This window comes from Halichoerus grypus, chromosome 5 (assembly GCF_964656455.1).
Source record: "Halichoerus grypus chromosome 5, mHalGry1.hap1.1, whole genome shotgun sequence".
Lineage (NCBI taxonomy): Eukaryota > Metazoa > Chordata > Mammalia > Carnivora > Phocidae > Halichoerus > Halichoerus grypus.
This window is the reverse complement of record NC_135716.1, coordinates 48,473,237-48,545,325: the sequence shown is the minus strand read 5'-3', so window position 1 is coordinate 48,545,325 and position 72,089 is coordinate 48,473,237. Positions and strand designations below refer to the sequence as shown.

The 72,089-nt window shown below is 39.3% G+C and overlaps 2 protein-coding genes across 2 annotated transcripts in view; both read left to right on the top strand.

The window, feature by feature from the left end:
- The window catches only part of CA3 (carbonic anhydrase 3), a 10,979-nt gene extending 2,067 nt beyond the window's left edge, over window positions 1-8,912 (top strand). The window contains exons 3-7 of the mRNA XM_036080498.2: window positions 1,429-1,547; window positions 3,512-3,604; window positions 4,639-4,701; window positions 6,387-6,542; window positions 7,946-8,912. Coding sequence (XP_035936391.1) covers window positions 1,429-1,547; window positions 3,512-3,604; window positions 4,639-4,701; window positions 6,387-6,542; window positions 7,946-8,065 — 551 coding nt within the window. The 3' untranslated portion in view covers window positions 8,066-8,912. The remainder of the gene's footprint in view (window positions 1-1,428; window positions 1,548-3,511; window positions 3,605-4,638; window positions 4,702-6,386; window positions 6,543-7,945) is intronic.
- A 13,190-nt stretch (window positions 8,913-22,102) lies between these two features.
- CA2 (carbonic anhydrase 2) lies at window positions 22,103-38,324 on the top strand. The gene is made up of 7 exons (XM_036080499.2): window positions 22,103-22,562; window positions 23,685-23,882; window positions 31,915-32,033; window positions 32,536-32,628; window positions 33,911-33,973; window positions 36,131-36,286; window positions 37,735-38,324. Exons 1-7 carry the CDS (start codon window positions 22,529-22,531, stop codon window positions 37,852-37,854), a joined length of 783 nt encoding a protein of 260 aa, XP_035936392.1. The 5' UTR covers window positions 22,103-22,528; the 3' UTR covers window positions 37,855-38,324.
- Window positions 38,325-72,089: the final 33,765 nt, after the last annotated feature.

The window sequence follows — 72,089 nt, the reverse complement described above, 5'->3', positions numbered from 1 at the left end:
ATAATACCTTTTCTTATAACCACATTTGTAAAAAGAGTTAAAATTATCCTTATTGATGTACATAAATAAATATCCTCAATGATGTTATAGGAAAGAGCAATAGTGTCATAATTCCTACCTACTAGGAGGCTCCAAATAACGGGTATCATAGAAGTTTATATTTTCTTAAGCCATTATTTCACACTGCTATTACTTTTTTCCCCTTCTCCATTTAAATCAAGTTCCATTCTGAAGTATAAACAACAAAATTAAACAGTCCCTATTATGTGGAACCACATGAAAATACCATTTTTGTAAGCAAAAGTGGTGAAATATTGACAATTCCATATGAGTTATCCTAATCAATTGGACTCCTATGTCCAGAGAGCAACTGTTGTAGTGCTTGGACAGGAAAAATGCTATGAATCAAACCACTTATATCTACATGACTAAGCTCATCCGAGTCTAGCTCTATTGTTTTAGATTTACATTATGTGGCTTCCAGTGTGCCATTTCAGCTCCAATAATTGGTCAGTCCTTTCTAGAATAGCTATTCTGAATTCTACTTTGATCTTTCTTATATTGCTAGATCTTGATTTGGGGTTTTTTTTTTTTGCATAATTTCCAGTGTCCTGCAGAAAATATTTGAACCTCTAAATCATTCCTCAGGTGAATGAAGTGAGATCAAAGTAATGTGTTGTGGTGAGGTATTTGGGCAAAAAAAACTCAAAAAATTAATGCCACTGAGAATTACCTAGTTTGGCTGTCCACATTGATTGATTCCCTAGGAAATTTCTGAATTTTCCTTTTTATCTTATTCGAATAGACACAGTTTATGTTAGATGTGACTGAGAGTAGTCTTAAAGAAAAGTGGGGCTGGAAGCAAGACGTGGAGAAGGAATTCACATTTGCTCAGTGATTGGTGTGCTGGGCAGTGTGATGAACACTTTAAAGTCCTTAATCTCATTTAATCCTCACGGCAGCTCGGAAAGGTTGATATTATTATCACCTTCACTGAGATGCAAAAACAGGTTCAGAGAAGTTTAGCAACTTGCCTGAGATCACACAATTAGCTAGGATTTGAACCTACATCAGTCTGGCTCTCGACTGTCCTGTTCTTCCCACCGCACCACACAACCGACTCATTTGTTGTCTGTCTACATCCTTACTGTCCATTTTTTGTTTTAACTTTATTGTCATAAATGTTAAATTGACATTTTACACATAATAAAACAAGCAAACAAAACAAGACAGAAAAGAGAATTCATTTATTTTGATATATCCCAAGACTTTGTGGGAAAGAGACCAGTGTGCTTGAGAGCAGTATCGTCTACCCAGCAGACTGACAACCTTTGCCCATCGAACTTTGGCTGTAAGAGCACTTGTTTAAGGTAGGACTCTGTAAGCGAAGCATGAGTTCACCGTTGACCCAGCTTCTCTGAACCGCAGTGCTGAGGGGTGGTCCTCTCACTGGACCCTATCGACTCCGCCAGTTTCATCTTCACTGGGGCGCCGCTGATGATCATGGCTCTGAGCACACCGTGGACGGAGTCAAGTATGCAGCAGAGGTAGGAACAACTGTCTCCCAAAGTGAAAACTGAGAAGTGAAAAATAACAACAAAATAGCATCCACTGCCCTTCCTTCAAGCCTGAGGTTGTGAAAAGACCTGGAGTAATTTTAGCATAAGCTGAAGCTACCAAACAGTCTAGGCTGGATGGTTAAGAGAGTGTAGATGAATTGGTGTCATGCATGAAAATTTTCAAGGTTATATTAAGAAATTGGGGAGCGGTTTAATAATTAAAAAAAAAAAGGCCAAGTTCCTGAATGGAACAGAAAAGATAAGGATAGCTAGCATTCATGAAGTGCTTACAAATATTAACTCATTTGATCCTCTCAGGACTCCATGAGATAGGTTACAGATGAGGAAACTGAGGCACAGGAAAGTTACATGACAAAGTTACAGAGCTGAAGAGTGCTAAGCCTGGTGCTCTACCTTATGTAGATGGGCTTTAGAATCTACCATCTCTTTTTAAAGGTTTATTTATTTATTTGAGAGAGTGTGGAGGGGAGGGGTAGAGGGAGAGAATCCTGAAGCAGACTCCCCGCTGAGCGGGGAGCCCAACAAGGGACAAAGGGCTCCATCCCAGGATCCTGAGATCATGACCTGAGCCAAAACCAAAAGCTGGCTGCCTAACTGACTGATCCACCCCGGTGCCCCCAGAATCTATCATCTTGTCCAATGCCCTCGGCGGCCTCTTTTATAAGAATGTAGGGCTCTAAAAATAGCCTTTAGTAATTCTGGCTAATGCTTGTGTTCTAGTCTCTTAATGAAGGGTGTGCATATGTATGTGTACAAGATTATATATATATGTATATATTTACACACGCACACCCCCACACATAGATGAATAGGTAAATACAGATACATCTACAATTTAATATGAGCAAATACTACTGTCTCAGTTAACCCATTAAAGAAAAGCATGATTTGTAGCTCCGATCAAGGCAGCAAATTACAAGGAAATGAGACAAGCCTTCCACATATTGTTTTTGTAAAGCTAAGGCTATGAGGGGTGACAAATGCCCTAGAGGTGAGGATCATTCCATTTTTATGGGCACAGTCTTCCACGGGTAGGCTCTGGCCAACGCAGGAGCTAGGACGGAATCTTGGAGGCACTGTGGACACTCTCTCGGGCAGAATCCTTAGACAGCTTAATTGTTGGTTAAACTAAACTCTGGGAGACCCAAAGTACTTCACTATGATCATTCCATTTCTCCACAACCCATCTAGAAAGTCAGTGACAGGATAAATAAATTATTGAGAATGTCTTCTAGATACCTTCCCCCTGAAAATGGGGAAAGTTTAGTGTATTTCTTACAACTGTGGGCACGGCTTGCCGTTTGGCCTTTACACATGGGATGATCTCAACACTTTTGGTCTTGAATACAATATTTTTAACTGCTCTGAACTCTTGTATTCCCGTACCATTCCATGTAACTTGATATGGGAAATTTGACTAATTTAACTGGTGCCTATGTTCTAACTTAAGATAAGGGTCCCACCAGGTTGTTGGACACTGCCTGCTAAAAAGGAGGTAGATAGGAAAGTATGAAAATGCCCAAGGACTTCCCTATTGTTTGTTCTCCCCACTTCCTAATTAATTGTAACTTTAGAATGTTATCAGCTTCTTGCTTATAGCTCTGTGTTTCACTCTTTGATTTATTAGAAAAGGGAGTGATGTTGCACAAAACTAAAATAAATATTTTGAATTAGTTTAACCAAAGTTCGACTTTCACTCATTGCTTATTATAAATTTCTGAATCTATTTATAATAATTTTATACACTTTTTATTTAAACCACTAAAAATTTTACCAAAATATTGCATGTTGATATTTAGAATTCTATCGACTTTCTATGAGAGTGTTCAGCAACTTTAGATTAGTAAAATTATTGGATTTATTGTGAATAATTTTATACTTATTTTCTTACTCTAGAAATTTACCTCATAACCTGTATTCTATGGTTTCAGCTTCATTTGGTTCACTGGAATCCAAAGTATAACACTTTTGGAGAAGCTCTCAAGCAACCCGATGGGATAGCTGTGGTTGGCATTTTTCTGAAGGTGAGGTAAAAATTGGCCATCTTCTTTCAAAATTTAGTTCCTTGTCAATGGTTAGGATAGCATGTGTCTCCCTCCTTCCTTTTATTTAAAGGGGAGAGAGGAATGAATTTCATTATTCATTCAACTGAGCAAGACATTTCTGGTAAGATCAGCTCAAAATATTTAGCTCTCCCTTAAAAGTGTACCTTTTGCCATATTTCAGTCCCCCTAACACTTCTAAATTCTCTCAAGAATGAGTGTGTGGGCCTGTGGAGGGGCAATGGAGACAAAGCCTTGGAAGGAGCTTATTGTGGTGGGGGGTGCAAAAGCAGCCTTGTTTCATTATCCTTTCTTGTTACTCTACCTCAGTTGCACTGGAAACCAGAAAAGCCGATGTTGGAAACTGCTGGGATGCCAAGTCCCTGGCTGGACATCCCTTCAGCTCAGGGTGGCTACCACTCACATGATCCCAAGCTAAGATAGCACATGGAATGTGTGTGTTGTTGGGCCAGCTTCGGTTTAAAGTGGACTTAGTGTCATTAACACATGAATTTAGTGGTAACACAATCTAGATTTTAAGCCAGAGGTAAAAATCTAGCTTCTTTCTTTTTGAATGACCTAATTTGTTTTATGTCCTGAGCTCATTGGGTCATTTTTAGTGATTGAATGCAATGCAACAGGAAGTGGAGTAGGTCTGTGCCGCAAGACAGTAGATTTAGCTTTGCACACGTTGAATCCATCCTAGCTTGAGTTCTATAAAAAAGAAAAAAGAAAAAAAGTAGACTGACTGCCAAGAAGGTCGAGGACATAGAAATAAATCAAAGTATAATTTTGTGGTTTTGTACTTCAGAGGCCTGGGGTCTAAATTTAGTTCAGAAAATATATACCCTAAAATCTTGAAGAAGAAATAAACTTATGCTTTTGCTTAGTACCAGATAGTCTGGCAGATTTATAAACACTAGTTGCGGGTGGATGGATCAAAGTTATTTTTCAAGATAATCGTAGATTATGGAGAAGGGAAAAAATGTAACCATTGGTTTTCGATTTTCTGACAGATAGGACGTGAGAAAGGCGAGTTCCAGCTGTTTCTGGATGCACTGGACAAAATTAAGACAAAGGTAAAAATAAATCATGTTCCCTCCTAGAACATAAAGCAGGGTATGGCAGTTTTTTATTATTACATTTTCTTTCTTTCTTTTTTTTTAAAAGACTTTATTTATTTATTTGTCAGAGAGAGAGGGGACACAAGCAGGGGGAGGGGCAGAGGGAGAAGCAGGCTCCCTCCCGAGCAGGGAGCCCGATGCGGGGCTCGATCCCAGGACTCTGGGATCAGGACCTGAGCAGAAGGCAGATGCTTAACCGACTGAGCCTCCCAGGTGCCCCAAGCTAGGCAATTCTGAGGGAATAATTGTCTGTTATTTTTTTTAAGATTTTATTTATTTATTTGACAGAGAGAGAGAGACAGCGAGAGAGGGAACACAAGCAGGGGGAGTGGGAGAGGGAGAAGCAGACTCCCCGCTGAGCAGGGAGCCCGATGAGGGGATCGATGCGGGGCTCGATCCCAGGACTCTGGGATCATGACCTGAGCTGAAGGCAGACGCTTAATGACTGAGCCACCCAGGCGCCCCTATTATTACATTTTCAAGTGCATTTGTTCCACCCAAAGACTGTTACTAAGTCTGATGAATATGCTAAGCATATGTATACAAACAAATGCTATTATATTTGTATGGCTTATAATTTTTAGTGCAATTTTACATACATCACCTTATTAAATTCTCAGTCTGTCAGATAATGACTTTCTTACTGAAGTGGATATAAGAGAAGTTGAATGGTCACCCCTTGCCCCCCAACACACACACACACACACACACACACACACACACATGCATACATGCACACACTTGCAGAAGTACTAAATATTTGGGTCCTGATGTTGCCCTTTCTCTCCTGGGTGACACCTACATATTTTAAATCTTAACAGTAGAATCTTCGAATTAACAGACTCATTTTCATTGCCTTTGGAACTGTTCTAATCAAATGCTATTAAGTTTTACCACCAGAGAAAGTATTCCAAATATAATATTCAAGCAAGCCTGTTTTTTTTTTTTATCATTGAGAACATAAGCATTAACTTAATATGAAATATTTCTGTTACAGTTAAGTGTGAGTTTTCTTCTTTTTCTTGAGAAGTGAGGAATTATAGTTCTACCGACAGATAATAGGGAATAAAATGTTACAACAACTGTGCCAAAGTCATAATATAAACCGGCTTCCCCTCTTTGACCTTTATTTCTGAAAGGCATGAACTTTGTTTAAAAGTTCCATTTTCGGGGCACCTGGGTGGCTCAGTCGTTAAGCGTCTGCCTTCGGCTCAGGTCATAGTCCCAGGGTCCTGGGATCGAGCCCCACATCGGGCTTCCTGCTCGGTGGGAAGCCTGCTTCTCCCTCTCCCACTCCCCCTGCTTGTGTTCCCTCTCTCGCTGTGTCTCTGTCTGTCAAATAAATAAATAAAATCTTAAAAAAAATAAAAAATAAAAGTTCCATTTTCTTGGGGTGCCTGGGTGGCTCAGTCAGTGAAGCATCCCACTTTTGATGGCAGCTCAGGTCTTGATCTCAGGGTCTTGAGTTCAAGCCCCGAGTTGGGCTCCACACTGGGCGTGGAGGCTACTAAAAAATAATAATAATAATAATTCTGTTTTCTTTAGTGCATTTGAAATCCATTCTTAGAAAATCGTGAGACCCTTGGGGTGGGTGGTGTGAGTGCACCTGTTGATCGGGCCTGTGCCCTGCTCTCTCCCAGGGCAAGGAGGCGCCCTTCACACATTTCGACCCGTCCTCTCTGTTCCCCACCTGCCGGGACTACTGGACCTACCACGGTTCCTTCACCACGCCGCCCTGTGAGGAGTGCATCGTGTGGCTCCTGCTGAAGGAGCCCATCACCGTGAGCTCCAACCAGGTAAATGGCAGCTCCAGGCAGAGCCTTGAGAACATGCGAACTTACATCGCTGAGTGGCTGTATAAGACATAGATGCTAAATGGAAACTGTACAACTGCTACAAGGATGCTTACAGACCAGCTCTATGACTAGGCATTTCAGCGTTTGCTCAGGTTAATTACAGTCAGTTTGTTCAACTTTCTAAAACTTGGCTCCCAAAAGTACCAGGATGAACACAGATCATTTAACGGTGGTTGTGATACTGAACAATGACTGAGTTTATGCTCTAAAAACACTTAAGGGTTTAGATTATTAATATGAGTTCACCTTTGTTAATTTGGAGCTCCCTCTACTAAGTACTGGTTAGGAGATTGTAAATACAGGCCTGGGGAGAAGGATACTAATGGAAGCCTGGGGAGAAGGATACTAATGGAAGCAATTTAACATCCTTGTGAGCTGTATGCAATTTTTCCAGTTCTACAGATATGGTTAAAAGGTTAACAAGTTTGTCCATGATCACCCAGCCAAATGCAGGAGCTGAGATTTCAATGTCCGTCTGCTTCCCATACCTCTTCACTCCTTTGCTCAGGCCTTTGTTCTTAGTGTTCATCTAAAGAATGTCCTTGCAACATTTATCAAAGAGACTTTCAAGGAAAGACTGGGAAAAAATATGTAGGCAGTGATATGGAGAAGAATAAATTAAAGCAAGTAGACAACACAGAAACTCACACAATAGATCATGAATGTCTACTTTAATAGTAGTTTACCAGTACATTTCCCTTACTTAAGACAAGAGTTTTCATATTTCTGCCAGTTACAGACTCAAGTATATACGATCTCTTTTGTCAAAAGATCAGATTTAATGGTCAGTTTCACTCATATACATATTCTGAAAGAGGAATGAAATTTTCTTAAGGAGAAAGCTAAAAACATTTTCATGTAGAAATACAGTATGATGATAGTTTCCTAAATTCTTCTCCCTTAAGAAAAAAAAATCTTTAAAAATGTTCTTGAAATTTTAAATATAGCATGACTAATTTCTTTGTGTTCTTTAAAAAAGAAGAGACTCCATAAACGTATACAACGAAGAGCCAATTACGCTTATTATTTGCGCTGATATTGTCATCCCCTCCTACATAAAGTATATGCTTCATACTGACCGGTCAAATTAAAATAATTGCTTCAGAATTCAGGAGGTAACACTTGGACCAGAGGGCATGGTGATCCTATATAAAATGAAGAAAAGAAAAGTGTTTTTACAAATACAGAAAAGGCTTCTATTATGCAGGAGCTCTTAGCCAAATAACTCTGGGCCAACAGGTTTTGTGGTTTGTCTTGTTTTAAAAGCCAGAAATTTCTGTCACGTACAAATATGTGCACTTGGTCTGAAGGTCACGCTGACAGTCTTCCCTTGCCCCTTGCAGATGGCAAAGCTGCGGAGCCTCTTCTCCAGCGCTGAGAACGAGCCCCCAGTGCCCCTGGTGGGGAACTGGCGTCCTCCACAGCCGATCAAGGGCAGGGTGGTGAGAGCCTCCTTCAAATGAGGCCGCTGGAGCTTGCCCTCTTCAGGAAAGGAAACCTGCCATTGGAGAGCTTGGTTCCTTTTGGTGCTCCTTACTCCAAGTATATTTCAGCTTTCCACACTGAGCAACGAATGCAAGGGTGCAATAACCGAGAAACCAAAGTTACTTTTGACAAGATGTAATATGAAAGCTTTTGGCCTTTGTAATAATCATCTTTCCTATAAAAGTAGCATTGTTAGTAAGGTTTCAAAGAAGAAACAAGTGGGAGAGTAAAGATATAGAAAAATGGGTATTGGGCACCATTTTTCTGTCTTCTTAAATTTCACAGAACTTCAGTTTTACTATTTTCATATTTTGAGTTGTCCATCCTAAAGAAATAATGAGTAATTCTATATGTAGGAGTAGATGTGTATGAAGATCGTAGAGCAATTAAACATAAGCCAGAAATTAAAATGACTATGCACACCAAGCAATGAAATGATGCATTTTAACCCTTAAATAAAACCAGTAAGAGGTCCATTATTTATTACAATTCTAGCTACTGTAGAGATTACCTGGTTTTGATTATCAATGAAAGGAAAACACATTCAACCAGGAGCTTAAAAAATTTGATCCTGTATTTGAATTTCTTCTTCATAAAGATAGCTAACTTTATCCTAAGATTTTTCTTTACCTGAAGGAGGGCCATTTATTTTTAATTTTACTACTTTTCTCTTTGCATGCTTATTAAAATAAAAATTGCCTCTGATATCTTTCTAATTTGAGGGTAGAATAATAATTCCTAGAACATGAAGGAGTTAATGACTGCACTTGAAGTAAAAGCAGTTGTATTGATTGTCAAAACTAATAAAGACATGAATGAGAAAAATCGTGTTGTGTTTTTTAGTGAAGAAAACGGTCATAAATGACAGACATGGAGTAAAACTAAGAATAGCAAAATTTGTTTTCATAACTGAAGGGTGATGATGACAAACTCAGGTCCTGATTTTAATTGGATGTTACATTCCTCACGGAACGGCTAAGAATCAGTGAGGGCCCTCAGAGAAAATCGCAGACAAGAAGAGGAATGTGTGGCCATATATTTGAGAGTGTGGACTAGTTTCCAGAAGCCTCAAAGTTGGTTTAGGATTCTGGGGTCCATACCAGTACCATGATTGCTACTTAGGGGCATGGAATCAAGTCAAACTGTAGCTTTTACATCTTTATATTTTTAAATGTGCATTGGGATGACCCTAGTCTAATACTACAAAAGCCCATACATTGAGACCTTCAAAACATTTAATATGTTTAGACATAAAGTCTAATTTTGCAGTTAGTGGCTTTGATATGTCTTTTGTCACATCACTGGCTAATATACTAACTTACCTTAGAAAATGACAGCAATAATTTCATCACCCTAAGGAATGAAAATGGTATTGGGTCAGGAGAGTCCTGTGATGCTGGAAGTCAAGTCAGGTGACAAAGCCCTAGGAGACTCAAGTTATTTAATAGATTACCACTTGGGTGAAGTAAAACCAGGTTGGTCAGTGCGAAGTGGATGTGTTAATTAAATCCCTTGAAATTAGGAGGTGTGGAGCTTTCATCAATTAGTGGTAATACACAAGCTGATTCTCTCATGGTACTTACTTAGTAATGCTTAAAGCTCTGTTAAAATGCATCCAACATACACTCTACGTAGGAGAGGAACTTATAACTTAACACCAGCTACAGTGGTCCTTATTCAAGAACACAGGCTACGCAAGGCTGGAACCGTTTTAAGGGAAAAAGGTCCAATCAAGAAAGTCTATCTCCCTCGACTGTGAGTTCCATGCACAGATGTGAATCTTATAAACTGAAACTCCCCTTATGGCCTTAGTAGGTGTGTGTGGCACCTAATAAGCACTCAATAAATATCTGGTGAATAAATGATGTGATGAACACAAATGACCCCAGGACGAATACTCATCTTCTTGAACAACAAATTACTCCACATAATTAAGACTAATACTGGCTTTTTTGCTCACCTTATTTAGTTTAGACCTCCTTGGGAAATGTTCTCTTTAGCTTCAGATGACAGCTTCCCTGTTGGAACATATTTTCCCCTCCAACCCGAGTCATTGTCAAAGCTCACAATTATCACCCAACTTAAGACTTCCAATTTCTCCCTGCACTCAAAATGCTGAGTTATTATATATGCTCATTAGAATATTGAAACCACACATATGTCCTTATTCAGTGGAGGGATCATTTTTACGATCACGCATGATTCCAAACAATTGCACTTCCGACATACGCAGCCTACGTGGGAGACGTGGCTAGGGGCTGTGTGGAACATGTTTCGGCATCTGCCAACGTTTGTTCTTTAGGATGTAATCATCGTAGATATTTTTAAACTTCAACACAGAACAGAAACTAATTCGAATTAAGTGTGTCGGAATATTCAGATAACTATATCCTTAAAAGTCAATGAATGGCACATAATCAATAAGAATTTACTGAATATAAGGTACTGTTAGATTTGAGAGTGCAAATATATTATAATCCTACCCCTTTAACGGGGAGACAATATGCTTATGAAAAGGCCACTGATCCAAAACTCTTTATGTGCAATTAGTGAATATTTATATAGGTGAACGGGAAGTGTTCTACATAGGACATGTAGGTTTCAGCATCTAACTGTACTCATTTATGTAATCAAATAAATATGGGTGAAATTGATCAGCTATTAACTGGCTTGGATACATGTAAAAAGTTGCCACAAATAAAGTTGTTCTAAAACAAATACCTATAGTCCAAAACCACATCAGAGACCGCACATAAATAAATTAGATTTTAGTTTCTCTTCTAACGCCTTCTTATTTGATATTAAAGAGGAATTCTGGATATGAGTAAAAATATTATCTTAGTAGAGGAAGAACAAGTGAGAAGAGGTAAGAATGAAAACTGGGGCATCTAGGACACAGTTGGTTAAACGTCGGACTCTTGGTTTCGGCTTAGGTCCTGATCTCAGGGTGGTGGGATAATCTGGCTCACACTTGGGATTCTCTCTCCCTCTTCCCTCTGCCCCTCCTCCCACTCACTCTCTCTCGAATAAAGAAATAAATCTTACAAATAATGAAAACTGTAAAAAAACGAGAACTGTAAAATTTTTCAGATTTAATGTATGAAAATTTAATGATTTTTAAAAACTATCCCTAAGCTAGCGCTTACAGATTTAAAATGAAAATGAGAAGGCAAAATTATGTTCGTATTTAATTTTCATTTGGGTCACTAGATGGCAGCAAAACAATTACAAAAATGACGATGAAATGAAAAGCCAGGCTGTTAGTTGCAGAGCAATGAGGGGTTTTGTTTGTTTGCTTGTTTTTTAAAATCCAGAACACTCCTTTTCCTTTTCTCAAATGTTTAATATTAACCATTAATATCTATCTACAAAAGAAAAGATGGTGAGGGATTCTTACTTTTGAGCATTTTAATAGCCAAAAGTGAGGCCTTAGAGATTAGAGTTTAGTAGTTGTTGAACCAAAACTTAAATAAATGAGAGGCAAGCATTTTATAGCCCTGTTCAGTCTTCTGGAGGCCTGGCTGCAAGTCACACAGCTCTTGCTGCATATGTCCTCTCGGGCAAGTTAATTTCTCCAGCCTCAATCTCCTCATCTGTGAATAGGAATGATAATGATACTTGTTCAGAGGGTTTTTTTTTTTTTAAAGAATTAGATGAGTTAGTACATATAACTTCTTAGAATAGTTATTGTAGCATGTAATGAAACTCTCAATAGGAGTTAATTCTCTCCTGAAAACTAATTTTACTTTAACCAGGAAAAACTCTAATGGCTTATTCGATACCTAAAATCATGTTTTTTCTTTACGTATCTATTAGTAACATCATGAATTCACATCTTAATTCAGATGATGGTAAAGGAGTTACCGTAAAGGGTTCCCCTAATGGATTTCTGTCTGTGCTTGGCATTGACAATGACAATAACTCTTGCCCCATACTAGGCAGCAGAAAATCAAGATGTGGCCACGTTAGAAACCAGCATGATGCTAGAAGGGGTGATTTGGAGGAGGACCAGAGAATTTTTCCTGAAGAAGATTCTGTTCCAGGAGCTCTGTACCTTACCTGAGGAAGTGTATCGGTTAGGAAAACATCCAGAATATAAACCAAAGAGGAGAGGTGGGAAAACCATCACATTCATTCTGCTTAACTGACTTTCAAATGTGGGCAGGATAGAGTCCCTTGGAGTGCTGCATGAAGTGGAAAATCTATCCTAATTGTAAATACAGAAAGTCTCCTGCCATGAAATTAATTTGGGTCTTGTCTGGGCATGTCATAAAGTCAGGATCCTGAATGAGGTGCTTAAGTTAACCTGGGAGAAGAGTTTATCCATTTGGGGGTGACTCAACCCCAATTATACAAAAGGAAATAAAACAGGGTAGGCATAAAATCTAGGACCAAGGGAATGAATGACTAGAGAGCTGATGAATTACTTTAGATTCAAAGGTGTTTAATGGCAGCCACCTGACAACTTGACCAGGTAGATAAACACAGGTAATCAGCAGGAGTAAGAGCGAATCTAACTGTGCAGTCACAAGGGACCAAGTGTGCTGCAGAGGCATGAAACCCAGTGATTTGAAAGCTAATTTTAGCCTGGTGAGAATCAACTCTGTGCAGTAAACAGAGAATCAGATTCTCCCTTGTAGTTAAGTCATTTCCAGGTAGAGAAGGCTGGAAACTCAGGGAAAACATTTAGACCATTAAATGCGCATATTCTCTGTTTCAAACATGTCCATAAATTTCTATCATACTCACTCAACTCATTTGAAATTTGGATGATTCCAAACACATTTGTTCAAGGGAAGTCATCCCCCCAAGGACACTTGACTCCCATGAAAGTATATTACAAATGGAAGTGTTTGAAAATATTATGCAACTTTGGCTTGTGAAATTCACACTTCTGCTCCTCTGTGTGATTGGTTTAATGGAGGGCCTAAGGCATTCGCTGGAGACCCCAAAGAGTGGGCCTGGCAAGGGTAGGAAAATGAAACAAGCCAAGAAGAGCAGGCATAAGTCAGGGCCCAGCCAAGGGGAAGAACTGAGAACTAAGTGGGAAAAGGAGCAAGCAGAAAGTTAGCAACAAGGAGCCTGCTGCTCAGTGAACCTCGAGGGGTCTGGTTCTTGCACCAGGAGCAAATCTTAGGAGTAACAAGAATATTTTTACATTCTACCTGTAATGTAGACCTCGTGTGTGTGTACGCGTATGTGTACGTGAGTGTGTGTGAGAGATGAGCAATGGGGGTGGGGAGGTTTTAAAAGGATAAGAACTTTATCCGTCTTGTTATGCAATTGAGGCCCCCGCACTAACACAGTATCCGGAGCCTAGTCAGTGCTCAAAAAGTATTTGTTGATAGAGGGAGGAATGGACAGATGGATGGATGGGGCAATAAGAATTTTAAAATACTGAATGTCAGTTTAAGACCTTGAGTTGATGGGACCTATGCTCTCATCCTGGGAATGTCAGAGACTGGCGTCTCAAAGACTTCTTGGAGGAATGCAGAAGGTCCTTTGTTGTTACCCAGGCTTGTCTATAAAGAGAATAACAATGGAGGCGCCTGGGTGGCTCAGTTGTTAAGCACCTGCCTTCGGCTCAGGTCATGATCCTGGGGTCCTGGGATCGAGCCCCGCATCAGGCTCCCTGCTCAGTGGAGAGTCTGCCTCTCCCTCTGCCTGCAGCTCCCCCTGCTTGTGCTTTCTCTCTTTCCCTCTCTCTGTGAAATAAATAAATAAAACCTTAAAAGAGAGAGAGAGAGTAACCATGGGAGAAGAGAAGCAGTTTCACATCCCATATATTCAGAACTTATCATTTGAAAATTTAAATTTTAAAAATGAACTTAATGTAGAGGAGACATGTTTTAAGAGATATAAAAGGAGATCCTCTACCCGGATATTTATCTCTTTTAGCACTCGTGCTTCTAATGTGCAAATCGAAGAGGTAGGTTGGCAATGAGCCTGTGGCACTGGCCTCTGGTGATACTGATTGGCATGATTCATACTAGTGCTTGAACTTTTATGAGCTTGCCTTCATTTTCTCACTAGTGACTTCAGTTCTCCATTTCATTCAGCTTGGTGTGAAGATGCTCATAGTAATTGTACATACGTAATAAAGATAACTCTCTCTGACTCAAATCTTTGTGGCCTGGCCAGAGATAAGCAAAGGGTGATACTTTTAAAAATTCAATAAACATTTTCAACTGACACATTCTGCTCCACCTTAATCAGTAGGTGGTCAACTCAGGTAAATTTCCTGTCCTATACAAACAACATAAATCTATCCACCACATATGTACTCATGTACTTGTAATTACTTCCCAGAACTTACTTCATAGTATAGTTGAGAATTCTTTGAGAAAAACATTTACTCAGATAGTGAATTTACCAGATCAGACTCAGGGTCTATTTTGGTTGTTGGTTGTGGTTGGGGATGGGTGGTATATTATGGCTCAACTCATAATTTGATATGTAAATTTCTGGCTCTCTATTATAAATTTTTTTTATTTAAAGTTATTTTCATGGTATTTCATCAGAGAAGGTCTCATTTCTTCCTTCTGATTTCGTTTCTCTAAAAATTAAGGTCCTGTTGTCAAGATTGCGAGGTGTACTAAAAAGCCTCTTGTCCTTAGCAGCTTAATTGGTATGAAGCATTGATTAGGCCCTCAGAGGGGTAGAGGAGTTTCAGAGGAATTATGAAATAACCACAAGGAGTAAAGAACAAAGTTTGCAACTTGCTAAGAGGGTAGCGCTTTTAGCCGGGCAAAAACATTCCGTATCTGAGATATCATTTTACAAGTATATGCAAATGACTAAAGAAACCCTCTTTTTAAAAGGATTTCATGCTTTTCAAAAGTGTGTCCAGTTAGAACTAAAGAAAAGTAAGTCAAGGAACTACCGAGAAGCATCAAGGAGAAGAAAAAAATAGAAATGGGCAATGTCTAAACATTACTGAAAAGAAATTGTACTAAACATGGCTGTGCCCATGGAAGGGAAGGGCTTATCAGGCATGACCACGGTACCCAGCACACTGGGCACGAAATATATGTTCAATGGCGATATCAGTGCCATTTGAAAGAAGGAGCGGATAGCAGAACCAAGGGTACGGGCCACCCACAAAACAAGGCTCTGGGGCACCTGGGCCTCTAGGCCAACAATGGACTCCATACGCCTTTTGTTTGTTTGTTTGTTTTTAAAGATTTTATTTACTTATTTGAGAGAGACGAGAGAGTAAGCATGGCAGGGGGAGGGGCAGAGCCAGAGGGAGAAGCAGACGCCCCACTGAGTAGGGAGCCTGATGTGGGACTCGATCCCAGGACCCTGGGATCATGACCTGAGCTGAAGGCAGACACTTAACTGACTGACCCACCCAGGCGCCCCTCCATACTTCTTTTGGATGATGTAGGCCACTAGGGCATAGTTTTAGGGCATGAACCCCCAATACAGGATTTCTAAAAATATATTATATACACACAGTATTGCACTATTATATATATTATAAAATCTAAGCAAAGTAGACATTCTTAGAGGGTGAAAAAATAACTATAAATTGTAGTGCTCACACTTTCCTCCTGCCGTGGAGTGGCCTCACACGTGCCCCCCGGGGGTAGATGCGTTACGCCGTGGAGATAGCTGGTTTGGAACCTTCTGCTGACAAGATCAAGTTATAGTCTCTGACCAGCTGGCAACTCTCTTCTGTTCTATGGTTCCACGCTGAGCTGGGCCACTGTTTTACCCACTGTCTCACCGAGTGGGGATTAGCTGAGGGTGGAAGTAGAAGAGGATAATTTGGGGAGGCAAAGTATGTTTTGCCTCTAGTTTATGACACTGGTGAATCCTGATGCTTGCCCTTGATCAGGAGGAAAAACTTACTTGTAAATTCCCCTTGCATGGAAAATGTTCAATTGTTCTTGTTTCTAGAAGGAAGTAAAAAATTCCACATACAACATGGTGATGTATAAGCAAAAGAGAAGTTCAATCTTGTGATGAAGCTACTATTAACAAAATCAAGCTATCACGATTTTGGTAGGAAAGCCATCTTTGGAAATATGCTGAAGCAAAGTGAATAAACAATGATCTTAAGGTACAGAGGTGGGATTTTATTCTTTTCTGCCTGGTCTAACCAACAAAAAAATCAGCGAGGACGTATTATGGGCAAGGCACTGTCCCAGGGCTCCTGTGTGGCTGGCCACATATATAGCTCTTTTTTCAGACCTTCCACAAAAGCATAACCTTATAGATACTCCTAAGGCAGGGCTTTGTGATCTTGGTACTATTAACATTTTAGGTGGAATAATTCTTTGTTTTATAAGGGGCTGTCCTGTGCACTGTAAGATGGTTAGCAGCTTTCCTGCTGCTAGTACACACACCCCTGCTGTGACAATCAAAATGTCTCCAGACATCGTCCATATCCTCTGGGGGGCAAAATTGCCCCCTCGCTGAGAACCAATGCTCTAAGATGAGATAGACTTTTATTCTTATTAAACTGAATATTTCTTGGTACTGCGTGTGGTAGCTATCACGGAACACAAAATATTTAAAAAGCAGAATTTACATTTCTTTCATGTAATTGTCCCACTTATTATTTCCATTCTAGTTCTGGTTGAAACTGAAACTTGGTAGCAATGTTTGAATTCCCCAACGACTCTTAAAACCTAAATGAATTTAATTACTTATAGAAAAGTTTAAATGCTACTAGTTGTCATGAAAAAACAAAGACACATTGAGGAACTAAATTTTTTAAGTCTGAAAAGCAGTTTACTCAGGGAAGTGAACTCATCTGTTCATTAGATGTGGAGTTAATGCTCTTTCCTGCCACTTTATGGTTTGAGGGGGTTTGGTAGGAAACCTTGAAAATGAGCAGTATGTTGATATAACTTTTCTGTTTTACAGAGTAGAATTGCAGACATAATCCTAAGGCATTTTTACTACAATGGCAGGAGAAGGAGCCTTTATACACTCCTTAGAGACACGTAGCCAGCCCTCAGTGAAGCTCATTGCTAAGAGCTCAAACTCTGAAGTAGGACTACTTGGTTTTGCACCTGGCTCCATTGCTTCCTAGTGGATACTGGGGGAAACTGACTTTCATCTATGCCTCAGCATCCCTGGCTATAAAGTAGGCCTATGTGAGGCATTTAGAACCATGCCTGAAGCATAATCAGTTTTCAGTAAGTGCTATTTTTGTAAGAGTAGGAACTCCAAAAATGTTCACAAAGTAAATGTGATTTTTTTTTTATGTGAGTTAGAGAAACAGAAAAGCCAATCTATTATTTTACAGTGGAAAGTACTATAATGATAATTATATTATTTATTCAATTTTTTAAAAGTGCCAGAACCGTAAGTGGTATCTTCCAGACATTACTTCTCATCATAATGATCCAGAGCTTGAATTTGCCCCCTAATTTACAAATAAGGAAGTGAAGTTCAGAGAGACTACTTAGCTTGCCTAAGGTGATGCAAGTGAGTGCTGAAGTAGAATCTGAACTCAGGTCTGTCTTCTTGCAAAGTTGATTCCCATCACACAATTCTATGTCTCTGCTGCAAGAACAAGAATCCTAATGGAGCACCTAGTAGTATACCAGACATCAGGCTAATTTACATGACGAAATCCCACAAATTAGTCCATTTAACATTTCAACAGTCCAGGGTACCCTTTTTACATTTCAGATGTGGAAACTGAGGCTTGGGGAGCTTCTGAAGTAAGTCATCCAAGGTTATATAAAAGATAAGTCCTAGAAGCTGAATCCGAACTCACAAAACCTTAGCTCTTGGTGACTGTGTGATATTGCCTCCTATCCCATGGCAGACGAATGTCAAGAAACTCAGAGGCTGAGAGGAAAGCCAGAGGTTGGATTAAAGTGGCTTTATATGTCAGGAAGAGGAGTTTGGATCTTTTTGTGAAAGGTCATTGTCAGATGATCAAAGGCATTCTGGGAACTTCTGCTGATTTCCTCATCCATAGAATAAAGACTTGGACCACATAAATCTCTCAACTGCTTTTCCTTCTGAAATGCTATATTGTTGCAGTTTGTATCATTCCTTTTCTTACAGCCTCCTGGTGTGTACCGCTATGTAATTGGTATAAAATCCTTCCTGGTACCTCGGTCTGCAAGGCTTTGCAGCCTGTAGCCCGTGCTTGCTTCCGCCTACACCTACTTGTCTCTTCTTCATTCACAACACTCCAGGCACAAGCTTTTCTGTTCTAGAAATGTCTTCAGGCAGGGCCTTTACACTTACTGTTTCCTCTGCCGGAAATGTCTTTCCTTAGATCTTTCCTGAAATGGCACTTCCTTCACCAGAGTTTCCATAACCACTGACTGTGTCTACAGTAACATCTCCCTTTCATAATTTTCTACCTCATTCCTGCTTTATTTTCTTTGTAGTAATTACCACTGTTGGAAATTAACTTTTTTGTTGCTTATTTATTTATTGTATACTACCCCCATCCATCCCTATGTAAGCTCCACGAGGGCAAGGATCCTGTTGATCTGGTTCATGGCTATACCCCCTGGGCTGATGCCTGGCACATTATAGTACTTCATAGATTTGTTGAATGAATGAATGGATAGATGACTAAAGCTTTTACAGCTTATGTAGTACCTAAAAATGTTAAGCACGTAATTGGAGCTCAGAAACATATAATAGTAATAATGATAACTAACGTTTATCAATCTCTAATTATTGGCACTGTGCTAAATCCTTTATATGAATTATCTCCTATAGTCTTCACCACACCTTTATGAGGTAGACATTATTAATATCCTAGCTTTACACATGAGGAAACGGAATCTCTGCAAGACCAAGCAATTGGCCCGAGGTCAGAGGACTAGTGAATTAGCCCAGATTCAAAAGCAAGTATAATTTCAGCACAACGTTATTCATTAAGTGACTGATTTCTGCAAAGAGAAACTGAAATTACCTCCATTTGGATTAATGACTACATAATTTCAAAGAGAATTCTTGGGTAGTTACTACTTGTGTCCTGGGGCTCAGGTTACAAAAACATGGTAGGTACCTAGGATCCAGAAGTGAATAATGGGATACAGTTCTCAACCTCAGGGCGCTCAGTTTAATTAAAAAAAAAAAAAAAATGCAAGTGTGCTAGCGTGGATGTCTCCATGACCCAAGCACTCTTCCAACCCCCCAACAAAAACACTTGTATCTCTGGAAGATCATTCTCCTTAGTTATTCCCTTGAACCTTGCCCAGGTATTTAATTCTACATTCATTACATTATATTCTAACAGTTTAGCACTGTCTGGGAGGAACTGAATAGCCACCAGTTAGTTACTGAATGCCTTCATGTAGCAGGTAATTTATAATAGTCACTAACTGAATCCTCACAACAACTCTGAGCTGGGTGGGTGTCATCATTTCTGCTTTACAAATGAGCAGCCAACAGCTCATTGGGGTGGTGGATTACAACTTGGTGATTACGATACAGTGTCTGATTAGAATGCTGTGTCACAAATACTAAGATAGAGGGATGTGTGTGTAAAGACCTATAAGAGCCCCAAGAAGGGAGTGGCTCTTAGCCTCCATATTCACTTTGATACTATAATTGTAACAAACATGAGACTATCTGGCTCTTTATTATCTTATTGGTTTTATGGTTAAACATTAATAAACCATGCATATCTCACTTTGTTAGAATATATTAACAATATCTTTACTTTTGGAGGGAAAAGCACTTTTCCATTTTATTTTATATGTTTACCAAGATTAATATATTAGAAGCTTTTTTATTATAATAATTAGAATGCAGACTTAAAGATTTTTGTATTACATTTTCCTGATATACAGCCTGCCATTTTTTTTTTTTTTTTCCCTCCTGGGGTAGAAAAAAAGCACCTTTATTCAAGTACTATATGGTTTACTTAGAATTATTCTTAAATGAACCAGTCCTTCCCTCTAGTAGAAACGTGGGTGTATAAGATAATTATTAATCCAGTATTAGAGTAGTCTTTTTATGTGTTACTAAATCACAGCTGTCTTCTAAGAATGCTCTCAGTAAAATAAAGTTAGATTCTGAATGATCTACACGAAGGCATAAAGCCATCATCATCATAAAATAAATACAAATAAAGAAAGATATTAAAAAACTGATAGAAATAAATGCTAACACAATCACTGTAACACAAAAAATATTAAAAAACATTTTTTAGATCTCTGCTGAGTATACAAAGATGAGCCACTTTCTGCCCTGCAGGGAGCGTGACATTCTCCCCAGTAGCAGCTCTGTGGGGAGGGCCTGCTCCATTGAGAATTAGTTCATTCTCTAGAAGTGAAAGAGAAAGGGGAAACTTGAATACTAAGACTCTATTTGGTTAACTGCAATTTGGTGGTGTTTGAAGTTTTGGAGATATTAATAATCAAAATATGCTCCTATTACCTCTCTGTTAGTAAAGCCACAATCCAGCTTTGCAGAAACTGAGAGGCAAGGATGCCAGCCTATCTAATAGCCTGGCTACCTTCACAGAATCTTTAGAACTCACTTTACTCAACTCTCAACTCCTGGTACTTGTCAATTGTACATCACCAGGGCCTAGAGAAGAGTCTCATAGCAACTGCCAAGCCCTCTCCTTTTGAGTTAAATAAATATCCTGAAATTGTGCAAAGAATCAAAATTTTTTCACTGAGCCCCATAAAAGACTATGTAGTTAGAGAGGCACAAATAAAAAGTTTTTCTTAACTACAAACTACATTTTGTGATGGTCCTAGAAACCAAAAATAGTTCATTGTTCCTTTTGCCTAAGAATTCACTGTGACATAGCGAAAAGACCTCCCTTCCTCCCAAAACCAGAGGTACACACTTTTCTAGAATCTTAGGACAAAAACAAATAAATCTAAACATGAATTATATTTGTGACTGAAATATATAGTAAATAAAGATTTTGAGATCAACATTACAGAAATTTATACTAATGTTACAATTTATTCCTTTATCTGTAAAAGTAATATGAAGTCAAGGCTGATAGAATTGTATAAAACTGTTTCTGCTTCTTCAGTTTTAACTTTAATACAAGCTCTCAAAGATCACAGAGATCCACAAGACAGAAAATCCTCCTCCCATTTTTGTGGCAAAGTCCCTTGAAGCAAATGACTTCTGTCCCCACCTAAAAACAGTCCTGACTTATCTATTGGGTACAGTAAGGACAGTGCTTCAAGCCCAAAGCACTTTAGGATGTCAATAGAAATGTTTTCTTTTCAAGTCAGAAGGTAAAAAAAAAAAAGTCAAAGAAAATGTTGAAATATATAATGTTAAAATATTAATCTTCATATCAATACAACGATAAATATATGTGTGTATGTATATGAAGAAGGGGGCCCATTTTGCCCCGCAAAGTCCTCTCAATTGTTTTTTTTTTTTTGGAATTATTTCTTACGTATCCCAGATGCCAAGTTTCCTTTCTCAGCCAGGGAAAGTTCTCACCCTTTGCAAGAAATACTTTCTTTTACCTAATTTCTCTGAGAAAAGTAATTTGTTTTAGAAGTTTTGGGGAACAAGTTTTAACTTAATATGTATTCAGCGAGGAAGTCTCTCCCCCAAAGTTAATTTTTTAAAGAGAAGGAGGAAGGTAGGAGGAGATGAGCACTTCATATGATACCCTGACAGCATGCAAGGAAATGCAATCTCCCATGCTCGCCTCAGTGTGGACTAAGGGCAGAACAGACTCTCGCTCCTCTTGCGCGCTTTATTCCACGGCCGTCCAGCAGGGGGCGCGTGGCTCTCAGTAGCCGAAGCTGCTGGCTCCCCAGAGCCTCAGGGACCGTATCCCTATTTGCCCCAAGGTCATAGCTCCTAACCTAGCTTGCCAGTCCCGGGCCGGGGACACCAGGGAGTAAGCCCGCGGGGCTGGAGACCCCGGCGCGGGTGGGGCCAATAGGGTGGGGCGGGAGGGCTCTGAGGCCAGGGATGCGATGACAATGCGGACGACGGATGAAAGGCACCAGGGGCCCGGGTCCCGAGCAGTCAGCGCGGCCGCCAGACTCCGCGCCCAGGAGGGGGATGGGGTGCTCCTAGACGCTTGCCGGCCCCAGTCCCACCCAGGAGCCCGGGAGCCGCCGCCGCCGCCACCACGCGCGCCGAGCGGTTGGAGCCTCGTTGCCAGCCCAGGGACTTGCGGCCCGGACCGCGGGGCCGAGGGGAGCCGGGGGGCAGGAGAGGAGGTCCTGAGCCCAGCGGAGCGCCCGCCGAGAGGGCGTTCTCCCCGCCCCCGGTGCCTCGCCCGCCTGACCCGCCCCAAGCACCGGGAGATCACCTCCGCCCGTCACCTCCTCCTCCCCTCATCCAGGTCCACCCGGGGCTCCCTCCCCCGGGCCGCCCCCGAACACGAAGTTGGCGGGAGCCTATAAAAGCCGGTGACGGCGCGACCCGCGGACACACGGTGCAGGCGCCCGAGCCGCCGCCGCTAGAACGGCGCCAACTCCTGCCCTGCCTCGACCAGCGGCGCGACCATGGCCCATCACTGGGGATACGGCAAGCACAACGGTGAGTGCAGGCGGAGGGCGGCGCGGCGGCGGCGCCCGGGGCCCCGATCTCGGCCCCGGCCCCGCAACGCCCGCACCTGCTGTTTACCGCGGCTAGTCGAAGCACCCGAGACAAGGTGTGCGCCCGAGCCTGCGCCGCCCGCCGCTCCCCGGCCCTGGGATGCCCCTGTTGCCCCAGCCCCCGAGGTCTCTGTCGAGGAATCCCCGCATCCAGCGGTGGCGCGCAGGGCCCGAGGGAGGAGGAGCGCAGCCTCAGCGTCGGGACTGGAGGACAGTTGCCCCCGGGCCCCGAGCCGGAGACTATCCTAACCCGACCTAGGAGGAAGCGAGGAAGGCTTGTAACGGGAAAATTTTAGTTGTTGCTTGCAGAAAAATTAGGGGACCCCCTCCCCCCTACACACTTCATTCTCAGCACCACCTGTGGCTAAGGCGCTCAACACGAACTGTCCCGGGGCATTTTCGTGGGCTGGTTTGAATCCATTGCGGTGATTTCTGAGTTTCCCCATCACCTCTTATCTCCTAATGTTAGGGGGTCACCAGAAACCCGGCTTTATCATGGCTACCGATCTGGGTTCTCCAGAGCCAACCGACGCAAGAGAAAGATGCGTCTGGAGCACCTTGCGTGTCTGGGGGTGGCGTGCGGCTTCCCAGGGAGTGGGGATCCTGATGATTACAAGAGAGGTGCCTGGGCCTGAGCAGTGACTCGGCCTTTACATTCAGTAGGACACTAGGGAGAAATCCCAACCTGCTCTAATCTTAAATGAGCTTGAATATCCTAAATGCTACCCACAGCCCTGACGGTAGTGTCTGCGCAATTTCAGTCGCTGAATTCAATAAAATGAGGGTAAACAAAGGTAATATTTATACGGCACTCAGTCTTTGTTCAATGACCTTTCATGTATTGATTCCAATTCTCACAACTTCTACGATGCAGATGTTATTACCCCATAATACAAATGACGAAACTGAGGCACGAATTAAGGGCTTTGCCAGAGGTATTCAGCTAAGTGGTGCCACCAAAATTGGAACGGAGCAGATTGGCTCCAGAATCACTGCCCCTTTCTAGGTGCTGGGTGTGCCCTTCCCAGCACTGGGGGATTCACAGGTCTCTTCTGAACGCTAGGACCGGAGAACTGGCATAAGGACTTCCCCATTGCCAAGGGAGAGCGCCAGTCCCCTGTTGACATTGACACCAAAGCAGCCCTTCATGACCCTGCCCTGAAGTCTTTGAGTCCTTCCTACGAGCAAGCGGTTTCTCGGAGGATCCTCAACAACGGTCACTCTTTCAATGTGGAATTTGATGATTCCCAGGACAAAGCAGGTCAGTGTTTAAAAAATAACTTGTGCCTTTTACCCAGTGACTATTTTCCCAGCTTAATGGGAGGAATCAGGAGCAGTGGCTTAATACTGTTTATCTCAGTACTCTAAGATGCAACTTTGCTAATCTTCATTAGGTCCCAGGCTCTGAGAAGTAGGCTAATTATTTTGAAGTGGCCTGGGACTGTTGCTCCCCTATAAAATTCCTGGTTTCTATATAGGGCATTGAATAACTGTGACCTGCTTGTGAAAAGTCACAGAAATCAAGGTCGCCAGGAAGTGAAGATCAGCAAGGATGAGATTTGCAAAAACTGAACTTTTAAGATTCTTTCTAAAATATTTGCTTTCCGGAATTGGTCTTATCCAATAAAAGTACACCTTAGTGCTCTCTTCAAGGCAGCAGTGAGGGGAGTGATGAAAACCTCACTATTTAAAATAGTGAAATTTTTTGAAACATTACATTTGTGGATACAAATGTGATAAGAGGTGGCAGTATATTTTGATATGCACCCAGAAATACATTCCACAAATGAAGATGTTTTAGAGTTGGTGGGCATTGGCCCACCTGGCCCATTGCTGACAAAACCAATTACCGTAATTTATCTGTATTGGAGCTGTTTACAGGATGCCCATTGAAAGCTTCTTTTTTCTTATTTAGAAACAGGAGAACAATCCCATTCAGACATGGTAGCAGCTTTCTTTGCCCACTGGTTGGTTTAATTGCCAGTGCCCTATTTTCCTGAGTGCTTTCCTCTGAAGGTCGTTGCAAACACATAATGAGTGGTGTTAGTATGGGAGCGGGGAGAGCATGGGGCAAAAAGAGAACACAAACAGGGACGCATTCAATAATGCTGTCAAAATTTTGGAGTAATGACCGATAGTACTAATATATAATGTGTAATTATAACCACTATAGCCAAGTTGACCATTCTTTTTTAGTAGCTATCCAATGTATTAGGTCCAGTTTGGAAAAAAATCCCTCCTCTCCCCTTTAAAAAAATTTTTTTTGACACTTGGATTTCTGAAACAGTGATTCTGGAAGACAGTTTGATGGAGGATGATGTGGAGATCATCTAAGAAATGTTTTCAACCCACCTGTGCCCTGTGTGCACCTCCCCCCCAGTACACACACATGCACACACACACATTCTGGCGTAGTGTAATGACTAATTAGACTTTGATTAGATTTAGTAGAGGATGTTCACTGAAGACACTCCTGCAATCATTCTGCTACACTGTCTTTCCAAGTAAACCTCCCACTCCAAAGAAACAATGCTCAAGTGATTAGGCTAAAGATAAGGGAAACAAATATCTTTCTTTCCTGTTAAGGATACTGTATATTTTGATTACAATAGGACAAGACCACAGGTCTTGGTGGTATTGTATGTATAGAAAGGATGCTATAAAATTTCACGTTTAGTTATTTAAAGACCAAAAAAGTGAGCTCTTTTAGTCTTTAGCTATCAACTTCTACAAAAAGAGATACAGTGAATGTATGTTTCAGTGTTGCCAGTGAGATCATTGTTTTCAGTGAGTGTTATGTCCACCAGTTATATACCTCATTGGATGCTACATAGAAATTGAATACTTTTTTTGAACAATGAGGAAACAAATGTCTAACAAATAGAACCAGATGAGATAAATCCCTATGTTCCTTACAAATCTGATCATGAAATAATTGTTCCAGTAGTATATTATTCCTGGAAAGCGGATTTCAGCATTTAGTAAAGCAACTGTAAGCTTAGAATGGGGTTGGATAGTCATGGGATCAAGTTCCAGCCCTGCCACTAACTAGCTCAGTGGCCCTGGGAACAATAGCAACTTAGTCTCTCTAATTTTTAACTTCCTTAACTGTAAAATTGGGGTAACAGTAATATTTACCACAGAGGAAGGATTAAATGGGACAGAGATATAAAGCACCTAGCCCAGCACCTGGCACAGAATAACTCCACACTAAGTGACCATTGCTGTTTCCATGTCTTCATATCATTTGACTGCTTTTATTAAGCAATTGCCCTAGCGATTGCACCTGCGATAAGATTTCTGAAGAAGGTTTCTAATGAGCTGTGAGATTACCTGCCATCCCTTGATGGGATTTAAAAATTTTATTTTTATATGTTCCTGAACATCTCATTTATCATATTAAACTGTGTACTGATGTTATATGTGATGTTATTATATAGTTATGTTTTAGCATGAATATGTCAAGTTCTGATGGATTTCTGCACAAGCAGTAACTGATTAGAGCTAGCCACACTTAGTTCTAACTACTTCTCCTGGTGAGTAACACATATCTTATTAAAGCCATGTTTAGATTGTGAAAAAAGTGGTTCCAAGTGGGGTCTCAAACCCATGTCTTTAAAGACACATGTGTTATTCACTCAGTTCTTATAAAACAACAACAACCACAAGAAAACCCTTCCTAACACCAATTAAATGCAAGGTCAGCTAGGTACCATGAAGGCAGGATAGAGACCTGGTCTCTCTCCTGTGTCCCTAGAACTTGTGTTGGGGAAACATCCAGTAGAAAGACACAGGAATTACAGATGCAGACAGTGACTTTTGGCCACAAAGACATACATTGTTCCATTCCAAGGAACAATGGAAACCTGAAAGAGACTTAGGAGTCCTCCTGTGTAAGTCAGCAAAGACTTTCCAGGGTCAATAAAACTTGTGCTGAGGCTTGAAGGATTTTGGTGTCTTGGAGGAGACTCGAGGCAAAGAGAAGTAGGAAAGACCCGGGGATTTGAGAGAGTGCAGTATTTACTCTGTCAAACAAGGAAGAGTTAATGTTAGAATGACCTGCTGTCTTTTATGTAAGAAAGATCCCTTTGTAACTTTGCCCAAACCTCTTCAACATTGTCAGTTGTTTTGGTTAAACAAGGAAGCATTTTTTTTTCCTAGGATGCAGACTACATTAAAACGTTGGCATTAAGGAAAAACCCATCTATAGAATAAAACAATCATACCATGCAGAGAAACACCCTTTAGACTTTTTTTTAAAAGAATCCTAGACTCTCAGGTTAAAACAAATGATGGAGATACTCCAGTCAAATTCATTTAAAATAAACATGAGGAAACAGAATGCTAAGGAGTTTAAATACCTTGCTAGTCATCTCCTTTCTGGTTTGTCGCTGGGAGACTCAATGACCATCACTTAAAAATAGAAGTTGAATGAGGATCTTTGAATGATAACCATAGTTAATATTTAATGTGTACATACCATGTTTTTAAAAATTGATATGCTTTTCTATACACTTAAGTCTAAAAATAACTTATTCATTTTGGTCACTCGATATTTTAAATCAACAACTTAACATCTCTTTTTGTTAGGAGTTACTCTTATGGCATTAACATTTTTAGATATCTGTTATGTCTTGTTTTCTACACTTAAGTGCTTCAGTTCATTTTATTGATTTATTGATTTTTATTTCAGTGAGATTTCAGCCTTCTAGGACTTCTCATAGATTTAAGTTTTCAAATATATCCTAAATATTATCTTAGACTCGAACTTGAGTACTAAGGTATCAGGAACTGAGCTGGTTGAGTTTATTAGTATATTTACGCTTGAGAGAATTCTTTTTAAGTGCGGAGTTAATAAAAAAAAAATGTGGGGGTAATAGACTTTAACTGGAAGCTCTCATCAATCTTCTAAATTCCTTTAAAAATAAACCACCTTTAATTAATGAAAAATTGCTAATCCTGTTAGGTTTTCAAAAAAATTATTAAAAAATAACTCTGCTTGAGTTCCTTTATTACTAGCTTTATCTGGGAGAAAAGAATACTAGTCAAATTATTAATTTCTGCTAACTCATTAACTTTTAATGAGTTTAAAACTCTCCTGCTTTATTGCAATCTTAGAGGCAAATATTGAAAAACCAATGCCTGAAATTATTGAGCCCATCCATATACAACTCTCATATCATTTCTGTTCTTTAGAAATGGAAATATTTTTATCTGTTTATTTTATTTCAAGAAAAAAAAGGAAGGAAACAGACAGTTTACCTATGCTCATTTCAAGCAGACCACTGCCTGTATGACATAATAGAACTTCATACATGAGTCTTGCTCGATTTTCAAGGACTTGCTTTTGAAACTTTAAAATTATCCTCCCATGAATAATTTTAAGTTAAAAGGAAACATAATAGCAGCAAGTGGAAGGGTTTGCTGTGCATACTGTTAATGGTGTAAGCAGAAACCTAAGTATTTATAAAACTGACCAAAGCATTCGAAATACTGTATTTAATTATGTTCATGTCAAAAGAGTTTCTTTTTTCTTTTTTTTACTCTCATATAATTTCCATATACCTGAAACTAAAAACTTCTGTTCTCTTGATTTTTAATTGTTGTTTACCCTAGTGAAAGTGACAGCTAAACATCTCACTATTTAAAAGAAATGGATTATGGACATCTTTTCCTCATTCATTTTCTTGATTTCAGTATGTCAACCCTAGGATTATTGGCTACTGCTAAAAAAGCAAAACAGCAATGCATGATTTAATAATTTTCAAATTATTCATAAAAGAAGATTGTTTACCTGCTGAAAAATGCCACATTTTTAGTAGACTTAGTCCTTTACTTCATTAATAAGAAATCCCATCGATTTGAATTTTAAACTGAAGATTATTGGAAATGGCTTATTTGTATTTTGGATTTAAGAGAAATATTTGATATTCGTTAAGGTCTTTAGTTTGTTATTTGGATACATCTTACGTTAAGTAATAATAAAGTGATTAGGAATAAAAAGTTAAATTTTCAGTTTTTAATTTGTGTAGATAGTCTTACTTATTACTGGAGTGAATGTCTTAATTTTCACAAATAATATAATTTACATAATTTCCCTAAGTAATATGTATAGGAAGACAGATTATAATATAGTTAGTGCTTATTCTGTGTGTTACGTATGCAGTACGTATAACTGATGGCAGACCATCGAAATTAAAATTAGCTGGAGCTCTTGGTGTTGAGATTTGGATTTAAATTAAGTTTTAGGAATCTTGAAAAAGATATCCTGGTAGAAAACCCCATATTTATCTCTCCATCCCTGTGGAACACATCTCTGTGATACAATAATCATTGACTCTTCAGAGCCCCCACTAGCAGGGCTGGATTTTAAAGAGGAAACATATACTCAGTTTGCAGATTCTGCTATTTTTTCAAATTATTTTTGCATCAGAAAAACAGACTTCATTTTAAACTGGGACAGTTTGGAAATGGCATGTAGCCATCCAAATAAGTAAATAAGTAGTTCTACAAAAAGTGCAAGCTCCCTATCTTTCAACCAAATGTTTTTTTTATTTCACAAATAAAAAAATATATGCTACCTTTATTAGAGTTTGTAGTGATTATTATAACAATGTTTTTGGGAGGACTTCATTGACTAAACTCCATGCTAAGACTTTGAGAAATAACTAACTAGCTGAAGAAGAGGAGAAATGCTTCTTTTTGTAGCAACTTAATTTTAAGAATTTAATAACCTCTCCTAGGTATGATGGGCTTCTAATCTACCTAGCGACATAGTTTTATTTTAACAGGAGCTAAAACAGGTGTCTGGTAATAATAGATTGGCACTGAGTGAGTTTAATCATTGAACCTAGAGCATTTTTTAAATATTAGCAAAGCTTATTTAATAAAAACTCATATACATTCTTGCCTAATTCTAAATGTTCTCTGAAATAAGTAAATTAGGCTGGAATCTTAAGATCTGCAAGGGAGTGAATAAGAATAGGAAACAGCAGATAAGCTTTATTATTTTTAAAATTTAAGATTCTGATATGATTCTTCACAAGGGAAAGGAGATACATTTAGAAAGATAAGTTATATCTTGGATGCTTAATATGGTGTTATTTCATTTATTTTGCCACTTGGTAGAATTAACGATGTTACAGAGGATATTTGCTTTTGGGGATCAGCCAATTAGTAGCTTTAAAGTTATTATAAAGGAATTATTTCAGTACCAATTTATTTCATAAATATATATTTTGTTTTGAGGGTATATCATCATGAAAACTGGGAATTCTCTCATTTTTGAAAAAGCCTAGAGGAGGGACGCCTGGGTGGCTCAGTCAGTTAAGCAGCTGCCTTCAGCCTGGGTCATGATCCCAGGGTCCTGGGATCGAGTCCCACATCGGGCTCCTTGCTCAGCAGGGAGTCTGCTTCTCCCTCTCTCTCCCTCTGCTTGTGCTCTCTCTGTCAAATAATAAAATCTTTAAAAAAAAAAAAAAGAAAAAAGAAAAAGCCTAGAGGAGGAGGCAAATAAGGCTAATTCTTTCCTTACAGAATAATTAGATTAAAAGAAACTTACAATAATTTGTTTTTAAGTTTCAAAAGATGTGATCTTATCAGAATATATCCAAATTGATGTTTCTTAACCAGATCTATAATATAACACCACTTATAATTGTTTTTTTTTCTTTTTTTTTATTCCTTCTTTTTTTCCCTGGCCTATTGTAAGGCAGAGATGGCAACCAGAGATTGTATTAAGAGCCGTAAGAAAGGCCTAAATGTCTTCCAGCCAGCTCTATTTTTCACTTTGGGTAGATGAATGGGTATTGCTACCATCTATGCGTATTTGGGTGAAGTTAAGCAAACTTGACTGTATAGACTTTGTCGCTTTGTTTTGCAAAGCCGAAGTAAGTTTAGGTTCATTATTTTATAGAATTACAACCCAAAGCTAATAAAATACACTTATAACAACAGATTGTAGAACTAAACTAAATTTTAAAATCTTTTAAATATATTGGTAAAATTTCATTAATACATATAACTTAAATAACAAGTTTTATGGGAAGGATGGGAGAAACTGATTTCATACTATTTTAATTCTCTGTAACACACAACTCATTAATTATCTGCAAATGGACTGTGGTCTAAGAAGATGACATCTAGTCATATTCTTCTGTCTTGTGTTTTACTCTAACAAAGTCCTATTAATACCAGAATAGTAGAATCTTAAGACAGTTATTAAAGTTAGAATTTTAAGATTTTGGAGACAATAGAGTACTGCATATGTTAGATGATCAACAAATTCTTAGTGAAGTAATAAACAATTGAACATAGCCACTTAACAGATGAGGAAATTAGGGTCAGAAATATTCAATAAAAAATTTACTGGGAGGGGTGCCTGGGCGGCTCAGTTGGTTAGGCAGCTGACTTTTGGTTTTGGCTCAGGTCATGACCTCAGGGTCCGGGGATTGAGCCAGCATCCGGCTCCAAGGGACCGTGCTTGAGATTCTCTCCCTCTCCCTCGGCCTCTGCCCCTCCCCCTACTTGTGCATCAGCTCTCTCTGTCTCTCAAATAAATAAATAAATCTTAAAAAAATTTTTTTTAATGGGACAAAACTAGTTAGTACCAGTGACAATCCAAATTCTGAAGAATTTGGAAAGCCAGGGCAAGGAGAATTGGGTATTCTACTAAGATCAATAGAATGCTTACGTTTTCACAAATTCTGTCACCTAAGAACAGGCCTCAGAGGTTAGCAAAGCAGGTGGTAGGACAGCCGCCGGGCCGTGTAGAGCAGAGGTTCCCACATTTGTCAGCGTGTGCCACAGAACCGCATTGGCAAGCAGCCACACGGGCCCTTCCTCAGTGGTTCACAGAGGACTTAATAATTCCACCTAAAACTTCCTGTCTCTGAACTAGCACCTATGACTCCAAACCAAACCCAGAAGAGAAGTACCACTGTGCTCAGAAAACAGATGGGAAAAGCACCCATCCTTCCAGCCAACACAAGTGAGGAGAAAAGCCAGCTGAAATGATTTTGTTCAGCACTTAGACTAAACTTGAGTCTGGATTTAATTTTCACAGAGCGAAAATGTTGCTACAAGCATAAATTTAGAACTCTGAAACAGGATTAAATTAGATTGTAATATTTAGTACTGTGTGTGTTTCATGTGTATATGTATGTATATGTGTGTACACATGTGATTATGTGTATGTATATACATTCATATGCATATATACACTCATACACACATATGCACATGTATAATATACATATACATATATTATATATATATATTTTTTTAAATTTTAGTGCTGAAAGGAGGACCCCTCACTGGCACTTACAGATTGATTCAGTTTCACTTTCACTGGGGTTCATCTGATGGGCAAGGTTCTGAGCATACTGTGGATAAAAAGAAATATGCTGCAGAGGTAAGATATGCTTTTTTGCTTTCCAGGGAAAGATGTAAATTGATATTCAGCATTAATTTCAAAACCTTAATTTTGTAAATTCAACTCAATCTAAGTGAACCATTTTTTTTTATAAAGGACCTTCACATTTGCTTCTTATAGCTTTTATTTGTGATATTACAATTAATAGTGCAAAACATTCCCTATTACTTCCAAGGACATCATTTGCAAAAAGTAAAATGAATTCAAATTGGAGGATCCTGTTTTAATATAAATCTAGAAATAAACTTTGTGTCTTCCCGCAAGAATATGTAACTCTTTGTCTTAGAGTTGATGAAGTCACCTGCTATTATGCCAAATAGTGGATAATTAGAATTAAAATGAAAGAAAAGTTTATATTTTAAATTATCCACACATTCACTTTCTTTAGTAACCTCTAGCTATGAAGAAAAGATCACTGGACAAAATCTGTAGGATTTATTATGTGTATCATTCATTGTGGTTTTGTCTCCCACTTCTTTAGCTTCACTTGGTTCATTGGAACACCAAATATGGGGATTTTGGAAAAGCTGTGCAGCAACCTGATGGACTTGCTGTTTTAGGTATTTTTTTGAAGGTTAGTTGATGGCCCAAATTCTTTTTTTCCCTGTTTTCGAGAAAGATTAACCAAACAGAACATTCATAATAGACAGGACATTCTACAAAGAGCGGAGGAAATGCCTTTGGCTCCAAAATATTTTCAGGCTTCTGTCCCCCTCCATATCTGCTAGATTGAGGAGATGGAGGACAAAGAAACAATCTGAGAGGTATTCATTAGGTGTTATTTATATGTAAATGTGAAGGGTGTATACATGGGAAATGTGAAAGGAAGAAGAGGTATACTTCAGATGACTACTGGTTTTTATTTTAAAATTCATCCTTAACTGGATAGTACTGTTCCGTGATAGACTGCTAAATTAAGATCAAGTTTTGGAGGGCTCAGAGGCAGTGACTCAATATTGGAGAATTTCAGGCAACAGTGGGACATACAGGTTGAGCTGCCCTCTAGACAGTTGTAAAGCAAGTGAAGAAAGGCTGGAGATTCATGGGGCCTGACATCATATGTCAAGGTGGGAGCTACACGTGAATATGAAATCATCCAAGGAAAGCATGAAGAGGGAGATGATAAAGCTGCTGAGCATGCAGTCCTGAGAAACTGCAAAATGTAAGACATTTAAGACAGTGGTAAAGGTGGGGTGCCTGGGTGGCTCAGTCGTTAAGCGTCTGCCTTCAGCTCAGGTCATGATCTCAGGGTCCTGGGATCGAGCCCCACATCCAGCTCCCTGCTCAGCAGGAAGCCTGCTTCTCCCTCTCCCACTCCCCCTGCTTGTGTTCCCTCTCTCGCTGTGCCTCTATCTGTCAAATAAATAAAAAAAAAATCTTAAAAAAAAAAAAAAGTGGTAAAGGTGCTCATAATGAAAAGACTAAAAAGGAATACAAGAGTTAAGGGAGAGTGCCGAGGCTGGAGGGCAGAAGGAAAGCCAAAGGAGGAGAGAATTTCAAAAAGGAGAGAAGTCAGTAGTGTAAAATCCTGCAAGATTAAGGTAAGCACTTGAACAGTGTTCTTTGTTTTGGCAGTTGGAGGTCAGTTGGAGGTCACTGGTGATTTTGAGAGGGTAGATCAGGGGAACCATGGGGTGGGGTCAGGGGGTGGGCAGGACTGGGAGGGAAGTTCTCAGTGAAAGTGGGGAAGTTCATGGTGCCAATGTAATCAGAGTAAGATGGCTGGCTGGGTGGCAGATAGCAAGTGGGAGACTTTGGTGCACTACTTGGAAACATTTTATGGTAGAGCTGCTCAAATCAAAACTGATGTAGTACCAACCGGATTACAGTACCTTGTATGTTGTGTCTTCCTATAGATTGGTGATGCCAAACCAGGCCTACAAAAAGTCCTCGATGCACTGGATTCTATAAAAACAAAGGTACAGTTGAATTTTTTGCCACCTCAGTAGAGTACCTATTTTTTTTTTTTTTTTTTTATCCCACTGGTTTTAGGAAATTTTTTGGATCAAAATGAATAGTCTTGGTTTGACATGTGATGTTTCGATGAGGAGTTAATAGAAGTAAGATGTTGCTTATATATTCATTTAACTTTTCTATATCCAAAAGTTGATCCTAATGCTAGTATAATTTTAAGACTTACATTTATTTAATCTTGCTTCCCCATCATTTGAACATTCATATTATAAGAGTCAAAGAATTCTCATAACTGCAAGGAAACTGAAAGATCATCTGGTCAAATTATTCACTCATTCATGCAGCAGATATTTGTTGAGTACTTACTCTGTGCCAATCACTTTGTTAACGTAGGAGATGCAATGGTGAGCATGAAGAATAATCCATCCCCATGTTTAAATTCTCTCTACAGCAGACCCACGTTTAGGTCATTGAACATCTGCTAAATACAATCACCAAGGGCAGCCCTGGCTTTATAATGCTCATTCTCAAACTGAAGTCACATTTATCTTCTGAAAGTCTCACTCATTACTCCTAGCTGACCCCTTTGAATCATGTGGAATAAACCTGATTCAAAAACATTAATTTAAAAAGATACATTCATTGCAGCATTATTTACAATAGCCGAGATACAGAAATAGTCTAACTGTCCAAAACTGGATGAATGGATAAAGAAATGTGCTATATATATATATATATATATACATATATACATATATATATGTACAATGGAATATTGTCCAGTCATAAAAAAGAAGGAAATCTTGCCATTTATGACAATGTGGATGGACCTTGAGGGCATTAGGATAAATGACATAAGTCAGACAGAAAAAGACAAATACCATATGATCTCACTTATTTGTGGAATCTAAAAAACAGACAACAAAAACAAAAACACAAAAAAATGAGCTCCTAGATGCAGAAAACAGATTGGTGGTTATCAGAGGTGGGGGGGGGGGGGGTAGTTGGCTGAGGGGGATCAAAAGGTACAAGCTTCCAGTTATAAAATAAATAAATCAAGCACCTGGGTGGCTCAGTAAGTTAAGCTTCTGCCTTCGGCTCAGGTCATGATCCTGGAGTCCTGGGATCGAGTCCCACATCGGGCTCCCCGCTCTGCAGGGAGTCTGCTTCCCCCTCTGACCCTACCCCCTCTCGTGCTTTCTCTCTCTCACTCTCTTTAAATAAATAAATAAAATCTTTAAAAATAATAATAATAAATAAATAAGTCATGGGGATATAATGTACAGCATGGTGACTATTAATAATATTGCATTGCATATTTGAAAGTTGCTGTGAGTAGATTTTCAAAGTTCTTATCATAAGAGAAAAAATATTAGTAACTAGGCATGGTAACAGACTGTTACATGTTAACAAGTACACTTATTGTGGTGATCATTTTGCAATATATGCAAATATCAAATCATTATGTTGGGCGCCTGAAGGTAATATAATATTATGTGTTAATTATACCTCAGTAAAACAAAACAAAATAAAGTAAAAAATGTGATCCCTCTTTCTTTTGACCCCATTCTCTAACAGCATTTTACGTACCCTCAGGCTAGTTATCTTTAGTGCCCTTTAACTATTCCCATACAACAATTTTCTCTCTTTGTAACAACCTCATCCCTCTACTTGTAACTCTTACTGTTTGCATCTATGGCTTTAAAAGTGTAGTGTCCAAAAAGGAAGGTGGTTCTTTAGTCCTGACCGAGTCATCAGATAGAATAGCAAGACAATTACCTCCTCATTAAAGATACTATATTTTTGTTACTGTGGCCTAAAACTGCATTATTTCAGAGGCAGCAGTTTCATTTTAAATACTGGATCTGATCAGTTAGTAACAATGGAAATGATAAGGGATGATTTGAGAGGACAAGATGAGAATTTGACATGTGAAAATTATAGTCAGGCTCTCTCACCCATATCTGCTCATCTATATTTCCAAGTCAAATATCTCTGTTAATTTCTTTTTTACTTTGTTTCCTGATAAACATGGGACCTCTGTTTAAAAGAAAGAAAAAAAGTTCTAGCAACCAAAGAGGAAATATGTCTTTCCCACTCCCCTGCCTTCCTCCCGCTCTGATCACGTGGCATTTGTAACGCGTGTGTTTGCCTTGTTCCAGGGTAAGAGTGCTGACTTCACTAACTTTGACCCTAGTGGCCTCCTTCCTGAAAGTTTGGACTACTGGACCTACCTAGGCTCACTGACCACTCCTCCCCTTCTGGAATGTGTGACCTGGATTGTGCTCAAGGAGCCCATCAGTGTTAGCAGTGAGCAGGTCGGTTTTCTAAAGTGAGGTAGAGCATTTCTCCAGGCAGTGGAGCCTGGCTTTTGGATTCGCACGGACCCGGGGTTGAACCCTCCTCCTGCTGCTTCTAGCTGTGGAACTAGCGTCCATAACAGTGCTGAACAGATAAGCAGCATTCAAGAAATACTTGCTGTGATTAGCCGTAACTTTAGGCAGTTTGTTTGCTCTGTAAAGGAACAAGTAATCATGAGGATTAAGTGAGATAGGTGTCTGTCACCTAATAAATGCTTTTATGTAAGCTACAAGGAAACTGAGGCCCAGAACAATGAGATTTCACATTCAAGGTTACATAAATATCAGTGGTAACTCAACAGCCAACGGCTCACTCACGAGAACTTGTGGCAGTTTTATTTCTATCAGAATACATTTCTGAGTTCTGACAAAAGTAAAAGCCATCCCTTGGAGAAAAAGTATCATCAAAACTCACTCCAAATCGCTTTAACAGCCCAGACCACAGACTCTTACCTTTCCCATACAATATAGTTTATGAGTTCAAGTTATTAATGCTCACTGTCAGTGACTGAGAAGCTGCCACCGACTGTCTCTATTCCCCCCACAATTGAAATGTAGAAAATGGACAGTCCTCAGTAGGATCCATAAGAACTTGGATCCCGGATAATTTAACTAATGTTACAGTAGCTGACTGACATTGAAATTGACTTTGAGGGTTGAGACTGAGGGAATATTACTGGACCAGAGAGATCATTAAAGGCTATTGATTTGTGGGTTGCTTTATTACTGCCCAAACCACCCTTCTTCATTTAGATCAAGATTTTCGAAGGGAAAGGGAAGGACCACTTTGCAAAAAGAACCTCAAAGAAGTAGGAGACTGACTGAGGACTGTCTGTGTCGCATCATTGGGCCAGAGACATAAAACGAAGTTAAAAGGGAATAAAATCAGCCAATGTCAAGGATTTGAAATCCCAGTTTGGGCAGATTCATTTATGTGTTTCTACACATTGAAACAGAGATGCCCTCCAATCCCTTATCCCTTAGTGGATCCGGGACCACTTTATCCAATAGTATAGACACAGTAGTTTATCTTCCTGGGGCAGAAAACAAAACTCGATAATTTGGATCTAAAATTTTTATTATTATTTTATATCTCAGAAGCATTTCATAGGCTTTTGATGTTTGATTTTAAAATTAAAAGAGGGAAAAAACAAGCTCACTGACAATTTCCTTCCAATGACACCAACAATCCTGTGTGTATTTTCCAGGAATTGATTTGTTATCTAAAAGCATACATATATAATGTTTATGTGATTGTATATTTCTTGGGAACCAAAGTGAACTTTGAACATTGATACATACATAGTATGGTGAATATTGGTGAATATTGGAGAATAAGCACATAAATGAATACTATTGGGAAACTTGTATTTTTAAATTTTTTAATCTTTTATTTTGCCTTTTAGATGCTGAAATTCCGTAGGCTTAATTTCAGTAAGGAGGGCGAGCCTGAGGAACTGATGGTGGACAATTGGCGCCCGGCTCAGCCACTGCACAACAGACAGATTAAAGCATCCTTCAAATAAGATGGCCCCAGAGCCCACGGCCAAAGAGTGGATCTTTGGGCTTCCCCTTAGCTAAGCACAAATCTACCTTGGTGAATTGGACCTTGGCTGCTTTGCATCTGGTTTTCTAGATCCTTTATCTCTCACCTGTTGTGCTTATTAGTAAAATGTGAAAAACTTGACCAGTTGTCGAGCTTGACCGAATTGCTGTGACTAGAGCTTTGCTTATGGTAATAGCCTTTCTGTACTAGAGAATATAATATAAGGAGTAGGCGAAAAAAACATCTCGACTTTGTTCGTAGCACATGGGGTGATGAGCACTGACAGTTGTTCACAAGAATGCTAACTTTAAAACATAGGAAAGTAGGATGATTGAGTGCAAATCCATACCATGAGATAAATGGAGCTCTGTAATGTAAATCAGGTGAAATAGTCATGATTCTATGTAATGTAAATCAGATGAAATAAATGTTCATGATTCTGAGATGTTATATTAAAGAAAAAAATTTTAAATTCTTATATATTTGTAGCAATGTTATCTTGAAAATGAATTATGTTGTAATTTAGTGTCTTTTGAATTACAGAGATGTATATGAAGTATTATCTGTAAAAATTGTTATAGTTGTGATACAGAGTATATTTCCATTCCAATAATATAACTTAATAAATATTGTATTTTAGATATATTCTTTAATAAAATTTAGACTTCTATTTTGTCTTATTTTATTCTATGCTGGGCATTGGGTAATAATGGAAGAGCAAAATGTGTACTTTTATAACTCCTATTAATTCATTATTAATAATAAGCCATCATAATTGGGGACTCATAATTGTAGGAGTTTCCATAAAAGGAAAAACCTTGAAGGTCGTGTACTGTTTGCCAAGAGCTGTTTTAAGTGCTTTCTGAGCACTCACTCATGTGACCTTCATGAGAACTCTACAAGAATGAATCCTGCAAGGGAGAGAGGAACTGGTTAGACTAAAAGAAGCAAGGTAGAGAAAGGTGTACATGCGGAATCAATATATACTCCTTGGAAATAAAACAAATAAAAGTCCATTTTGTTTAAAGAAGGGAATTCAAGTGGTACCCACAAGTAAAAGAATAATTTGAGTCTTAGAAAGGTAAATTATACCCTTTACAGATAGGAAGAAAAAAGAATACATGAAATCAATATCTCCCACTATTATGACTGTTCTGGATTTAGCTGTGTGCCTAGACCATAGAATGAATTTTTGGCTGATGAGTTATTCTGGAAAGCCAAGTTTAACACATAACTCAAGTTCTACCCTTCAGAAAAATAAAACCTCTTTGTTACTTGAGATTAAAAAAAAAAAGGTCTCTAAACTCAAGGTGCCTAGGTGGCTCAGTCGGTTAAATGTCTGACTTTTGATTTTGGTTCAGGTCATAATCTCAGGGTCATGAGACTGAGTCCTGCATTGGGCTCTGTGCTGAATGTGGAGACTGCTTAAGATTCTCTCTCCCTCTGCCCTACTCACTTTATCTCTCTCTCAAAAAAAAAAAAAGTCTCTAAACTCATTTATACCCCTCACTTGCTTTACTAAAGAACTATGCTGAGTTTTGCGAAAGAGAAAGATCACAAGCTTTGGAGCTTGATTTGTTTTGAATCCCAGCTCTTCTCAACCTCTCTGATCCTAGCTATAAAAAGAGGATAACAACGGGGTACCTGGGTGGCTCAGTTGTTGGGCGTCTGCCTTTGGCTCGGGTCATGATCCCGGGGTCCTGGGATCGAGCCCCGAATAGGGCTCCCTCCTCTGTAATTCACACTCCCCCGACGTGTTCCCTCTCTCGCTCTCTCTCTCTCTCTGTCAAATAAATAAATAAATAAAATCTTAAAAAAAAAAAAAGAGGATAACACCAAGGATTGTGATAATTATATGAGGTAATGTCTGGTGTATTGGAGGTGGTCAAAAATACTTTTTAAACTTTGTGTGTGTGTGTTATTCTGTTAACTGTACCATCAATTTTTCTTAGTTTCCTGGAATGAGGCTTCTCCTCTAATTCACTTTTTATTGCCTTGGGTATGGAACCCATACAGCCAACCTTGACTAGAATTGTTTGTAAACTAAAAGTAAATCTACTTCAGGTGAATTGCTGAGGATCTCTTCTAAACATAAAATGAAGAGTTTAATTTGTGCATATTTTTACATATTGGCTTTCAGTTATATACTGAACCAGAAATTTACCAACAACTGAGTTCTATATATAGATGAATTATTATGTGCTTGGCACATAACAGATGATCTCCAAATACTGCAATGAAAACATTTATTTCACTCTTAGCTAAAATTAATTTTAACCAGGAGATACTATTTTCTGAGTTTTTTGAGAAAGTTTTTTGTCATATTTGTAATGTGCCACAAACTATTCTAATTTATATAAGTGCTTTTCAAATGTTCCATCAAAATATTCCTTAAAGCAGAGAAGTATAGTCTTAGTACTCAGGCACAATTTGAAACAAACCATTGCTTCTTTAAAGTCTCATTTTTTTTTACTAAATGTTTTCAAATTTTACATTCTACTCTATATTATAACCACATTCATCTTTATTATAAAATGTTTCAACTGGCTTATTATAATTACTGAAATTGGCACTCTGGGAATATTTATCCTGCAACTTATTACTTCTGGTCATCAGGTGTACCTGCTGAGACCCTGGAAGTCCCAATTTGAGAAGTGTAACCTAATAATAAATATTGAGGATTTTGATTATGTTTGTTCTTCAAGGACAATCGTTCGCTTTAAATAAAGTGTGTACCACCTTAATGGATATCATAACTGGTATTAGCATGTTTAGAAAATGTATTTGAGGGACACCTGAGTGGCTCAGTCGGTTAAGCGTCTGCCTTCGGTTCAGGTCATGATCCCGGGGTCCTGGGGTTGGGCTCCTTGCTCAGCGGGGAGCCTGCTTCTCCCTCTCCCTCTGCTACTCCCCCTGCTTGTGCGCTCTCTCTCTCTCTCTGTCTCTGACAAATAAATAAATAAAATCTTTTAAGAAATGTATTTGAATTCCTCTTTTGACTTTCACTGAAAGGGTCCCATGTCAGTTATTCACACTCAGTTAGAAGGGAGGGGGCATAAAGGATACTGTCGTAGGCAGAATGATGGCCTTCTGGAGACGCCTATATCCTTGTCCCTAGAACTTGGGACTACATTACCTTAGCTGGTAAAAGGGACTTTCCAGGTGTGATTCAGTTAAAGATCTTGAGATGAGGAGATTATCCTGTGGGTCCAAATTAATTACAAAGGTTCTTAGAAGAGGGAGGAAGCAGAAGGAGATGGGACGACAGAAGCAGAGACCGGAGTGATGTGGCCACGATCAAGGAATGTTTGCAGCTTCTAGAAAACCAGATTCCCCTCTGGAGCTTCTAGAAAGAATCAGCCCCACTGACACCTTAATTTTAGGCTCAGAAGACTCCTTTTGGACTTCTGACCTCAGAAAGGTAGCACAATAAATCTGTATTATTTTAAACCCCAAAGTTTGTGGCTAATTTGTTACAGCAACAATGGGATAGTCGTAGATATCCAGGGTTAACATGGGAAATCCATATGAGAATAAGCTGTGGGTAGCCAGAAGTTTACCGGCCCAGCCTCTGGGCCCTGGTTGTGATTATTCCCTTTGCCCAGAATGGCCTTTCTCTCCATCCCTAATTGTGAAATCTTAACCAGGAAGGGACAGAGGGAGAGGGAGAAGCAGACTCCCCGACTGAGCCACCCAGGCACCCCTTAACCATTCCTGGATGCCAAGCTCAAATATCAGCTCTTACCACTGACCCCAACCTCTCATTTGGGAGAGTTTGTGCTTTTGTGGCTTCTGACATCCATGACCTCCTCGACTTGGTGCTATAATTGTGATGGCGGCCGTTTCCCTATTGGTCCTGGGAGCTCCTGGAAGGCAGCTTGTCTTTCACCCCAGGGCACTGTGTATGGAGCTGGTGTTTGGTACGTGTGCGTTGGGCAGCATTAGGAAAAGCCTTCTGAGGGGAGTAAACTTTGTCTTAGATCTGAAATAAGTGGAGTGGGTGAAGGGGGAGGAGAAACCTTGTTTCCTACATGCACTCCATGCTTCGTGGGCATAGACAATGTAGTTCTATTTACTGCGGCTCATCTCCTCTTCCCTAGGATCACTCTCATCTCTAATCCTACATGTAGTGGGGCAGGGTGGTTGAAAACTCAAACCTGTCACTAAACGTCATCTCAATATACTCTGGTTTAAGCAGGTTTTTAGATTTTTTTTTCAAGATTTTATTTATTTGAGTGAGAGAGAGAGAGAGAGCATGAGTGGGGTGGAAGGAAGGGACAGAGGGAGAGGGAGAAGCAGACTCCCCGACTGAGCCACCCAGGCACCCCTAAGATGTCTTATCTCTACTCCCACCCCAGCCCACACAGATGATGCCTCGGTGACAGGTGAGCAGGCCTGGATGGGTAAGTTGTCCCCTAGATCCTTGTCGGCCTCTGCCGTGGGGGGGCTGGCCTAGGCTGGCCCCGTACCAATCTGCGTCTGCTGACATGTTTCACTGGGCCTCTGGAGATGCCTCTAGCTGAACTGCCCCCTACCAGCGCCTCGGGCTGCACAGTCCTGACCTCGCCTGTTACACAGGAGGACACAGGGACAGCCTACCTCTTCTGATCCTAGCTCCTGGAGTTCTAGATTTCCCTCACCACCCAGATTTGGCCCTGAAAGACTGCATGTGTGGAGGGGGAAGGGAACGACAGCGTCAGCACCTGACACCTTTGCTTCGGCTCCCCTCGACACTTCACGCTGCTCAGAAAAGGCAGCTGTCCCTTCTTCCTGTGTGACAGGAGCTTCCCTTATACTCCACTTCCTTCGGGAGGCCACGTGCTCTAGGGTCACAACAGCTGACAAACTGCCCAGAAAGGAAATTGGTTTCATGATAAGGGAAGGTCCATTGGAAAATATTTTTAAATTCCTGTATACATTACACCTGGCAATAGGTTGCCCCTGAAGGCTTCAGAGGGTTTCTTTAGTCTGTTTGGTAAAATCTAATAGAAAGGAAGAAATTTAAATTGTGTTTCTTCCCCTTTTCTCCTCATCCTCTCTCTGCCCCTGATCCCTACCTTCATTACGAGGGAATATAGAGCTTAAATATGTAAAAAAAAAAAAAAAAAAAAAGTAGTATCATTACCTCTCATCTAATATTTTTACCAGTTTGGTGGAATGAACCAAAGAGAACACTGAAGGCTCTGATACTGAAAAGTTCATGTTCCACAAAAAGAGAATTATTCAATTTCCTTTAGGATGGGTCAGGATGGGGCTTCTATGGGATTTGGGGGGAGAACCACACCATATTGGCTTGAGACCACATCTAGCACCTCTGATGGAATTATATTCTGCAGAGCCTCATGATGGCCTCATTATCAAGGACTTGTTTTATAAGTAGAGATGCTTGGAAAAGGTTTAGGAACAAACTTTCAGCCCTCAGCTGACAGGGGCCTGCAGTTGCCTTAGGAGAGAGTGGGTCCAGTGCACACTGGGCCCCCTGCACACTCACCTTTATGGTGGCTGGAACCGCCTGCCTCTGCCGTCCAAACTTGTGGCCCCAGGCGTCTGAAGGTTTTCTCCACACACCTTGTCTTTGGAAAGAGAAATGTCCCTGATGTTTTTAGAGAAGGTATTGTTCCTGGTTCTCCTCCTAGAAGGATGTTTCTGGCTTGTTTGGCAGGGGTCAACATGCTCGCCCAGGGCAGGTCTCCCCAGTGCTCAGTCACCAGTCCATTCTCTCCCTCCCTTCACTCCACCTGGTTTTCCACTTTCTAAAAGGTTTCAAGTCTGCAGGCTTTGTCTGGAGTCTATTCTCAGAGAGTTCTGGCAGGAAGAATGATGCCTTTCAGCCCTGAGATCTCTGCATGCAACACATATGTAGAGCTCCAAAACAATTTTCTGTTTTACACACACACACACACACACACACACACACACACACACACACTGGCTGGCTGGCAATGTGTATGTTTATGATAGTAAGTATAAGATATTTCATTTATAGCTCCTTTAGTGAGCTATAGAGCTAAAGAGCCACCTGGTTCTTTCAGGAGCCAATAATGCAGTAGAATTTAGTGCTACAGCTTTTCCATGTCACTCTCCTGGTCTATAACCTCAAAAGTAAAGAGAAAATTCAAGTATTGCTGAGCAATGTGGACTGAAGTTATCACAGAGAGAACAGAAGTGTAGTTTTTATCATATAGTGCATAGCAAGAAAAAAGGGACTCATCAACTCTATCCTCTTTCCCCTCAAGGACTCTATCTCCCTGGACTGTGGTCCCTTGTCCCTGGAGCCTCCCTGGGGCCTCATTTTCTCTTCTCTTTCTAACTGAGTAATTTAGTTTCCATCTTCCCCTCCTCCTCCCTCCTAATACACACACGTGCACACTCACATGTGTATGCACACACACGAACACGTGAACATGAACACACACTCGCACACACACACACACATATCCAGCCCTTGATACCATATTACACTTAAGCATGCTAAAGGCCAGCAAGGGAAAGTGCCTCCAGTTTTAAGATCTCCTTTTCATAAAAGTAGCAGGAGAATTATAAATATTTATTTATGTATTTATTCATTTATTTTTAAAGATTTATTTATTTTAGAAAGAGAGAGAGCGCGCCTGTGTGTGTGCAAGCAGGGGGAGGGGCAGAGGGAGAGAGAATCTCACGCAGACTCCCTCCTGAGTGTGGAGCCTAATGCAGGGCTCTACGTCGCAACCCTGAGATCATGACCTGAGCTGCAACCAAGTTGGATGCTCAATCCACTGAGCCACCCAGGCGCCCCTATAAATATTTATTTTTCTTTTTAATTTTTTTTATTAACATATAATGTCTTATTTGTCTCAGGGGTACAGGTCTGTGATTCAACAGTTTTACACAATTCACAGCGCCCACCATAGCACATACCCTCCCCAATGTCTATCACCCAGCCACCCCATCCCTCCCACCCCCCACCACTCCAGCAACCCTCAGTTTGTTTCCTGAGATTGAGTTTGTCACTAGTATTTTTAATTCTTCTACCCTACCTGTATTTTCTTTCATGTTCTCAACAGAATAAAGTAAAAATTATTTCCATTTTACAGATGAAGCCTTGGGGAATCAGAGGGACTAGGAAACATATCGAAGTCCCCACAGCAAATGTGGCAAAAAAAGGATGCAGATACAAGTTTTGCGTTCCTGCCCTCCACTATGCAATGTAAAGGGTGATCCTTGATAGTGCTGCTCTCTGACCGTATCAACTCCCCAGCCCCAGCCCTGCGCTTCCTCTAAACTGCTTGGCTCAGGGGCCATTCCACAAGGAATAGGGCTCACCAGGCTCAGCTGGTTAGACTTGGGGGAGAATTTGAGAATGCAAAGTGAGCCAGGCTTTGTCTAGCACAGCGCCGGGTTCAGGGCAGAAGCTCAGCTACACTTTGAATAGATATTACTGAATGAATGAATAAATATATTTTAATGTCCAATGTAATGAAAAGTCCTAGAGATGTATCACTGGTGACAGTTATACAATGACGTGAATGTGCTTAATAGCACTGAACGGTAAATTTAAAAATGATTAAAATGGAAAATTTTGTCACAGTTTTTTAAAGAAGTCAAATGTAAATTACTTTTACATTATCCACTGTTGTGTTATTAACTTCTTCCCTGTCAGTTGAATAGAGGCATGGTTTGCACACAATAGATACTTACAAATCCCACTTAAAAGTTGGACAGGGCCTTATCCCAGCCTGTGGCACCAGCGTGAGCCAGATAGAAGGGGTAGCAAACGCTGCAGTTGATCATAAGGGAGTGTGGAATTAGGTTGTCTATATTCAATGCCTGGCTTCTTGTCTCTTAGCTGCATGAACTGGGGCATTTAATCTCTTTATTTAATCTCTTTATATCCCCATTTCCTCCTCTGTAAAATGAGGATTATAATGCCAGCCATCACAGAAGATTCTTGCGAGCTAATCCATGTCAAACAAATACTACCATGCTTAGAAAGCACCCCAAAAATATCAGCTATGACGAGTAGGAAGAGCTGTGGACCCCAGAAGAGACTAAAAATGAAGAGTCTTCTGTATGAGTCCAATTCAGATCAGGCCGCTGCTTTTAAAAAGCTGTGGCTGAATTCATCTATCATTTTTCCTCTCTTTAGGTAGCAGCTGTATTTCTATATTGCACTCTTGGATAAAGCCCCCCAAGAATTTATGCTGTGATCCTTCTGTGAAGTCTTTTTATGTACAGAAACCAATAAAGACTAGATGGATGAAGAACAAGCATTTTTCCTATTTGCTTCAACGTCTAGAAAACCCTTATGTAACCAGAAAATAAAATCCAGTTGCTTTCTTATTGCAGTGCCTTCTGCAAAATACCTCGAATGGTATATTTTAAAAGTGGTTATTGGTCAAGTAAGTCCCACTTGAGTTTCTCCCATTGGAACCAGCAGGATGATCCCACAGTTCCTAGGCAAGGTGGTATGAGAGACAAGCTCCAAGCATTCAAGATTTCGTCTCCTTTTCTCTCCTTTTGGCCTTCATTTTTATTTTTTTGAAAGGGAGATGATGTATCTGTTTCAGACTGACATTTTTTACTTGTTTTACTTAATAGACCATTCTGCGGGAAATTACTACCGAGAGCACGTTCTTAGCTTAGCTTAGTCTTGATGTGACATGAAAATATAATTATCAGCTGTGAGGAAAAAGGTATTTCATATACATCATTACTACTAGCAGGGATTAACAGGTAACGTATCAAACAAATAAAAATAAATTTTTTTTTTTGTATCAAGGAAGGACGTTTAGAGCAGGAAATACAGCCTTCAGAGTTGGGCTGAAAGACTTATGGTCCGACTGTGTGACTCTGAAAAAGTTGCTTAGGTCATGCTGTAAGCCCAGTGGAATGTCTGATTCTTCTAGGTGTAACATGAGGAACACCCACAGTGACATCTCCAAGATGGACACCATTCAGATAAATGGTCCATCACCTGTGGAATGACAGTCCTGGAATGAGTTTGTGAAGACACAAGTATTTGATGCTTCCTTCTGTAGAGATAGAGCTGTCAGGGCTGACAGGCTCACCAGTTTTTTGTGTTTTTACAACTGGTCCCATAGAGCTCAAGCAACACTGTTTGAAGAGCATTCTCAAGCATTTCCAGAGCCTTTTCCACTACACCAGTGAGCAAGTCTTCAGTGTATTTATACGCTTAGCTTTCATTTACTTGCCTTTCAGGTAAACGTACTGAGTAATTACAAAATAGTTGCAACACATTTTTTAAAAATGCCATTGTCCTTGAAATAGTTAATTTTATATCTGTATAAAAGACAATAGATTGACTTTAAATGTATACTAGTAAGATTGCTATATCCAAATTTGTATACAAATCAGGAAACATATATATTAACATTGAAATTTGTGATATGCCAATCTTACCTGACAGAATTGCAGAATGTTGGTTTGAGATAGATTCTTTCTCTCCAAGTATTTCTTCAGATCTGAGGAGTACAAAAATTTATTTAAAAAAAAAGTTCCTTAGACATAATTGGCTATTTTTGCTTGCTGATGGAGAGGAAACCAGACATCCCTTGTGGGCAGACTCCACAGGTAAGGGACCCCTGGGGCTCTGACTCTGTGTCCCTCTATCACGCTGCTACCAGTGAGGAGACGGGAGAGCCGCCATTGCAACTGGGGCTGGGAACCCACTCACATCACTGGAGTATTAACCTTGCCAGGGCTTTCAGCTTAAGCTCTGGTACTTGCATGGCTTTAGTGTGGGCCTTCTTCAACTCACACAGGTTGTGATGCTCTTGGGAAAAAGAGGTGGGGTGATCACTTTTTCTTACCTATTATACTTCCTTGGGGTGCCCCACCCACCCAAGAGCTTTCGGTGCTCCAAAATGCTGAGAGGCACAGTTTTTTTTTTTTTTTTTTAGCACACACACACACGCGTATACGTACACATACACGTACACACACATTTCTAGAATGCTTCCTCAGCACTGGGACCATTTGGCCCTCAAACTATGGGCAGCTTAAGGTCCAGACTCTGTGTTACCTTGTGGTACCTTTGCTTTCATGGTTCAGTCTGGTTTTAGTCATGTGCCACTCACTTTACAAGTTTTTATAGACTTGAATCCCAATGGAGTCAGTGTTCCTGTGTCTTTTTCAACAGCAGATTTTCAGTTCTTACATAAACTAATTCATTTTAACAGACATGTTGGGTATTGTCCAACTCTGCTCCTCCAGAGCATGCAAGCTTAGCATTCTTACGGATTCTTTGAATGTAGCACAGTACCACAAACTGAGTGGCTTAAACAACACTTTGTTGCCTCACAGTTCAGCAGTTGGAGATCCAAGATCAGGATGTTGTCTGGGCCTCTAAAGGAGCTAGCGAAGGATCTATTCCAGGACCTCTCCTAGCTTCTGGTAGTTCCTTGATTTGTGCTGGTATAACTCCAATCTCCACAGGGGTTCTTCCTGTGGGTCTGTGTCCAAATTTCCCCTTTTTATGGGGACATTAGTCATATCGGATTAGGGGCCCACACTACTCCAGGATGACCTCATCTTAACTAATTATATCTGTACCTACCCTATTTCCAAATAAGGTCACATTCTGAGGAATGGAGGGTTAAGACTCCATCCAACATATCTTTTTTTGAGGGGGAGGGACACAATTCAACCCATAACGCCATTCAAATATCCTTTTATAATAAGATTTGTGTTATATGGCAAAGCAAAATTATATTCTTCAGAAATTCCTGAATATCTTGGGCCTATACTTTATTTATTATTACTTCCTGCTAAAGGATTTTATGGAATATATATGACAAGTTTTCATCACCTTAAAAGAAGGGAGAAAATGCACAATCTACATTCCCCATGTGTTTATATTGTATGTAAATCTGTCTTTGACAAGAAGCAGAAATTTTTACAGCCTATTTGTGTAGGTGCCAAACTGAAAAAAAAACCCACTTATCAAGCTATACTCATGTCCCTGATGTCTTAAACTGTATTTTATTAACAGCTTCATTTTTGGGGGGAAACAACGAATTTCTTGCCCATATTCTGTGTTTTACCAGCATGTTTTGTCATTCTAGGGTCTTAATTATAAGACATATTCTTTTACGAGGGCAAAGCTACTTCTATACGCTTCAAAATATGACCTACTACCACCAGTGTGTCAAATTTTTGTAATCTCTCTTTTTTTTTTTTTTCAGAGAGAGAGAGCGCATGTGAGTGCATGTGTGGGTGGGAAGAGAGAGAGAATCTTAAGCAGGCTCCATGCCCAGCACAGAGCCTGATGTGGGGCTCGATCCCACAACCCTGAGATCATGACCTGAGCCAAAATCAAGAGTCAGATGTTTAACCAAGTGAGCCACCCTGGCACCCCTGAAATCATTGGGTAAAATAAAGCTCTAACAGCTTTGTTAGCTGTCAAAAATACTTGGGTTGTATGATATTCCTATTTTTAATTTTTTGAAAAACCAACCTTAATCTTGTTTTCCGTAGTGGCTGCACCAGTTCACATTCCCACCAAGAGTGAACCAGTGTTCCTTTTTCATCCTTGCCAACATTTGTAATTTCTTGACTTTTTGATATAAGCCATGCTGACTGGTGTGGTTTTGACTTGCATTTCTCTAATGACTACTGATGCTGAACATGTTTTTATGCATCTATTGGCCATCCATATGTATTTTTTTTTTAAATGTCTATTCAGGTCTTCTACCCGTTTTTAATTGGGCTATTTAATTTTTTGGTGTTGAGCAAACTTCTTTATTCAGTGTCCAATATGCTGGCAATCTGGATTTCAGTTATGTTTCTTTTAAAAAGAATTCTCAATCGAGGTGTCTGGCTGGCTCAGTCAGTAGAGCATGTGATTCTTGATCTCAGCGCTGTAAGTTCAAGCCCTATATTGGGTGTAGAGATTATTTAAAAATAAAATCTTAAAAAAAAGAATTCTCAATCAACACTTCATATAATTTTCCTTTGTTCTTCAAGGACAAGCAGCAAAGCATGAGGCTTATCCTGAAATGACCTGGGCAGAGGCTTAGCCAAACTCCGTGCTGTTGATACAAATCAAATTAGATCCTTAGGTTAAAGATCATAGGAACTAATGCATTGGTCAAAAAAGACGCTCTTGGTTGTATTCTGAGTTACTAATGAGCACTTACTGGATGGAGGAGGGGACCCACTCAAATTTGGACCAAGAAATGCCCTGGAATAAAGATTTCTGCCCCAAAGAGATAATAGGGAGTAGGTGAACCTATCAGGCAGACTTCTTTACAAACTAGACTAGAGACTACAAGAGGATTGTCTGATAGAGAAAGGGGAAGAAAACAGCACACAGGGTCTATGACACAAAGTTCTGGAAGCCCAAAAGAGAAGAGGGAGAAGCTGGTCCCCAGAGCTGGATCTCTGTCTCTGTCCTGTTCTTAGCTTCCCTATTCTTCAGACAGCCTAAGTTATTCTTTCCTTCTTATAATCCAAAGTGTCTGACATACACAGAAATTGATTTATCTGTGAATATTTATCAAGCCCCTCCTATTAGGTGCTGAGCTCTCAGTTAAAAGCTTCCAGTCTTCCAGGAGTGCACAGGAGAAACCTTTTATGGATTGTTCTTTTTTCAAAATCTAAACAAGAGACCACTTAAATGTGTTTCTTCCATGAATATAGGAGCAAAACTCTGTTGTTTTGATTTTTGTATTCCTAAAAGACTTTGTAAATGGATTACAAATACATTTTGAATGAGAGGTGCAAGGATTTCTTCCCTCGTGTGTCATGCTCACATGAGTGACATGAGACATACAGTCACAGCTAAGAAGGAATGGAACGGTATTTAGCAGAATTCTAAGAATTCCCACACCATGTCATTGCTTTTCTTCTTCAAAATAAACTGAAATAAGAAATAAAGTGATACATTATAGTTCTGTGATGAAGTGTTTGTTAGCATGGATAGTGATACTATATTTAACGGCTGGAGCTGGAATTTGGTTAGACTATGCATTGGTTCCGTGATACATTATATTAGGGAACTAACTTCCCTGAGCCTCAATTTCTGGCCACCTTGAAAAATCTAGGTAATAACTTTAAAAGACCTTGTGAGAATCAAAAAAGATAATGCATTTTAAAGTACTTAGCATAGTGCTTAGCACAAGACTGATCAATAATTGCTCATTTCTTTGGTTTCCTTCCTCCCTTCCCTTCTTCCTTTCCAATTCCTATTATCAATAACATCACATGCAGTCTTTAAAAGCCTGCTTTTAAATTTTACCTCAAGAACCATATTCCCAAACTTAAATAACAATATATTTTATTATTCTGAGTCAGTCCTACCTCATGTGACATTCATTTCCTATATTATATATGTTGGCTGACCTTAAATACAAACCAAAGAGAAATCATTTTCTTGGTGTGTCATAGATAGGCTTTCAGGTGAATCCATGATGAAATCACTTTTAGCTCTACTCTTTCTACACAATATAGCTGTTGGGAAGTAGGAACTACTTCTCCTCTGAAATGGGACCCCAAAAGTATGCAATAAAGAGTTACTTCTCCCCTGTGACAGATACGGATCTCTTCAGTGATAAAATCTGTGCTCCATTTCAACGTTCTTTGGGCCCCTTCCAACTATCTAGTATTCTCAGACCTCTTATCTAAGAATTGGCTCTCACAGCATCTCAGTATTAGGCAACTGTCTAATTGACTGTAGCAACATTTAATTAAAGATGAAAATTAAAAAAAAAATGTTAAGAAAATACTTCTAGGGGCGCCTGGCTGGCTCAGTTGGAAGAGCACGTGACTCTTGATCTTGGTGTCGTAAGTTTGAGCCCCATGTTGGGTATAGATTTGACTAAAAAGAAAGAAAAGCTTTAACAAAGTCATCATTTAAAAAAAGAAAAAGAAAATACTTTTAAAAATGCTCTTTAGGTAAAAATTAAGACAGAGTATATTTGGTTAAGAGGTTGTCCTATTTGGGGTCAGAACATCTGAGGATCAAAGCAAGGATTTGCTTGCTTACTATCTGTGTACACTTGGGCAAGTTATGTCAACCAGATCAGCTACAAATCTATGTCTTTATTCGTAAAAGATCTCTCAAAGGGTTGTCTATATTTGCTGTCTCCACTTCCTCATTCCCTTCTCTCCTTGGTGGTCTCCAATCAGCTTTTTGTCTCCACTGTACCATTGAAATGACACTGTTTAAGACTACAAAGATATGGTATAAACAAAGCAAACTCTCTGTTCTCTGTTCTCATCTTACTTGGCATCTTGATACATTTGATATAATTGATTGCTCTTTCTTTTTGTTTTTTCTTTTGTTGGATTTAATGCTTAGTTCAGTTGGCTGCAATGATATCACACTCCGTTTTCTTCCCAGTTCACTGCCTATCCCATATTTGCCTCATCTGCTGGCTACTTTTTCTCTACGAGACCTCCTACTGAGTCCCCAACAGACCTAATCATTGTCCATTTCTCCTCTAGCTATACTTTCTACCTATGTGATCTCATTCAGGATTTCAGCTTTAAAGGCTACCCACATGATAAAGAACCCCAATTTTTTATCCCCACTCCAGACCTCTACCTTGAAGCACGGCATTTCCTCTCTATTCAGCTTTGCCACTTGGATGTCCAAGAGGCACCTTACACTTTAATATGATCAACAAGACCATTTGAGCTTGTCCCTTCAATCTTCTCTGTTCTTAGCTTTCTCTAGATCAGCAAATGGCATCACCTCCCACCCAGTTGCTCAAACCAAACATTTAGATATCTCATCTGATTCCTCTATTTCCCCAATACTTTCCATGCACCCTTGTCCAAGCCATTATTTTATCTTTCCTGAACTACTGCAATAACATCTCAAACCTGTCTTTCTGCCTCTGTTCTGGCTACCCTGCTGTTTATTGTCCACATGGATACCAGAGTTCTCGATCTAAAGCATAAATCAGGGGGCACCTGGGTGGCTCAGTTGGTTAAGCATCCGACTCTTGATTTCAGCTCAGGTCATGATCTCAGGATCCTGGGATCAAGCCCCACGTTGGGCTCCCTTGCTCAGCAGGGAGTCTGCTTAAGGATTCTCTCTCCCTTTGCCTCTGCCTCTGCCCCTGCTCACTCTCTCCCTCCCTCTCTAAAATAAATAAATAAATCCTTAAAAAAAATAAATAAAGTATACATCAGGTCATATTACTCCCCTCCATGAAACCCTCAAATGGCTTCCCTTAGAATTGACAAGGAAATCCAAACTCTTTACCCTGTTCTCAAGGCCCTTTGTGGTCTGGTTTCAGCCTTCCCTTGTGAACTCATTGCCTTCTTTTTCCATTTCACTTCATTCCAGGATACTTCCCTTTTTGTGTGTGCTTCAGGGACTTTACACTTGCTATTCCATACCCTTGGAATACTTTTCTCTGAGATTTTCAAATGGCTATTTCCTCTCATTTGAGGTCTCAGCTAAAATGATGTCATTTTATAAAGACTTCGCCTTACTGTCCTAGTTAAAATAGCTCCTGCAATACCCTGTGATAGCTCACCATTCATTTCTTCCATCAAATTTGTGATCCATGGAAAGAAACCACAGATGATCTAATTGATTTCTGAGGTCCAATCCATCCTAACATTCTGCAAATCTATAACTTTATGAGTAGTTGGATTAAGAGCATATAACATCAATACAATAGAAATTTATCTAGGACCAATCCAGAAGGATAAGAATTCCAAATATCTATTGCAAAACAATAACTTCACATAAGAATACTGCATAATTGCTACATAGTTGTCATCCAAACTCCAGAAAACATAGTTTTGTATTAAAAAGTAAAATTAAAGGTATTCTGGTTGTAATGGAACACCCCTTTTTATTTTTTATTTTTCCAATACACTCTAGTATCACACTTATTTATATTCCAACAGGTTTTGATTCAAGTTGGTAGCCTTGGAAAGGGGTGATTTGTATGTCCTCCAAATCATTTGGTCAGTAAGGTGTTCATCAAAAACCACAAAAGAACTCCAACAGCAAAATTTGAGCAAGTCTTCATTGTTTTTTCCTGAGTATATTTAGCACACAACTTTCTGGGAAGGTAGCCAGGGTAGGAGTTGCCCTAACTAACAACACATTTCCTTTAAATGTAAAAGTGAAAGTGATTGCAACAAGTATTTGTAAGGCTCCAAAGAGATATTGGATATTGCTACATAATGCATTTGCCCCATGGAATTTAACAAGTTTTCTGACATCATCTCATTATTTTGTTCATCAATTAAAGTTTAAAACAACACTCTGATCAACTTTAAAATGTGCTTTCTTGATACTAATTATCCCATTTGCTCATGATAAATGGAAGAACAATGTCTATTTAACATGTTAGTCATGTATTGGTTCTTATATGATTTTTCTCATCAGGTTAATGTTTTGAAGTCATCAGGGGCAGCCTTAGCCATCTGCAGAGACCTTAGGAAGAACCGTGGAGATATAAGGAACTGCAGGTAGAGGTTGGTTTAATGGCTTCAAGAACTGCTGTACTTTCTACTATATAGAGTTTCCTTGAGAAGCCATGAGTGTAGACGAAGATGCAAAGACAGTTCTCTTGTATTAAAACAATGGAAAGTTAGAAAATGTTACACTATGAATTAGATTTTAAATTTTCATTAAATGATCTATTAGAATGGTTTGTCTCCAGCATATCTACCTCACAGGGAAGCACCAGCAACAGGAGTTAAGGCTGCAAAGATTTACTGATTAAGTATAAATACCAGTAGAGATTTAACTGTGCTTATATTTGTATTAGGATTGTTAATTGCTCTTGTTAGGGCTCTGGTTATGAAGTTCTACAGCTTTTGAACGATTTGCCTCTATCCTATTCTTCCCATAAGCTCTCTTATTTCTGGTCTGCTATTTTGCAGAAAGTGAACATGTGTTATAGTAGAAACACCTAAATCATTTCCATTTTATAAACAGGAGAAAATCTAAATTAAAACCAAGATTAATGGCAGATTAATTCAATGCAGATGTTCAGTAAAAATTGGGATTTATTATTATTAATTCTTATAAGAATATATTAAATAGTACTTGTTCATTTATCCATACCATTGGAGTTACATGGTGGCATAAAAATTAAGACTTTTCAACTACCTTAATTTTCCTTTTATTTTATGTATTTACTTATTTCCAAAAAGATTGATATATCACTGTAGAGGGACTCAATGCTAAATGACTTCTCAGGGTGTCCATGTTATACATTTTTAAATAAAAGTTATGCAGTAGGAAAATACAACACAGCTTTAGGATTGTGTTCTAAAGATAAATGCCAATATTCCAAAGACTTCCTACTGAGTGTAAACCTACAGTTAGCGTCACATAGCAAGCTGGGCTGCTAGTGGGTGGTGTCTTCATGGTGGGTAAGGACGTGCAGGGTGGTGGTGGAAAGCATTGTCTTATAGAACACACTAACATATGGCCAGGTAGCAGGTGCATGTGATACCAAAAATCAGCTCTTAGGCCAGTTTCCCATGTCTGTATAGGTTGTTGAATGTTTTTGCATGTGATGTTTCTCTACACTAATTAACATATTTGATCCAAGAAACATGTATTGTACATCCACTTTATTCTAGTAACTTGGCTCAGCATGAGGGAAAGAGATGAAAGACTCAAAGTCTCTGCTCTCAAGCAAGTCCACAGCCAATTATAGTCCAGCATGGTAATGAGTATCTGGTACTGTGGGAGCAGAGGAGGCACTTCCAACTTAGACTTGGTTGGGAAAGTCTTAAAAATGTGAAGGTAATGCTTGAGTTTAGACTCCTAGAAGATCTGGGGGCCTACTACATAAATACAGCGGAGTAGGGGATTTTCAGGCAGAGAGAATGGAATGTGTAGAGTCATAAAGTCATGAAATAAAGAATAATATTGGAGTTTGTGGAAAACACAAGTGAGTATGGCTGGAGCATGGGGTGTGTGTGTGTTTGTGTATGTGTGTCTGTGTGTGTGTGTGTATACACAGTACATGGGCAGTGGGAGTGGAGAGGAAGAAAAAGGAGGTTGGAAGTTAAAATTAAAGGCAAAGAAGCAGGCAAAATCCATAATAAATGATCTTCTTTATCAAGTGAGATAATCAGTTCATTCATCCTAAGTTGCCTCCATTATCTGTTCTCCCCCACAGCATTTCCAAACCTTTACTAGTCATTTGGCTTCATGAGGGTAGTGGTCGTGAAGGTCTACTCATGGTGATATCTCTGCTCATAAGCACAATAGCTGATACATGGAATTCCACCACATTATAGGTGGAATGAATGAAGAAATTTCTCTCTTTTCTCAAGCTTTCCACTCCATGCCAACTCTTTCCCCACAAAACATGATTTGAACTTCTTCTTAATGGAGGAAATAATTACAGGCATTACTTTAGTTTTCTAGAGCTGCCATAACAAAATACCACAAACTGAGTGACTTAAACCAACAAAAATTGGTTGTTTCATGGTTCTGGAGACTAGAAGTCCAAAATCAAGGTGTCAGCAGAGCTGATTTCTTCTCAGGGTCATGGGAGAGAATCTGTTCCATGCCTCACTCCTAGCTTCTAGTGGTTTGCTGGCAATCTTTGGTATTCCTTGCTATGTAGAAGCATCACTTCAATCTCTGCCTCCATGTGGTGTTCCTTCTCCCCGTGTGTGTCTCTTTCTAAACTTCCCCTTTTTATAAGGACACCAGTCATATTGGATTTGGGGCCATGCTAATGACTTCATTTTAACTTGATTACCTCTGTCCAAGTAGAGTCACATTTTGAGACAATGAGGGGAGGCATGATCCAACCCTTATCGGGTATAAACTTCAAGAACCACCTTTATCCCTTAATAATTTGCTCTGTGAATAGAATTCACTGTTACTGTCTTAAAAAAGAAGAAAACTGAGGCTTAGGTTGTTGTATGATTAGATCAAGTTCTCACAGCAAGCAAGTGATGGGAGTTTGAACACTGTCCTAACTAGCCATATTGAATCAACCCAAAGAAACATTTCAGGGAAGAATTATTTGTTTTATATGTGTGAGGCATTCAAGGTAGAAATTGTTCATCTATTATTTCATTGATCTGATATTTACTGAGTATCTCTGATGTACAAGGCACTATCTGGTGCTGGGGGAAAATGATCAGGAAAACATAAAGCTTGACTTTAAAGCAATTTGTCATTTGCAAAGCCCAAATTTCAATGTTAGTACATATAAGCATTGATTAAACATAGGAGATGGTTTTCTAGATTGACTAAAAGAATCTCAAACTACTTCCACTTTAAAAACTTTCTCTTCGATACCTCAATAAAATAATAAAGGGGAGAAATGTGTTGAGCTAATAATACAATATAATTTGAGAAGCTTGGCCTCAATCATGCTTAAAGAGTTTTTAAAAAATGGCAGACAGTTCAATATTCTGTTCAGATAAAGGAACAGGTTACTTAAAAAATGAATACATAAATAAGCTAGAATGCTTGCCAAGCCTCATGTTTACTGATTTCATATGGTAGGATCTAAGAATGCTGAAAAGAAACAGCATTTGTCTTAAAAGGCTGTATTGTTTCAGGTTCAGCAAGCATTTACTGAATGTCTATCATGTATCAAACTGTTTAGAGAGATTTTCCATTCTATTTGCGTAATAGTAAGTAATTTACTCAATCTCCATGGGTCTCAGTTGCCCATCTGTAAAATAGAAATGCTAATAATACCACCTTCCCCACCTTGTTATAGAGATCAAATGAGATATCATGATAAAGCACTTGGCATATGGTCGGCATATAGTAGCTTTTCAGTAAATGTTTGTTGAATCTGAATCACATAATTTTCCCTATAATTTTTAAATAAGACTGGAGGACCTTTACAAAATCTTATGTGCTTTAAAGCCGAAAGTTCTTCCGTAGTCTCATTAAAAATACATGTTGTTAGAGACAGACACAAACTTTTTTTTTTGGCAGAAGAACCAATATTAAAAAAAATGATAGCAAAATGCTGGAAGTAAAAATAAATTGTAGCTTGAATTACAACTTCTTAGACAAATCATTCTTAAGTGTATTTGAAAGGACTGTATGTTCCCCAGGCACTTAAAAGGGGCATAATTTTTTATTTCTTTTTTTTATTATACACTGCATTAAGATCAGAGCTATTTAAATGAAGCAGTCAGGCACATTCTCCATAAGGTAATAAGGTAATAAGGTTTAAATTCATCCTATAGGTAACAAAATCAATTATTTCATTTCATAAACATAAAACAAATAGACCAACATATTATGTGGCATAAGTGTTGACAATTCTGTAGTTATATATAGATTAAATTGTACTTTTATTTATTTTAAATTTATGTTCCATCTGTTTCTGAAGGACTTCGGTGTATAGAATACAAATGGATTAAAGTTGCAATAAAACACTGAAACATTATACAAATAAATCAATAAATCCCATCAAAAACCTAAGTAACCTGTGCTTATCAGTTTCTGGGGGAATGTCTGTTTGTTTTCTTGAGGCGAAAAATAAATTCAACTTCTTCTCATCCATTCTTATTCCCTTGGAGTCTCTTAGGGAACATAGAGCTATGCAGGTTGCTGCTAATAAAGGATAGTAACCCATGTGGGGTGGAAAGGTGGAGGACCCACATTTCGCTCACCATGACAATGTGCCATTGAAACCCCACTGAGGCATATTGTTAATGTGGATTTGATAACAATGAATAACAATATTTTAAGATTACAGATCTAGAATACACCTACTTAAGAAAATAGATTTAAAAATTAAGAATATAGGAAGAATATTAATATATTTATGCAAATAGCTCTAGAATTTTATACTTGACTAGAAGTAATTTTCTACCATGGTTTATTATAGCAAATTACACTCCAAATGATGATTCTTTCATTTTATTTCTGGCAGAATCATTTTACAAAAAAAAAAAAAGCAGAATTGTGTATTTTTCATTCATTCACTCAGCCATTTCTAGAACAAACACTTATTAAACACTTGGTATGTGCTGAGCAATGGGAAACACACTGAGGGTGCAGTGATGAGCAAAGCATGGTTGCTGGCCTCAGGGAATTTTTGTCTAGTTGGGAAATTAAGATGTCAACAAACTTTACAACATCAGTGCTGGGAGCAGGGGAGAAGCACTTCATACAGATGAAGCTCAGGACTCTAATGAGAGGACAATTTGAAGAATAAATAGGTGGTGTGAAGTTAGGTTTCACCAGGAAGTGACACCTTGGCCAGTCATCCTAGTTCATGTAACAAGTTCAGCATACTGTGGTGGCAAAGAGGTAGGCTGGAGTCAGGTTTACAATGTTCTCCTAAGTTCTCCTACTAAAGAGATAGCCTTATCCTGAAGTCAGTGAGGAACAACTGGAGAACTCCAACATGTTCATATTTAGAAATATTTCCCTGACTGTGGGTAGATAAAGTGGAAAATGTACTGGGGTTAGGAGAGTCAGGAAGAGGCAGTCACAGAAATGTATGGGGGAAATAAAAACCTTAAACAGAAGAATGGCCATAGATACGGAGATTGGTAAGACTGGATTCTACGGTAGGGGAAACAAATCTAAGATTATTCATTAGACACAAGCCCATGAAGAATTTTATTCTTATACAGTGATTCCTGAGATTCCTCTCCTATCGTTAACATCATTCAATCTAAATCCATCAAGTATCATCAAACAATAAAGTAGTTCCTGTTTTGTCCTTATCAGCATTATCTTACTCCTTTGCGCATTCGTCCACCCACCGCCCCCCACCCCAACCTCCTACCACTAGGATTCTGAAATAGAAAATCTGGAAACATCAAAACAACTAGTACTTATCTCTTATTGAATTCCCACAAGGCACTCAAAGATGTGATGCTGTGAAAAAAATATGGTAAATTTTTACTTAACTTGACCTAAATTTTTACTCCAGAAGTCTAGATCTAATACTTGTGATAAAAATAAGAGAACTATAAAAAGGTAAATAGTGTTAGAAATGAGAGCAATCTTACAGTTAATGTCAAAATAACTACCAGTTTATGCATATAGTTTTTTTCAGCTCTTAAAATTGTCCGAAGTAGGGCTGGAGAATAAAGCAAAATGGACAAAATGCTGATAATTATTGAAGCTGAGTGGTGTGTATATGGGGGTTCACTGTCTTATTTTTTTTATTTTGGGGTATGTTTGAAGTTTCCATAATATAAAGTTTTTTCAAAGTGTTATTGTATTATGTGTGATGAGTATTCATAATTGGAAAATCATATTTTAATTTTGTTAAATTACTTGATCAATTTGGATTTGTGGGTCTGTGGGATTCACATGGTAAGCTTTTTGAAGGACACCATTTTACATTTATATATTTACTTAAGTCCCAATTTGTTTCAAAATATTGATGTGGCCCATGACATATACTAGAGTGATCTCCTAATCCTATAAAACAAGATATATTTCCCAAAATAAAGTAACTGAACCTCAGAGAATAATTTTCACAAATAACTAAATATATAATTGCATTTCACATTTTGCTTACTAATGAAATTTTTGAAGTGGTGATGATTTATTTCTATTGCTTTTTAAGTCAAAAGGGTTTATGAAAAAAATTCAAGGTGAACGTCATCTTAATTAAAACTGTGGAGAAGATGGTATGAGTTAATTTTTCTTTTTGTCAGAAAATATTTTAAAGCAATTAAACAAGACTTAAGACTTGTAGACCCAGCCGTAGTTAATGTAAATGACCACTCTCAAATGTATTCTGCCAGTGGCAAGATCCTATATACATTGGAAAAGAGAGAAGTGATAAACCAGATTCTCTTTGAGGCCTAGAAGATTCAAATAGTCTATAGTTGTCCATTTTCCAAATTTTTTCATCAAGAATAAAAGTAAACAGTGATGCAATATTGGGACGATGCCCAAGCCAAGGGAAGATCCCCACCCAGGTTACAAATGGATCAGGTCTGAAGAGATTGTGCTGGAATTCTGTGTTTTGTCTGTAATTCAGAAAGCATTTTCTCATGGTGGTTTGGACCCCAGAAAAGTCCACAAACTTATTTAACATGGAATAGATTTGCAATACGTACTGACGACGCTAGCAGCATACGATGCCAATGTGTTGCAATAGGGCTGACTCAATGACTTCCTCTTACCCAGGAGTAAAACTCAAACCCCTTACTCTCCCACCACGCTTTGTGTGCTGTGCCTTCTGCCTCCTCTCACACCTCACCTCACACCACTCTCCCCTCCTGCTCTGTGCTCCAGTCACACTGGTCTTTCTTGTGATCCTTGAATAATCAGATTTGTTCCCACCTTAGAGCATTGGCACTCGTTATTTTCTCACTTAGATGTGTTCTTTCTGATTTTAGCAAGACTGGTTCCTTCTTGTCTTTCACACGTTCAGAAAAAATGTCACTGGGTATACCTGCCTAGTAGACTCAACTTAACTATTAGAACTTTTCTGACACACAAGGTAAATTAGCCACCTAGTCTTTCTATTCTGTTATCCTGTTTTAATTCTTTGTGTAGTTCCAAAAATCTACCACTTGATACTTTCTTGTTAATTTCTTTGTATATTATATATTTCCCTCTGCTAGTAGGTAATCACAGCTTCTCTCAGCCTAGAATAGTGACTAACAATAGTGGGTCTTCAATGCAGGAGTTGGTGAATTCAAAAAATTAATTCTACAGAACTACTGTAGGTAGTAATAGAGACTCTAACTGTTAGCAGAATATTCATTCAGAGTTACATCCTAGGGAGCCAAGACCACATCTTCTGTTTCATCCCTGGTGGTTTGAAGGCACTAGAGTTGTCTTCAACATTCTGGAATCAGGGAAGCAGGGCTAGAGACCCACCACTGAGCATAGGGTTGGTGGTGGGATGTGCAAAAGATTTTTTTTTTTTAAGATTTTATTTATTTACTTGAGAGAGAGAGAGAGCACAGAGGGAGAGGCACACGCCCCACTAAACAGAGAGCCCAATGTGGGGCTCGATCCCAGGACCTTGGGATCACGACCTGAACGGAGGGCAGACGCTTAACTGACTGAGCCACCCAGGCGCCCCCGGGATGGTGTGAAGATTAAGAACGGCACTGAGGCTGACTGAGTGGGGATGGTAGAGCGCTCTTGGGCAGAGTTTTCTCTCCTCATTTTGCCTCTGCTTTTTTTCCCCTTTACTCTCACTAAACAAGACAGAAGCCAGCTACCAACGTTAACTGGCCAGCAAAGGATAAATCTTCTCCCCTTTTTCCTTATCTCCCGTTTCCCCTTACCTTATCCTGTCCTTCTTCTCTTTCTCTCTTCCTTCTCCCCACTCACCTCCCCTAATTTCCTTTATTCCTCACTCCCTTTTTTTGCAACCTTCAGTTGGTGCTGCTGGTGGTAATGTTGGAAACTCAGACTGCACCGAGCACTCTGCCTGGCAGGCAGTACGTGTACAGAGAATGCTTGTTGACTGACTGAATTAATGAATTGACAGATTCCATTCTCCAGCCAGTAGAACTTTAGAAGTAGATTATTACAGTATATGCCAAGTAGGACAGAGTCTAAACCTTTGCCTAAGTCAAAACAGATTACTTCTCTGACTTTCTCTAGGCCCTAACAGACTTGTCACTTGGCTACTGAAAGGACTTTGATTACTTGGGTGTGATGATTTTTTTGTGAAGCTGACAGGATTTATTAGAGACTCAATTTTAAAGAGACTTAAAATGAAAAGATTGAAGTAGAAAACATTGTAAATTCTGTTGTTTTAAAAGAATAACTCCTGGGCGCCTGGGTGGCTCAGTCAGTTGAGCGTCTGCCTTCGGCTCGGGTCATGATTCCAGGGTCCTGGGATTGAGCCCCACATCGGGCTCCATGCTCAGCGAGAGGCTGGCTTCTCCCTCTCCCACTCCCCCTACTTGTGTTCCCTCTCTCATTCTCTCTCTGTCAAATAAATAAATAAAATCTTAAATAAATAAATAAAAGAATAACTCCTCACACTAATAGGTAATGACTACTATTCCTAAATATCTAAATTGACTAGTGCTCGCTTCGGCAGCACATATACTAAAATATCTAAATTGACTAGTTTGGTTAGGTTAAGACACCTTTTCCTTTCAGGAGAACTCCTTCACTAGATGCTTACATACTATTACAGTCTTTTCTAACAATCATTGAAAGAAGGAAAACTCAATGATAAAGTTTAGTGGTACAGTTGACTTTGTTTCTGTATCAAAAACAATCTGCCTGTATGGACTCATGAGGCCAGACTTATTCATTTGCTCAGATGCATTCTTCAATGTATTTATTTCTATTTTCTAGCACTGTGCAAGACAAGGAGTTGCTAGTTTAGCCGTCTCTTTGTCTTCCTGCTGGTGACAAGGATGTATTACCTGACTGTGCCAGAGAGAAGACTCTAGCTCACTTAGCAGCTTCTTTGTCTTGGGATTCTCACACAGTGACATCACCAAGGAGCAGCTGGCCTCACGGAAGCTGTGAGGCAGGTGCGAACCCTCATGCCTACTGAGTTTTGTGGAATAATGGGCAGCCTACAGGCCAGTTGCAATAAAGTCTTGTGTGCAAACTTTCTCATAAAAACAGTGGGAAAATACTGGGGCACCTAGGTGGCTCTGTCAGTTAAGCCTCGGACTCATGATTTTGGCCCAGGTCATGATCTCAGGGTTGTCAGATCCAGTTGAATCAGGCTCCATGCTCAGCGCTCAGCAGGGAGTCTGCTTGAGATTCTCTCTCTCCCTCTCCCCGTCATGCTCTCTCTCTAAATAAGTAAATAGAATCTTAAAAAAAAAAAAAAAAAAAAAAAACACAGTGAGAAAATACTATGAAAAGCCACGTTGACTTTGATCTAGAATTCTAGCAAATTTCAGTGTTTCAGATTTGGGTAAAGTCTCACAAATTGGAAATTGGGACTCATCAATTTTTAGGCTTCTATCTACAACAATTTTTAAAAACTGCTTTTGTGTATGCTTAAGTTTCATATTATGCCCCCATTCTTACCCTGTGAATAAAAGAACAAAAGAACTCTGAAAGTGATCACCTGGGTGTCACCCCGGCATCTATTCTCCTTCTGTTCCGCACAGTAGCCTATGCTCTGGGTGGGATTTACTCTTCTAGCGGGTCCAGTGGGGAGCCCTGATTGGTCAGAGCCAGTCAAGTCAGTCCCACCCTCCGGCCACAATGATTGGCTAAGGCGCCCAGGCATAGGCCAATCAGGGCATGACATTTCTCTGTCCGCAGGGTTTGATTCCCAATGGGCACATGGCCCAATTCAATCTAACGAGATAAGAGCTTTTGTTAAGGAGAGGTTTGCTTGCTTTTCAGAGAGTAACTAAAAAAAAAAAAAAAGATCTCTTCCTGAATATCGCGTTCACCAATATGACATTTGGAGTGTATGAACCATTTTGACTCTATGAAGGGAGCCACCTGAAGATAAAGACGAAATTTAGGGACACAGCATGGAATGGAAATGGTGAAGCCACCAGCACCTGGTGATTGATTCAACCTCTTGTTACTGTTTAAGCCACTTTGAGAAGGGTTGTCTGTGACTCACAATAGAAAACACTCTAAATGTCATATGTAGGGCGCCTGGGTGGCTCAGTTGGTTAGACGACTGCCTTCGGCTCAGGTCATGATCCTGGAGTCCCTGGATCGAGTCCCGCATCGGGCTCCCTGCTCGGTGGGGAGTCTGCTTCTCCCTCTGACCCTCCCCCCTCTCATGTGCTCTCTCTCTCATTCTCTCTCTCTCAAATAAAAAAAAAAAAAAAAAAAAAAAAATCTAAAAAAAAAAAAAAAATGTCATATGTATAAACTGTGATTATAATACTTCCCTTAGGGCGCCTGGGTGGCTCAGATGGTTAAGCGTCTGCCTTCCGCTCAGGTCATGATCCCAGGGTCCCGGGATCGAGTCCTGTGTCGGGTTCCCTCCTCAGCGGGGAGCCTGCTTCTCCCTCTGCCTCTCTCTCTCTGTCTCTTATGAATAAATAAATAAAATCTTTTAAAAAAAATACTTCTCTTAATTTTCATTTGTCATTACCTTGATAAGAATTGCACAAATGATTCATGCAGGGAAATTCTTTGGTTTGAAAGGTCAAATCTACCTTGAGTAGAACCTAAGCAAGGTCATAATTTAATATTTGATGACTGACACAGAATTCTGCACATCAGTAAAAATATATTTTTTAAAGATTTATTTATTTGAGAGAGAGTACACAGTGTGGAGGAGCAGAGGGAGAGGGAGAGAGAAACCCAAGCAGACTCCAAGCTGAGCGCAGAGCCAGTGAGGGACTTGATCTCATGACCCTGAGATCATGACCTGAGCCAAAACCAAGAGTCCACACACAACCTACTGTGTCACCCAGGTGCCCCTCAGTAAAAAGATATTTAACTGAGTTTCTCTTGTAAGTATATCTCAGGTTTCTTCTTAATATAAATATGTAGTTCATCTAATTTTAAAATCATTATACCAGGCAACCAGAGATACAGTCAAAACATTTAAAAAATGGTTGAATATATGTTTAAAGAGCGACAATTCAGGACCTTTTAGGAACTTTGTTTTGCCTTGACAGAATCCAGTATCAATCTTCTCTGGAAATAACTATGAAAAATCAATAAGCATATTAGTTGGAAGGGTCTCTATTAATAGGAAAACAGTGGGTAATTGTTGCTGTAGTGTAAAAAAAACAACAACATTAAAAAGCATGTTTTACAAGTAAATAGTCAAGTTTAAAACATCTATCTCCCCTTTGTGTAGAAAACTAAAGTTAGATGGGAAAATGAATCCTAAACTGCTAATTTAACTGAAATATAGTCAATAATTGAAATCAATTGAAGCTTTAATTGCATCCTATTCTGTGAATGCATTTGCTTGCATCATTACTCTTGGGGTGGAAAGAAAAAGCTGACTTAAGTAGCTTTACAGAAATTGCTTAATAATTAATTTACCTTCTCAAAAGTGGCCAGAACACTCAACAAGTTAGATAAACTCGGAGGATAACAAAACTGAATTAAACATGTCTGTTATGGGTAATCCTGACTGATCTCTTAGTTTGTTTCTTCTTTTCTCTGTAGATTTGGATTAGTAGTCATAACAGGCAACTCTGGCTTGCATTTGGGTTCTGTTACTGAATTTCACTTTTGTCAAATGAAAAGGGTTATATAAAGTATAATCCATTCCCCTTCTCAGGCCTAAAGGGCTGGCATATTAATCAGATGAGAAAAAATAGTTTTGAGGATTAATATCTCTAATGATGTTGAAGAAACTGCTGGGGCTTTGCACCACATTGGCTGTGTTTGTGAATACGTTTTGGTCGTAACTGATCTACATACCTCATGCACTAAACTATTCAAACTGATGATATTCAATATAGTTAAAAGACAGATTAAAAGATCATTGAGGGGCGCCTGGGTGGCTCGGATGGTTAAGTGTCTGCCTTTGGCTCAGGTCATGATCCCGGGGTCCTGGGATCGAGTCCCGCATTGGGCTCCCTGCTCCTTGGGGAACCTGCTTCTCCCTCTCCCTCTCTTTCTCTCTGTCTCTCATGAATAAATAAATAAAATCTTAAAAAAAAAAAAGACCATTGAGTATTACAGTTCAAGAAAGCAGAATACCAGAGTCAGTATGTTCCTGTGAGTCTTAGTTTTATATTTTTGGCTAGACACTGCTTGGCCAGTTGAATAAGAAGTAGAATAAGAAGTTATATTTCAAACACCAGGGTAATATGTGATTATGTTACTGTTTTTATTTTGGAGGTTTCAGTAAATATGCAGTACCTATAATAATTCTGGTGATACAATATGCACTTAATAGATTCTTGCCAAATTAGGGCAAAGGGAAAGTACAGGCAGGAAAATAATAAGTCTGTGGTAAGACTGGTGTACGGAAATGCGTATGCATAGTTGCTAGAGGTCAGCAACAATTATCTCTGTGCTTCCTAGTGACCAAAGCAAAGAAGGAAACAGGAGCTATTACATAGAATTTGGTGTTCTTGAGATAAAACAAAACCAGTTATTCAGAGGAATCTCGGCCTTTTTTGGCCAAGAGGCCTTGAGGTAATTTCTGATGGGTCCTCATCTATGTAATAACCATCATCAACATTGCCAGTTCTGCAGTTAAGTAAAAATAATTCATGAAGGTCCAAAACAATACAATTTTAGCATTTGGTTCTTTGATAAGGAACACTTTACTATGATGATAAAGGGAACTCATGTTGGGATCAGATACATTGATATGAATACTAGTTCATATCCTCGTTATGCCTCTTCCGTAAGATGATGATAATTAACAACTGTATATGACAGCACTATAAAGACACAGTTAGGTAAATGTCTAGCACAGTGGAATGGAATAAGTGCTCAAGAATTGGTTGTTCTTATTTTTATTTTCTGCTTTAGTCTGGAGAAAACATTTAGAATAACTAGAGAATTGAATATATGTCTGTCAGACATGGCTTCATAAGTACTAGCTTTCGTAATGAGGCTTTTATTGAGGAGTTGCACAGCGCAGGTTGGAACTGTCATTTCTGCCAAGAACCTGAAGTGCAGATAGGTAATTAATTATTGAGCAAGAGGCAGACGGAAGGGTAAAGTTCTCTTACTAAGAGAAATGTCTGACAGGAATGGCCATCCCACAGAAACGTTAGCAGAAAGGTGGGCAACAGAAGTACCCACCAACAAGAAGTAGTGTCAAATCCTCCTCAGAAAACAGCTCTTCCTCTGCTCCAATGCGTGGATCAGCAGTGATGGAGTCCCCAGAGTTCTGGGCCATACGTTATGACTGCTAACAATTTGTCCTGGACCCTTTCAAAGCAAAAGTTACAGCATCGTTCATATGGCCACAGAAATACTTCACAAAAAGTCACGCATAGAACCTGAAATTCTAAACAATGTAGCTAAATAGTAAAGCCTGTCAGATAAGAGATGGGGTGGATAAAAGTCAGTATTCATTTGTTTGTTAATTTTTGTCCTTATGGTCAGTCTACAGAAGGCTTGAATATCCAGGCACTTGTAAAGGAAGGATTAGTGACAAAAAAAAAATTTTTTTTGTTCTGATTTCAGTTAACTCTACCCACATGTCCAGGCAATTGTTGGAATAAAACGTGAAACCTCTGGAGAAGGAGCCCTTTGGCCTTCTTCCTGGGGCCACACTGTTTCCTAGTCCTCTGCCTCCCTTGTGCCAATCTCTCTGAGACCATGACTCTTAGCTCTTCCAGGGAGAACTGACATTTTGAACTGGGATATGGGTTTCAGAGCTCAGCTTTAATCCTGACATGGATAGATGAATGTAAGCAATGTGTCATACACAATCTCATGGAATCTAAATGCTGGGGACAGAGCAGGCAATTCTTTCATAGTGAAATTTCTGAAGATAAGGTGAAAGAAAACTCACTAAGTCCAAAATGTTGGTTTCAGTAGGAACAGAGCAAGTACAAACCTGACTCAGAGGGAGAATCAATTTTAATGAATGTGGAAACAGTCTCAGAACAGAACACATCTGAGTTACTTGCATTTAATTGATTTTAAAAATCACAAAGATTAAAATCCATCCAGTGGCCTTTAAAAATCGAGTCAGTGACTTAGAAAATACTATATATTTACATGGTACAGGTAACCCGGCTTTCCAAATGGGAGGGGTCTCTCAGGGAGATTTATTATCCTTTGAGAAACAAGAGACATTTCATGTGGGATGCGAAGCTGTGCACAGATCTTGCAATATTCATTGAAAGGTATTTAGCATAGAAGGAGGACATGCAAACTAGCTCGTAAGAAGAAACCAAGTGATTACACCCAATTCCTCTGCATCACTGAAATATTTATTAGAGCTGTAAGAAAACACAAGGTCAAGCAGCAACACATCGCTTCAGTTACTTTACAGGATCTTTTAAGATCTTAAGAGCAGGTTGTTTGGGGTAAAAGGGCAATTTTGGATAAAGGAGACTTTCTTAGTACCTGTTACATTGCAGAATATTTTGCTCCCTTTCAGCCAAATCGAAAGACTCTTAGATGACTTCCATATTGTAAGGGGTTTGTGGAACAAAGGGAAATGTGTTGAATGGAGAAAGGATTTGGGCTCAAAGGTAATAGTGACCCCAAAAAGTTCAGGAGAGTTTTTAGGTGAGAACGGAACAGAAAATGAAAGTTCTAATTTCCTGCATAGTGACAAATCCCAGGGGAACCAAAAGGGGCTTTGGATCAAGACAATTAGAGCCAGACTGCCACTTTTTTTTTTTAATCAAGATTAAAACACAAAGTAAGTTTTGTTTAGCATTCTATTAAACCTCATAGAGAATCAGTTCTTAGGTTGTTTTAGATCACTCAAAAAAATCAAATAAGAGAATTTAAAAATAGAAGTTCTATTCCAAGTAATTCTGTAACACTAAAATACATTTCTACTTTGAAACATCAGCTAATAAATAAGTCTGACCTTAGGATACTTTTCAGGAAGTCTGATTAAAATGTCATCTTAAGAAATATTTGAATGATAATATTTTCTTTTTTTAAGAAAAATGGTTTTATTTATTTGATTGAGAGAGAGAGAGCGAGAGAGAGAGCACACCAGTGAGCAGGGGTAGGTGCAGAGGGGGAGGAGAGGAAAGAATTTCAAGCAGACTCCCCGATGAGCACAGAGCCAGGAGTCAGGAGTCTGGAACCTGGATCCTGGAGCCCCGATGCAGGGCTCCACGCAGGGTTTGATCTCATGACCCCGAGATCATGACCTGAGTCAAAACATCGGACACTTAACTGACTGAGCCACCCAGGCACCCTGATGGTATTTCCTTTTTAAAAAGAAACTGATGCTCAGTTAACCAGTTAGTTATGGAGAATGAGTGTATGAATCAATACATCTTGAAATAGTCATTGGAAAAACTGGTTATCTTTAGGTTAAAATGAAACTTTACATTTAAGTGTAGCGTATCTTGTGGTTTGCAAACTTTATGTCTCAGATTTTGTGTTTCTTTGAAGGATAGAAATGCTTAATGAGTTTTGGATTGATTTCAGAAACTTTAGAAGTGTTGGAGTAAATAATAGTGTACAGACACCTTAAGAAGAAAACCAGTAGCCTTAGATGTTGGTGTTTGGTTTCAGCCACAAGCTTTTCAATTAAAAAAAAAAAAAAAAAGAAATGATTTCCAGAGGGCCAGCAGGTGGCCACATGCAGGATTCCTGATCATTGGAATTTCCTACATGATTCTGATCTTTGCACAGTAACAACCACAAAAGTTTGAAACTGCCCCTTAACCACTGCAGTACTTATCAACTTTCTCCCTTGGAAAAGCTGGAGCAACGCTTGACAGACATCCTTTGTGTGATCCAGCATTGTTTCTGTTTTGATCACCTTCCAGTGGGAAACAGTCACTTAGCCAAATTTACATCAATACTTCTTATGGTAGCTATTGGAAACTAAGCACAGGCAAGAATGTTGCCATCTATTGCAGTTCTTGTCGCCTATAAAAAAGAAATAGATGTATTTTGACTCTTCCTTTCCACACTTTTCCCTATGTTTAAAAATATTTTGAGGAAATGATGAAGTGTTAGCATTTGCTCATCCTTAAGAATCCACTAAGTAAAAGACATTGTATTGAGCTGTTTCCTAGGGCTGCCGTAGCAAAGTACCACACACTGCGTGGCTTAAAACAACAACAAAGCATTGTCTCACAGCTTTGCATGTCTGTCTGAAATCAAGGCATCAGCAGGGCCATGCTGTCTCTGGAAATGTCGGGGAGAATCCTTCCTTGTTCTTCCTTCCTTTGGGGTCTGCCAGCGATCCTTGGCGCTCCTCGGGAGGTAGGTCCATCACTCTGACTTTTGTCCTCGCATAGCACTCCCTAGTGGGTCTTCACGCAATCTCTCCTCTGTGTGTCTATTTCTGTGTCCAAATTCCCCCCTTTTACAATCATATTTGATTAGGGCTCACCCTAATGACCTCATTTAAATACGTGGTTACCTGTGTAAAGATGTAAAGACCCTATTTCCCAAGTAAAGCCATAGAGTAAGGTTAGGACTTCAACATATTGTTTGGGGGAACACAAAATATAACCCATAACACATACCATCTATACATCTTTCTGAATTATTGTGACATGCAAGATACTATGCTCAGGTTTGAGGAATACACATAGCCTTTGGTTTATAGCTTCAAGATGTTCTCTACTTATGGAAACCGGTTGTAGGGCTTGAATAGGAAGAGGATGGATAGTTGCCGAGCTGCCCCTGTAATGCCAAATGTCCTCTGGTTGATAACATCAGTGATGGTCCATCAGTCAGTTCTCAGTCCCTCTAGACATCTTCTCTTCCAGTGCTCCTGACTGCCCTCCTGTCAGCCAATAATCTCAAATCTCTGTCAAGAATTTGAGCTGAGCCTTTTAATTACTGGTGGTTTGAGGCTAGGTGAAACTATTTGAGGTAGGGAAAATGGCTTAAGCATAAATATGTGCAGAGCCACATATATGCCGAGGATAAGGGAGACAGCACCTGGGCCAGGCTGGCTGAGGTCTGTGTGGAGAGCGTTTGCACGCTGGATGTACACTCCCTTAATGCTGCTTTCATGCCTCTATGGTCGATGTGTGTTGTCTTTTGAACTGTGCTATAACCTTCCACACCTGTTTGAATGCCTGCGAATTAAGGTGGAGGACTCAGATTTCCTTGTATAAATCATTACTGTATAATATTTTGGCATGTAGGGATAGGACCACAGGGTTTAATATCAAGGAGAATTGGGTCTTCATCTTTCCCTGTGGAAGGAAACTGAAACAATACCAAGTATTATCTATTCAATACTAAGCATTGAAGACCTAGAGTATTTTGCCTGTGACAGTCCTTTGAAAGTTATATAAGTCACTTACTTGTCGTTATCTTATTATATGTCTATGTCTTATCTCCAAATTATAATACGTGGACATTTGGAAGACAGGAATGAAGCCTTGTTATTGCATTTCATCCATTCTAAGGTGTAATTTTTGCCCCTATATTTTAACATCGCTAAGCTGAAACCAGGATGTGTCTTACAATCGACAGCTTGTTACCATCACTGTTGAGACAAAGTTGTCATTGGTGAACTTGGGTTCATATGGATGCACTTGGTTGTGGCTCCTGATGGTATTATCACATCAGCTGACTTATGGCCATGATTAATAATACACATGTTTAATTTAATTGTCACTTAAAATGCCTATAGAAAGATTACATTATAGTTCAACAATAAAACACAAATTATTTATAGGTAGAAATGCACAGAAATAAGGAGGTAGGGTATAAATTTAATGGTAGTGAAATAGATATAAATGATTTGAGTGATGACTACAATT

What these genes read in the sequence shown, in the direction of transcription:
- CA2 (XM_036080499.2), top strand. Translation starts at nt 22,529, where the DNA reads ATGGCCCATCACTGGGGATACGGCAAGCACAACG. An exon ending in TGATTCCCAGGACAAAGCAG is followed by an intron (nt 23,883 to 31,914) that starts GTCAGTGTTTAA and finishes TTTAAATTTTAG; the next exon opens with TGCTGAAAGGAGGACCCCTC. An exon ending in TCAGTGTTAGCAGTGAGCAG is followed by an intron (nt 36,287 to 37,734) that starts GTCGGTTTTCTA and finishes TTTGCCTTTTAG; the next exon opens with ATGCTGAAATTCCGTAGGCT.